Source organism: Nicotiana tomentosiformis, chromosome 4 (genome assembly GCF_000390325.3).
Source record: "Nicotiana tomentosiformis chromosome 4, ASM39032v3, whole genome shotgun sequence".
NCBI classification, from domain to species: domain Eukaryota; kingdom Viridiplantae; phylum Streptophyta; class Magnoliopsida; order Solanales; family Solanaceae; genus Nicotiana; species Nicotiana tomentosiformis.
Window position 1 is genome coordinate 12,616,296 of NC_090815.1, and position 72,089 is coordinate 12,688,384.

General features: G+C 36.5%; 2 protein-coding genes and 1 long non-coding RNA gene across 4 annotated transcripts; 1 reads left to right on the forward strand and 2 right to left on the reverse strand.

Annotated features, from left to right (window-relative positions):
* Positions 1–4,530: 4,530 nt before the first annotated feature.
* Positions 4,531–5,442, reverse strand: LOC104113994 (probable membrane-associated kinase regulator 4). The gene has a single exon (XM_009624334.3). The coding sequence runs from the start codon at positions 5,440–5,442 to the stop codon at positions 4,531–4,533; it is 912 nt and encodes a 303-aa protein (XP_009622629.1).
* Positions 5,443–17,482: 12,040 nt separating this feature from the next.
* LOC104110737 (uncharacterized) lies at positions 17,483–38,502 on the reverse strand. 2 transcript variants are annotated; one of them, XM_070199567.1, is made up of 18 exons: positions 38,142–38,502; positions 36,124–36,333; positions 34,697–34,792; positions 34,273–34,325; positions 34,045–34,141; positions 32,410–32,483; positions 31,410–31,521; positions 30,386–30,496; positions 29,642–29,718; positions 21,652–21,718; positions 21,207–21,272; positions 19,791–19,898; positions 19,522–19,652; positions 19,289–19,355; positions 19,135–19,202; positions 18,962–19,058; positions 18,406–18,476; positions 17,483–18,313 (listed from the first exon to the last, which is right to left on the reverse strand). In XM_070199567.1, the coding sequence occupies exons 1-18, from the start codon at positions 38,286–38,288 to the stop codon at positions 17,818–17,820; spliced, it is 2,148 nt and encodes a 715-aa protein (XP_070055668.1). In that variant the 5' UTR covers positions 38,289–38,502; the 3' UTR covers positions 17,483–17,817. The 2 variants fall into 2 exon arrangements, with proteins under 2 accessions (XP_070055668.1, XP_070055669.1); XM_070199568.1 differs by having other exon boundaries at positions 18,962–19,055; positions 38,142–38,500.
* Positions 38,503–39,963: 1,461 nt separating this feature from the next.
* LOC108948828 (uncharacterized) lies at positions 39,964–51,026 on the forward strand. The gene is made up of 2 exons (XR_011415270.1): positions 39,964–40,187; positions 50,423–51,026. It is a non-coding gene; the product is annotated as an uncharacterized lncRNA (long non-coding RNA).
* The last annotated feature ends 21,063 nt before the right edge of the window (positions 51,027–72,089 follow it).

Below are 72,089 nucleotides of genomic sequence, written 5' to 3' on the forward strand. Positions count from 1 at the left end.
CATGGGTCCACAAAATTTCAGGCTATTCTGAACTGGTCACCCGAATCCATACAAATGACGTGGACTATAGCACACAAAAATTTGAGAATCGTCCTGATTTCTTATTTTATGGCCTTAAAATGCCAAAAAAGAGGAACGGTCTGAGCATGCGATGATCCTTGTTCATAAGGATTTTTTTATAGGCCCACAAAATTTTAGGCTACTCGGAGCCAGTCGCCTGAATTCATGCAGATGGCGGGGATTATATCATACGAAACTATGAGAATCGTCCTGAATTTCTATTTTTTTGGACCTAAAATGCAAAAACGGGGAATGGACAAGGCGAAGCATGACTATTGTTTATTAAGTCTTCTTTATGGGCCCGTAAAATTTTAGGCGATTCAGAGCCGGTTGCCCAAATTCATGGAGATGGCATGGACTATAGTCCATATATTGGCATGACCGTTCCTCATTTATTGGTATTTTAGGGCCCTAAAATAGGAATTTATGATGATTTTTAATTTTTTCGTGTGCTAATGTCCACATTATCTTCATGAATTCGGGTGACGGGTTCCAAATCGTCTAAAATTTTGTGGACCAATCATAAACGACCCAATGAAGAATAGTCAGTGCTTCGCCATGATCAATCCTTTTTTTAATATTTTAGGGCAGTAATATAGGATTCATGAAATTTTTTAATTTTTCGGGTGCTAATGTCCATGCTATTTTTATTAATTCGAGCGGCGGGCTCCGAGTCGCGTTAAATTTTGTGGGCCAAAATGACCTAATGAACAATAATCATCGCTTCTTCATGACCGTTCATTATTTTTTGGTGTTTTAGGGTCATAAAATAGGAATTCAGGAAGATTTCTAATTTTTCGTGTGCTAATGTCCATGCTATCTTCATGAATTAGGGCGACGGGTTAGGAATCGCCTAAAATTTCTTGGGCCCATCAGAAACGACCTAATGAAAAATGATCATCGCTTTGCTATGAGTGTTCCTCATTTTTTGGCAACTTAAGGCTATAAAATAGTAATTGAGGATAATTTTCAATTTTTCATGCGCTAATGTCCACGTCATTTTCATGAATTCGGGTGACGGGCTCCGAATCGTATAAAAATATCCACGTCATTTATTGTTTCTCCATGATTGTTCCTTATTTTTTGGTATTTTAGAACCATAAAATAGGAATTCAAGACGATTTTTATTTTTTCGAGTGTTAATGTCCATGTCATCTTTATAAATTTGGTTGACAGTCTCCGAATTGCCTTAAATTTTGTGACCCATCAGAAACTACCTAATAAACATCAATCATCGCTTCGCTATGACATATCCTCATTTTTTGGCGCTTTAGACCATAAAACAGGAATTCAGGATGATTTTAAATTTTTTGTGTGCTATTGTCCACGCCACATTCACGAATTCGGGTGACGGGCTACGAATTGCATAAATTTTACAAGCACATTGAAAACCACCTAACGAACAATAGTCATTTCTTCGCCATTATTGTTCCTCATTTTTGGCATTTTAGGGCCACATAACAGGAATTTAAGACGATTACATATTTTTTGTATGCTAATGTCCACGTCATATCCACGAATTCGGGCGACGAGCTCCGAATCGCCTAAAATTTTGTGAGCCTGTCGCAACCCACCTAATAAATAATAGTCATTGCTTCTCCATAACTGTTCCTCATTTTTTGGCGTTTTAGGGCCATAAAATAGAAATTTAGGACGATTTCATAATTTTGTGTGTTAATGTCTACGCCATCTTCATAGATTCGGGGCATGGGCTTTGAATCGTCTAAACATTTTATGGGCCCATCAGAAATGACTTAATGAACAATAGTCATTTTTTCGCCATATCCGTTCCTCGTTTTTGGATTTTTAGGGCCATAAAATAGGAATTCACGATGATTTTTAATTTTTCGTATGCTAATAATGTCCATGCTATCTTCATGAATTTGGGCGACAGACTCTGAATCGCCTAAAATTTTAAGGGTCCATCAGAAACGACCTAATAAACAATAGTTATCGCTTCGCCATGACCTATCCTCATTTTTTAGCGTTTTAAGACCATACATTAGGAATTCAGGACGATTTTTAATTTTTCGTGTGTTAATGTCCACGCCATCTTCAAGAATTCGGGCAACGGGTTTCGAATCGCCTAAATTTTTTTGGGCCCATCAGAAACGACCTAATGAACCATTATCATTGCGTAGCCATGAATATTCTTTATTTTTTGGCGTTTTAGAGCCATAATATAAGAATTCAAGACGATTTCCAATTTTTCGTATGCTCATGTCCAGGCCATTTTCATGAATTTGGGCGACAAGCTCCGATTCGCCTAAAATTTTGTGGTCCCATCAGAAACGGCCTAATGAACAATAGTCATTGCTTTGCCATGAACGTTCATAATTTTTTGGCATTTTAGGCTATAAAACAAAATTTCAAGATGGTTTTCAATTTTTCGTGTGCTAATATCCATGCCATTTTCATGAATTCGGGCGATGGGCTCCGAATCGCCCAAAAGTTTGTGGACCCATAAAAAACTACCTAATGAACAATAGTCATTAGTTTTCCATGACCATTCCTCATTTTTTGGTATTTTAGGACCATAAACAGGAATTCATGACAATTTCTCATTTTTCGTATGCTAATGTTCATACCATCTTCATGAATTAGGGCAACGAGCTCTGAATCGTCTAAAATTTTGTGGGCCCATAAAACATGACACATGAATAATAGTCATTTCCTCTCCACGATCGTTCCTCAATTTTGGCATTTTAGGGCAATAAAATAGGAATTCATGATGATTTTCAATTTTTCGTATGTTAATGTCCCCGCCATCTTCATGAATTCAGACGACGGCTCAGAATCGCCTAAAATTTTATGGGCTCATTAGAAATGACCTAATGAACAATAGCCATCGTTTCGCCATGGCGTTCCTCATTTTTTGGCGCTTTAGGACCATAAATTAGGAATTTAGGACGATTTTTAATTTTTCGTGTGCTAATTTCCACGCCATCTTCATGAATTCGGGGGCGGGCTCTGAATCGCCTAAAATTTCTTCGGTCCATCAGAAAAGACTTAATGAACAATAGTCATTTCTTTGCCACGACCATCCTTATTTTTGGCATTTTAGGACCATAAAATAGGAATTCAGGACGATTTCATATTTTTCGTATCTAGTCCATGCGTTCTTCATGAATTCAGGCGACGGGCTCCGAATCGTCTAAAATTTCGTGGGCCCATCAGAAATGACCTAATGAACAATATCTATTACTTTGCCATGACCGTTCTTTATTTTTTCGTATTTTAAGGCCATAAAATAGGAATTCAGGATGATTTTCAATTTTTCCTGTACTAATGTCCATGCCATCTTCATGAGTTCGGGCGACGGACTCTGAATTGCCTAAAATTTTGTGAGCCTATCAAAGATGGCATAATGAACAATAGTCATTGTTTCACGATGATTGTTCCTCATATTTGCCGTCTTAGGATCATAAAACAAGAATTCAGGACGATTTTTAATTTTTGTGTGCTAATGTCCACGTCATCTTCATGAATTCGGGCGACAGGTTCTGAATCACCTGAATTTTGTGGGGCCGTCAGAATCACCTAAAATTTTGGCGTTTTAGGGCCATAAAATAGGAATTCACAATATTTTCTAAATTTTCGTGTGCTAGTGTCCATGTCATCTTCGTGAATTCGGACGACGGGCTCTAAATCGGCTTTAAATGTGTAGTTGAAATTTCAGGTCAAGTGAAAGGGATATTTATGTATTTTTCCTAAAGACAAACCCTTGTTTATTTTTCTTTAGGTACTTCAAAGATAGGATTAATGTGCTTTGAAACTACAATATGCCTTGGCCATGCATATTATGGATTTATATGAGTGCTCAATAGTCAATATAATATACAAATTTATAAAGGAGAAGAAATTGTGAGTAAAGCTCCAACTGAGCTAAATCCAGATCTCCATTAATGGAGTCTGTGACACAGCAATGTCGTGAGAGGAGTTAGCAACAAACAGAGAAGAAGGGAAGAAGAGAAACTGTTTCTATTATTCTGAAAAAAATTATTGAATAAATAACAGTACAAGACTATATATAGCCACATTCCTAATCATCACTTAATTAAGCTAAGAACCTTAACTAGTGGCAACTAACTCCGACAAATGTAACAACTGGCTAACCTTCTCCTAAACACATTTAACTATTCTCACAGAAATATACCATAAGACAAGAAGTTAGACAACAATAATTATTACGATTTCAGGTAAAATAACATAGCATGAAACAACTATAAAAAATTTACTTTGTCCCCCCTACCCACCCCGGATAGTACAATGTTGACTAGTGTGCTTTGGTGTAACCGTGGGGCTGGAACCAAAGAAAGACTGTATTCGGTGTCATGCAGCTATCTCGAGCTCATTGAACACTAACTTTCTTCTTTGCTTTTCTAATCGTCGAAATTATCTCTCTAAAAAAAAAGAAGCCAAATTTAAAAAAGAAAATGAAAAGAAAGGTTTCTAACCCCTGCAAAGTCCTTATCTTTCTTGTTCTTGAAAGATCAACTTGGAAGCTGACACTGAGCTGCCAAGTCCAAGGTCAGTTACATTACTCTTTCTTGAATGGAACTTCTGTTGTTGAGAATTTTTACAGTGAGCAATTGCAGCCTGAATTGGGTTCTCATCTTCAACCTCTGAATAATACACATTTCTGCTTCTCATTAACAAATTATGCACATCTTGATTAATCCCATTTGAATTGTTTGAGGAGCCAGAAGAAGTAGAAGAAGAAGATTTAGATGTCAAGAATCTTTTAATAGCTCCTGAGAATGATGACTTTCTTTGATTTAATGCACCTTTATTATGAATAATTTTCCCAAATATTTCATTCTTGGCTACTAATTTGACACTATTATTAATCAAACACTTGAGATAACCTTTGGAAGACTTAACTTTTGAATCAAATGAGAGGTTCTTGATAAGCCTAAGCTTTCTTGAAGTCCACTTTGATTTTCTTGAACTAATTTCATCATCTGTTGAATAGCCAAAGAAGTAATCTTCTTGATTATTGAGTTCCCTACTAACATGACAAGATTGGGAAAATGGGGTGTTAAAAGATTGTTCAAGATCATCAAAACTTTTGCTAATATGAAGAGATTTTTTTTTGCTTGGATTGTGAAGGATATTCTCAAGCATTTGTAAACGAAAAGGGAGGTGAAGTGGGAGGAGTTTTCCATTGTAAAAGAGCTCATCAGCTGTAGATATTGAATTATTAGTGACCTTACTATCAATAAAATTACTAGGCAACATTTGGAATTCAAATTCTGATGATCTTGCTGCTTGTGGTGGAGAGTTGGTTTTGAAATGGAATAAAGAAATGGTGGAATTTGATGAACTAATTACCTCCAATTCTATGTAATCTTCTTCTGCATTATTTTGTGCATCTTCCATTGTACATCACACTTTTTCTCTCACTCTCACTCTCACTCTGTGTGTGTGTGGGAGTTGGAAGTACTTGAGTTTTAAGAGGCAAATGAAGGAGAAGGGGACCATTTTAAAGATGAGCAAGATTACACCGGTTAGAATTCACTCGTAGTGTAAATTTTTTTTTTTTAGGTTGTTAGTGTATGTAAGTTAAATTCAAAAAAATAAGACAACATCGACAACAATATATTCAAGAATTTTCGATATATATAATTCATCTCATGATATAAAAGGGTCTTGTTCCTTGGTCATATAAACGTGTATACTTTTGTTAATCTATATACATCAATAATGTAAATGATTTTAACGCGATCACATCATATTGTATCGGATAATCTATTTTCAAGATTACAAATCTCACTTCTTATGAAAGATTACTTATAAATATTTTTCATGCTAAATATTATGTAAATTTTATTTTAACAATATCAAAAACCTCGTGCTCGAATCTTTGGTTCTTTTATTAAATGGAGATATACTAAGATCGAATAACAATTCTACTGTTTTTGTTTAAGGCTCATTTCGAACACTGTTACTGATATGATAAAGAGTATGGAGTTATTTACTTTCTGGACCTACGTATTAAAAAGCTCTTTAACAATTCAAGGTGGCTGAACAGAAAACATTTAGAACAGATTAATACACCATCAAAATATTACTAGACCCCCACCCAACACATTACTTTTTTCCTAGAGGGAATTAAGTCCAGCCTACGGACAATGACATAATTAGCTCATCTGTATAGTTAATTTCCAAGTTGAAACTTAACTAACTCATTAATGATATCTTCAAGACGTTATTTAAGCGGGGTAGATGTTTTTTTTTAAAAGAAAATTAATTTTATTAATAAATCTTTGTGGAACAGTTTTATTTGTTCCCTTGATTCTTCTTCCGAATTATTCTCCGTGATTCGAGGTTGGATCAACATATTTCTTAAGTATAGGATGATGCGAACCTCCTTAGAATATATTTGATCTTCACGAAAGTTGAGCGATGTGTGGATCTTCTTATATCAAGAAGTATTCAGCCGCACTCTAAATTGATCTCGAGGAAGAATGATCGGAATTGAGAATTTGATGTATTGATCTCTTTGTGAAATTCCCAAGAGTACGAAATTTTCGAGTTGTGGTGCAGATTGAACTCTGTGATGATTCTGAACCAATTGTTGCTAACACACATCACATTTAACCAAATTTGAAATTTAAGCTGTTTCAAATCCTACTGCTATGGCCTGGTGTACGTGTCCGATGTACCACAACAAACACAGTATTTAGCTTTATAAAAGGGTCACTATTATAAAATAAAGACTATAAAAGAAACAAACTGAAAATAAGTTGACCACGTCCAACTATGCCTTATAAAAAGGACTAAGCGGCCGTTGTAAATATAATCCGGTTTACAAGTCTGGAATCGAATCCCACAGAGAACTAAGGCATAACTACAGTTGTTCAATATTGCAAAGAAACACAGATTCAAAAAATTTTCTAGTTATAAAGATTTGATTTTTATTTCTACTAATTAACTAGCAAATATTATAAAGCAGTAAAATTATCAACTAACATGGATGAAATTCTAGACAAGACTAAGGAGGTCTAGAGTTATGATTTCCCCAATTGTCGGAATCTTTACCGCTACATTTCCTATAAATTTGCCCAAGTCTTCTCTACCGATCATGAGCACTCTAATTGTCGTAACTCTCTCCCGAGTAATTACCACAATTTACTAGACATATTCTCCCGAATTATGCTAGCTGGTATTAAGTACAACTCACTCAGATCGCACCAAGGTTTCGTTATCCCTGATCCCACCTTTAAACCTCCGTATTGATCCCTCATATACATTTAGGAGTGATATTGTTCAACAACTACCTAAATATGCACTCTCTCCCGAGTAATACATACTAAATAGGCACAACTAATTGAGGGCCCTTCAATCAACCATAAGAATAATATAGTTGAACAAATAGAGAAAATACTACGGCAAATCTATATTAACGTAACAAGAAAATCATCCTTCAATAGGTTCCATCAAAACCCTAGATTAGGAATTTAGCTACTCATACTCATAGTAACAATATTCCAAATATTTTGCATAATTAAAATACAGAGTAAAGATGAAAAGATGTAGAAATTGATGATTCTCACTCCCAAGGGGTGATTCCACCAACTCTTCTTGTCTCTGGCTGCCCAAGTCTCCCAAGTGGTATTTTTAGGTCTATTTATATGTGTATAAGAAACCCTAAACGTGTAGGCCAAGTCCTAGTCAAATCCGGAATGAATTAAGTCTTCAAAACTCGGATTGGACATGGCCTCAGGCCTGGCGTTGCCAGCCTAACGCCTGAATTTTGGCTGGCCACGCCAGGCTAAAGCCTGGTTCAGCCTAGCCTCACCAGGTCTCTCTTTTTCACTGTTCTCGAGCACACTTTCAACGTTTAAGTATCCCTTTTGCTATACTTTCATCTCCAATTCACCTACACATAAAATAGACTCAATTATGCGCAAATAAAGTATAATTTATCATTAAAGCATATAAAATGCAAGGCACATAATGTACGAAACTATGGAATTATAGCCACACATCAATACCCCACACTTAAACATTGCTCGTCCTCGAGCAATCAAACTACACTTATAGACACAACCTTTTTAAGCAATTCTCCTAACTCATTACACCAAAAAATTTTAAAATAGTTTAAGCACACAAGTGCGACATCCTCGCCTCAAGATTCGACTCACAAATGCCATGCCTTATTCACAATTCACTTACTTACTCTAACATGGATGTCAACAACATTACCTTTCCTTTATGAATCATTTTCCCTCACCCAATCAAATAGCTTAGTTCCACACACAATGAATTTTAAGAACATAGGAACTCAAGATAGACAAAATTCACTCGCTCTCAGAAATAACATTCATATGCCACAAATGATGCACCATAGGCTTGCTCGTAGTGTAATACTCTACTAATCGAGTTCATTCAGTCTAAGATCAAGAAGGACTTTCATTGGTTGTAATGTAGGCTGCGGGTCGGGTATGATACATTTGGATATGAGTGACTACACCTCCCTTAAGCACTTTAATACATATACTTTAACACTCAAGCCCATACTTATGTCAAACCATAACTCCACCTTCACCTCAATATATATTAACTCCATATTTCTTTAAGCACAATTACATCAAGAGTCACCACTATCAAGGAATATTTTTCACTGCAATACAACTAGTTTTTCTTTTCTTTCTTTTTCAATTTAAGTGGCTCTTACTTTTTCAAAACAGTGCACCTTTCTCCTTATTTCATTAGTTCCATGCAAAAGCCGAACCAACCACCCCACACTTTAACTTTTACAAAGTTCATAACAATTCAAGTGCTCATGAGAGGTGAAAATGTTCAAATATATGGTCGATTAAAACAAAGGGGTACGACTTATAATGTGGTTACCAGAGAAACAAGATTATAGGCTCAACGGGGTTAACTACGATACATAACATTTAGGTGGGTAAACTTTATATATCTGGCTTAACAAAGAAACGCCTATATCACTTCCTAGACTGAACAATACTACTATTTCGCTTTGCAAACTCATGGGGCAAGTTCTAGACATCAAATGCAATGCATAGAATACATACAAAAACTCACACAGACATGGCACATCATTCACTCGGGATTGGTTTCATCGCGACACTCGAGTCAAAGCAGTTAAATAAAATTAGGAATCTACGATTTAAGGTATTTATGCTAGAGTCAAAAACCGAGCCTAAGCGTCACAGCCATAGTACTAACTATTCTCAAAGCATAAGAAACCTAAGAGAAATCGTTGCAATTCAATTCATCTCACACTAGCTCCTACTCCTAAAAAATAATAAACTAACTATACCCGGTTCAAACAAAACCCTTGAAAAAGAATCGCGGTATAAAGAAAAACCAAGGAGGAATTACTACACTACCTAAAAAAAATATTTTTGGTATTTTTTCTCTAGACTTACTTCCCTCAAGAAAACTGTCTAAGAGATCCATCGTCGGGAAGAGTCCAATTTTTCTGTTTTTTTTTTTCTCTAGAAAAAAATAAATTATTCAATTAAACTAACACAACTAAAATAGCATAGAAAGTCGCCCAGACAATCTCCTCACCCCACACTTAAAATTGTGCATTGTCTCCAATGCACACCATAACTAATAAGAAGGTAAAAGAAACTCCCTGGTAGGCCAAAAGCCGAAGCACCAGCAACTCACGGGGTACTCAGACTTCTCCCAGGCTTGGTCCTTCGTGCGGGTACCTCATACTTAGTTCCAACCATCTAGTTTGCTGTTGCATCCTTCCAATAGCTTTGCTTTCCATGCTTCTAGAAAATCAAAAATTGACACTACAAAAATAAAAAAATAAAATAAAAGAAAGCAGTAAAGCTGTGTTGCCTCCCAACAAGCGTTTGATTTAACTTCGCGGCACGACGCGAATCACTTTCTGCCTCCACTTTGAACTTATGAATTGGACCCCAAGTTTTGATTCTGCTCTATGATCATGCTCTTGGGGTGGTGGAACGAATCTGACTGGCCCAATAAAATAATGTAGTATTCTGCACTTCTTGGCCTTTAGATGAGATGTGTATTCCCGACTTTCTGGCAAGAAGATTTTCAGAATGTAGGCACCTTGTTCCTCATTCCTTGACTCCTCAAGTGGCTTGGATGACTCTATTTCTATATCATCATCCAAACACAATGTGGAAAAATGCTTGTAGTGTGGACCAATGCGCTCAACTACATGAACATTGGGACTGTCTACATCCTCAACACTAATGACACTAGAGTCAACTAAATATGTATCATCAATGTCCTTGCTTGACTCTAGTATCTCTTCTACAACATCGGCATCCTCAAATTCTAGTTTGATTGATTGTTGGTGTTCTACTATGGACCCTTCTATTGGTACCTCAATTTCTGCATCTAATTCACGCTCTTCTTGGATACTATTCACAATATTAGCTTGTTGAGCATTAAGATCTTCAACCAGTTGACTCACTTGAACTTTCAAGTTGTGAATAGTTTCTTCTTGCCTTTCTATCTGCAGCTGTCTTTTACTATTTTGTTCCACAAGGCACTTTAACATATCATATTGTTCCACAAGGCACTTTTGCATATCTTTGATCTCTTTCAGGTCATCATTCCTGGGTTCTTTGTTTCTAATAAATTCACAAGAAAAAGAAGAACCATCAAAGTAAGGGGTTGGGGGAACATAAGAAATATAAGCACAACCATGAAAGTGACCATCTTGACCACCACATATATCATACACATTCCACATATAAGATTGAGTTGGTGCACATAACTCGCTCTCGGAAATATTTTGACAATTTTACCCAGGGTGGTTTCCTCCACTATATGCATAAGAAGGATCAAAAGTAGAATTATCAACATCAAAACTCACATAATTCCAAGATGCCATGTTTTTAAAATTAACAAGTAAAACAAAAATAAAAAAAATAAAAGTTCAAACTTGCAACCTAGCAATATATACACCTACAGCTAAACCGTTAGCTCCCCGGCAATGGCGCCAAAATTTGATCACGCCCAACTATAACTTATAAAAAGGACTAAGCGGTCGTTGCAAATATAATTCGGTTTACAAGTCCGGAGTCAAATCCCACATAGAACTAAGGCTTAGCTACAGCTGTTCAATATTGCAAAGAAATACAGGTTCAAATAATTTTTTAGTTATAAAGATTTGATTTTTATTTCTACTGATTAACTAGCAAATATTATAAAGCAGTAAAATTATCAACTAACATGGATGAAATTCTAGATAAGACTAAGAAGGTCTAGAGTTATGATTTTCCCAATTGTCGGAATCTTTTCCGCTATGTTTCCTATAAATTTGCCTAAGTCTTCTCTACCGATCATGAGCACTCTAACTGTCGTAACTCTCTCCCGAGTAATTACCACAATTTACTAGACATATTCTCCCGAATTACGCTAGCTGGTATTAAGTATAGCTCACTCACATCGCACCAAGGTTTCGTTATCCCTAATCCCACCTTTAAACCTCTGTATTGATCTCTCATATACGTTTATGAGTGATGTTGTTCAACAACTACCTAAATATGCACTCTCTCCCAATTAATATATACTAAATAGGCACGGCTAATTGAGGGCCCTTCAACCAACCACAAGAATAATATAGTTGAACAAATAGAGAAAATACTACGGCAAATCTATATTAACGTAACAAGAAAATCATCCTTCAATAGGTTCCATCAAAACACTAGATTAGGAATTTAGCTACTCATACTCATAGTAACAATATCCCAATTATTTGCATAATTAAAATACAAAGTAAAGATGAAAAGATGTAGAAATTGATAATTCTCACTCCCAAGGGGAGATTCCACCAGCTCTTCTTGCCTCTGGCTGCCCAAGTCTCCCAAGTGGTGTTTTTAGGTCTATTTATATGTGTAGAAGAAACCCTAAACGTGTAGGCCAAGTCCTAGTCAAACCCGGAACGAATTAAGTCTTTAAAACTCGGATTGGACCTGGCCTCAGGCTTGGCGTCGCCAGCCTAACGCCTGGATTTTGGCTGGCCTCGCCAGGCTAAAGGCTGGTTCAGCCTGGCCTCTGGCTGGCCTTGCTAAGCTAAAGGCTAGTTCAGCCTGGCCTTTGGCTGGCCTTGCTAGGTCTCTCTTTTTCACTGTTCTCGAGCACACTTTCAACGTTTAAATATCTCTTTTGCTCTACTTTCATCTCCAATGCAACTACACATAAAATAGACTCCATTATGCACAAATAAAGTGTAATTTATCATTAAAGCATGTAAAATGCAAGGCACATAATGTACGAAACTATAAAATTATAGCCACGCCAGGCTAAAGCCTAGTTTAGCCTGGCCTTTGGCTGGCCTCGCCAGGTCTCTCTTTTTCATTGTTCTCGAGCACACTTTCAACGTTTAAGTATCCCTTTTGCTCTACTTTCATTTTCAATTCACCTACACATAAAATAGACTCTATTATGCGCAAATAAATTTTAATTTATCATTAAAGCATGTAAAATGCAAGGCACATAATGTACGAAAATATGGAATTATGGACACACATCACAAGTATAGAGGGGCTGAGGGGGATTGATATTTTATTCAACTTTTAAACTGATATATATAATGAACTGAAAACTCCTCTATTTATAGAAGAAAGGAAGTAGATGCGAGGCTTTTCTTCAGCTGCTTGTAAGTTGTCTGCATGAGCTGCTTGCAACCTGCCTGTTTAATAAGAAGCTGCTGCAAATCATTTCATTGAGTTGCTTGCAACCTGCATGCATCAGCTGCTTGTAGATAAACTTCAACAAAGTACTAAATGGATAATCTTCTTCAGGAAGATTATCTATAGCGGAGTAATAAATGGATATCCACAAATAATAGTTTCACAACACTCCCCCTTGGATGTTCATTAAAGATAATATGCCTCGTTAAAACCTTACTAGGAAAAATTCAGTGGGAAAAAACCTAGTGAAGGAAAAAGAGTACACATATTTAGTAATACGCATTTCTAGTTGCCTCATTAAAAACTTTACAAGAAAAACCACATGTGAAAAAATCTTAGGAAGAAAAAAAGAGTACAACGCGTATTTCACTCCCCCTGATGAAAACCTTGTTTCAAATATTTGAGTCTGCGCATTCCAATCTTGTATACCATCTTCTCAAAAGTTGAAGTTGGCAAAGACTTAGTGAACAAATCTGCCGGATTGTCACTTGAACGGATTTGTTGCACATCAATGTCACCATTTTTCTGAAGATCATATGTGTAGAATAATTTTGGTGATATGTGCTTCGTTCTATCTCCTTTTATAAATCCTCCCTTTCATTGGGCTATGCATGCAGCATTGTTTTCGTATAAAATTGTGGATCTTTTATCACATTCCAAACCATATTTTTCTCGAATGAAATGAATCACTGATCTCAACCATACGCATTCCCTACTTGCTTTATGAATAGCTATTATCTCAGCATGATTTGAAGAAGTAGCAACAATAGATTGATTTGTGGAGCGCCATGATATGATAGTACCTCCACATGTAAACACGTACCCGGTTTGAGATCGAGCTTTATGGGGATCAGATAAATAACATGCATCTGCATAATCAACATGATCTACACTACCTTTGTTAGCATAAAATAAACCCATATCAAGAGTTCCCTTTAAATATTGCAATATATGCTTAATCCCATTCCAATATCTCCGTGTAGGAAAAGAGCTATATCTTGCTAGTAAATTAATAAAAAATACTATGTCAGTTCTTGTAGCATTAGCAAGATACATAAGTGCACCAATTGCATTGAGATAGGGTGTTTCAGGACCAAGGAGTTCCTCATTCTCTTCTGGAGGTCGGAACGAGTCCTTATTCACTTCAAGTGATCGAACAATATAAAAGTGTACTCAATGGGTGTGCTTTGTCCATATAAAAGTGTTTTAAGACCCTTTATGTATATGCAGATTGATGGATAAAGATCCTGTATGCTAAATGTTGAATTTGCAGACCAAGATAAAGTTTTGTCTTTCCAATATCTTTCATCTCAAATTCTTTCTTAAGATATTCAATTGCCTTTTGGAGCTCTTCTGGAGTTCCAACAAGATTTATGTCATCAACATAAACAGCAAGTATAACAAATTCTGATGCCATTTTCTTTACAAAAATACATGGACAAATAACATCATTTATGTAACCTTCTTTCAACAAATATTCACTAAGGCGATTATATCACATGCGCCCAGATTACTTTAAACTGTGCAAAGATCTTTGTAATACATTTTCTGAGATTTTGAATTTGTTTCACGTATTTTAAATCCTTCAGGGATCTTCATATATAATTAATCAAATGAGTCATATATGTTATGACTTACATTTAAATGGCATGACATCTTCAGGTGCTTGGACTACAGGTCCGATCCTCACAATCTTTTACAATATTGTGCACTATATCAAATATATCGTTGACGATCATTTCGTATCAGTTCGCAAGCGACATAGCTTGTTGAGATCTCATCACTTTATTTATTTTCAGGTACCTGAACTTCTTCTGGAGTTTCATGAAATGTTATGTTGTGGGATCTTCCAGAGCTTATTTCCTCCTTATTATGATCATTTTGATCATTTGCTTCTATTCTTTTCAAGGATTGTTACCTTTGGAACCGATTGGTCTACCACGCTTCATGCATACAGTAAACTCTATCCTTCAGGGACTTTAATTTTAATAGGAGCATTTGCAGCTGGAATATGATATTTAATTTTGGATCAGTAAATGCTTCTAGCATTTAACTTGAATTATCTTCTAAGTGAGGATCATATTAATGATAATTCGATTCATATACATATTTTCTAGCTATTTTATTCCACCCCCCAAATGTTAGAAAAACTAACTCATATCCCCATTCTTCTTTGGGAAACATATCTTTGTACATTGTGGTAGAGAAATTAATCATATACCACATATCAAAAGTTATTAAATAGTAAAATATTTGATTTCTGATCCTAAACCAATTGTGAGGGGAGGACTTATCATATTTTGTTGGTCTGATGCATACAAGTGTTGTTGTATGCAATTTAGAAAATCTTATACCAACACATGAGGCCTTGTTCTCATAAGCAATAGTTTAGCTATTCATATGAGGTATTCAATGCTAAACTAGCTTGGATATAAATCAACATCATCAAGATGAACTATCTTGATTTCATAATCTGAAAACTATGCTCTTAATTGAGAAAGACAATTTCAAATGTCAAACTGCATGTTGACAATAAACATACATGTAACCATCTTATATATGCATCTATAAGTTATTCACATGATAGGTGAATGGGCCCATATTCACCTTTTATATATTCCAGAATTCGGAAATTTTAGTCCCAACTTTAGCTGGTATAATCAAGTTATTATGAGAACAAGCAACACAAGAGAATTCTTGAAGAATCTTCTAGTTCTTCAGTATATGCTTATCTGAATTCTCAAATAGCTCATTTAAAAATGGCAAATGAAAACTTCAAGTTTATCATGGCATGTGTTATCTCTAAGTAAACTTCTGGTTTACTATGGCATAAACTTTTGCATCAGTAAACTTCTGATTTACTGTGGCTACTTTTGTATCAGTAAATTTCTGATTTACTATGAGTGCTTTTACATTAGTAAACTTCTGGTATACTGTGATACATGATGTAGTACAAACTTGAAGAATAAGGCGGGTAACTTCTCACATACATATTTACCCCATATGATTATGGAAACATGAAGATTTTCAATCTTTCAATCATTTGTAGTCTCAGTATGATAGTCATATGTATTGATTACAGCTCTATCTCAAGATGCAATATTGCTCACGTGGATAAAACAAAATTATTAGAGCATCATAACATTTGTAGTTAATAATAGTTGTCCATACAGAAAATACTTAACATGCGAAAGCAAGATTAGAAACGAACTTTGTTCAAAGTTATGAGATTTCTAGGTACATCTACCTAAGGCAGCTTTGGCTTCCATCGTCTTTTGCTCCAAATTATCTCAAGTTAGAGATAACTATACATTCAAACATAGAGACTCGTACTGATAACGTGTTATAAAATAAAGACTATAAAAGAAATAAACTGAAGACAAGTATAGAGGGGGATTGATATTTTATTCAACTTTCAAACTGATATATATAATGAACTGAAAACTCCTCTATTTATAGAAGAAAGGAAGCAGTTGCGAGGCTTTTCTTCAGCTGCTTGTAAGCTGACGCATGAGCTGCTTGCAACCTGCCTGTTTAATAAGAAGCTGCTGCAAATCATTTCATTGAGTTGCTTGCAACCTGCCTGCATCAACTGCTTGTAGATAAACTTCAACAAAGTACTAAATGGATAATCTTCTTCAGAAAGATTATCTATAGCGGAGTAATAAATAGATATCCACCAATAATAGTTTCATAACAGTCACACACTAATAGGAATAATATTTGTGTTTCCTACATTTAATGGATTCTGGTGCCTGTTTAAATACTATTTATTTTTCCCTTTGGGGAAAAGCCCACATCAGTTACCCCTTCTCCAACTGCATTATCTCATGTAGCTATACGGCTCATCCCTGTGCAATTTTATCTTGTATATCTAGTAATAAATGTATGCATATAGAACGGCCATAAAACAGATGAAATAATCTCCTATGTTCACCTACTATTTGAATAGAAGGAATAGAAGAAAATAGGAGAAATTCAAAAATAGCCAGATTTACAAGTGGTTATTCAAAAATAGCCACAGTTTCAAAAGTAATCGAAATTTAGCCACTTTTCATGTAAAGATAAATTTGAACGAAAATACTGTTCCAAATCCGGAAAATACTCCAACATAATATACTGAAAAACATAATATACTGGAATTCCAGTATTATACTGGAGTTCCAGCATAAGTATACTGGAATTCCAGTATAATATACCGGTCCAGCATAATATACTGGAAGTTCATACACAAGTGCTCCAATCTCCAGTATATTATGCTGGAACTTTTCCCGTGTTGAAGGAAGTTCATACACAGGTGCACCGATCTCCAGTATATTATGCTGAAACTTTCCGTGTTGCAGCAAAATAATGACTATTTTTTAATGACTTTGCAAACGCTGGCTATTTTTGAATGACCAGTCCGAAAACTGGCTAGCCCGTGCTATTTTTACAAGAAAATGACCGTAAAAATATCTCCTTTGTTTCTATATTATTTTTAATTGATTTCAAGTTAAAAGGATAATATAACTAAATAACTTCTGTAATGGACTCTACAAAACCATAAAACATAAAAAGGAGAAAATTTAAGACACCATTGACCAGTCTTAAAAATACAAAACCACCTAATAACAAAGTAATGGCATACCACACTCGTGGTAACAGGTTCAACGGACCGATGCCTGCTGCTTCATCTGGGAGAAAAAAAATCATCGATATGCGGTCAATAGAAGGAAGAATAGCCATAAAAAGATTATCTCAACACAATTCATCACCGGATATTGCATGCAAAATTTCATTTCAGTATTTTGGCATTAGAAGTGAACTTGGCCATGTATACCTGATCTTCACAAAGACTCGTGTATGTTGCATTATGAAGATACATTTGACTATTATAATCCTCACAAAGTTCCTACATGGTTCTGATATGATGCAGTTCTTTCACAACTTCGCAAATTTACATAAATAATAAATACATGGAACTACATCCAAAGATACAACTGGTAAGGAAAAGTCTGCTCAAGTTAGGAGGTTCAGTCTGGATTCTTATTCTGGTGTACATACATGACTGTCCATTCATTATTCAACATGGATCGAAGATTTCTGAGTTTTGTGTTTAGGTGTTTCTATCTTTCCGGGGATTGCCTGAGTCCCCAGTATTTAACTCTTTTTCCAGCTCATCAAATTCCCAGCCACCAATCTCTTCTGCAGAGTAATCCTGGTTAATGTTTTCAGATTTAGATTCCAATTTGGCCAACTCTGCTTCAGACACCTGCTCTGCTTTAGTAGCAGCTGCTTTCTTTTCCTCCTTTTCCCCAGCTGCAGGGGCTTCTGTTGCCTCCCTCGCAGGAATTGATACACTTTCATCTAGCATTTTATAGGATGGGGCATCAGATACCTGCTCCGGTTTGGTAGAAGTTGCAGTTGCAGGGGCTTCTGTTGCCTTCTTTGCAGTATGCGTACTTTCATCAGGAATTTTATGGGATGAAGCATCCTCTTGGCTGGGGACCTCCGGGACCTCCATTTCTAGTTCTGGTCTCTCAATAGATTCAAATTCTTCTCGTAACTTTTCAATGTTCTCAAACAGCTCTTTAATCTTTGGCTCATCTTTCCTGATTGAAAAGGGAACAAGTAGCTCACTTGATAGAGTTTGATAACCAACAAAAGCTACATAAAACAGAAAAAGTATCAAGCACAAGCAAACCTGGATATTTTCCCTTGTTGAGCATAGAACTGCTCCATCATGTTGTCGACTACACTAAAGGTGGTAATAATCTGCATTAAGATGAGACATATACCTCAGGAATCTGGATTGATATTGCAAGGCAGATGAAAGAAACTAAAAGGGGAGAGCAAACCAAACAAATGGCCTCTGCACTGGTTTTTAGAAAGTTCAACACTTGGATATGGAAACTTAGAAGCTTAAAGGGTTATGTGGGATTTGGAATGATGAAGAAGATTTCCAACTCATAAAACAAGCTTCAAGTGTCAGAGAGACAAGGATTGTGCCATGTTGGCTACTACAATAAGTGCGAAGTGCTCAAACATACAATATCAAATAGAAAATAAATCATAGCTGCTCCTAACTAGGGCAATTAAAGCACTTGCTATAATTTTCAACACTAATCACAAACCAAGGTGCAAGTTGGAATAGATAATGCTTGCAAATCACCAATGACCTCCAATAGATTTAGGTCTTGGACAGAAAGAGTGGAAGCAGCTCGAATTCATCAGATTGGTTGTGTGTAGTCAATTTTTACCTTGGCTTCATGGTCCAGGTACTCCAACTCCAGACTTTTCCTAGGGCTCAATGCTTTTGATTCACTAGAAGCCAGACCAGATTCTTCTGCTGAGCTGCTATGTGGAAAAAAAAAAGCATTAAGAATGTGACCACGAAAATGTACAGGCTTATGAATGCAAAGAAAGACCTTACCTTTCAACTAAACTCTTCAAGTTGAAGACATATTTTCTAATACGATTAATAGAAGGCCTCAACTCTTTCTGTGCAAGCAACACATAATAGATCCAAGAGTTATCCCAAGAGCATATATAGACAAAGCGACTATGATCATTTTTCAAACTAGTACCTCATAAGCAGAGAGAAGTTGCAAGACCAAATTCACAAAATAATCTTCATGCCTTTCCAATTCAACACTACAAGAATGCAAGGCAGCAACAATTACAAAATAAAGCACGCTCCAAGAATATTCATTGACGATAAGGTTTAACATACCATAATATTAACTGTAGTACTTTTAAGAGTTTTCTTTTTCTTTCAGAAATTTGGAAGAAAGATCATGTGGTAAATCCTGTAACATACTTGGCCTCCTTCTCTTTGTTCTCTGTAAAGGAGGACTGAAGAGCCCAAGCGTCCTCCAAAAATTTGATCCATGAACTAAGGACATCTGCTTCCACTATACATGAGCCAATGGACTTTGATAGGTCATCTTCCTACAAGGATATAGAGAACTCATGATCAAATGTAAAAGAGAACAATTGGAGATCCATATCGGTGGATACAGCTTAAGAACTGGAGGTAGAGGCTAAGCAAAAGAAGAATTGATTGTAAAAAGAAAATAAAAGACATACTCTGGTTTTTAAATGAGCAACAATCTCATCATTAGCGTCATAGAATTGGTCCCTCTCTTCTCGGACATTCTGAAGGCGCGCACTAGCTGCTGCCAAGGAGATATTGACCTAAAAGAAACCCAGTTTAGCCAGGACGGTGACATGGGAAATTAGCACAATTTAAAATAACTAAAGCAATGTCAAACTCTTTTCAATTAGTGAAAACTGACCAGCAATACCTTTAATATTATCTCAACTTAAGAGGTGTCACAAATATAATGGAAAACATTGCATGGAGGCACAGGTGGTGCAAGTCAATAATCATATAAGTGGCTAGACATTAAAGTTGATTGAAGAATGCATCACTATTTAACCTCAAAAACTATGTATTGCATTTATCCACAGCAGTCACATTGGTATTTCGGCTATGTTCCACCAAAACCTACATACACTGAGCATCTACCACCACTGTTTTCAGTCAACTTTTTGTCTAAATATCAAATCCTTTACATACAGTAACCTCAATGTCTTTGTGAACGGTATGTTACTCTTCTTAAACTAACCAAAGCCTACTATGTCGAAACACTTAAGATGATAGGAGCGGAAAGGTGAAAATTTTCAATGTCATCATTATATTCCTTGTTACAACTTATAAGAGAGAGAGAGAGAGGGATGATGACAAGGAACATGACAATAAAAACAGTGTTTCACCCTAAAATAGCATCCTATTATAAAAGTTCCTTAATAAAATCAAGGAGTTTGAATCAAAATCAGTTTGAATCAAAATCAGCTTGGTATTGAAGATTTGCAGTGAACCATAATGGATATAGTAAAGTTAAAAAAGGAAGGAACCTTGTATAGTTAACATTTTCTGAATTTCAAAAGCCAAAAGGTTAGAAGCTTTCCTTCACATGATATTTTTCTTGTCGAGACCTTGCCTATCTGTCGTACTGCCCCATATCATCAAGACAAATTGAACCACACATAATTGTAGGAATTTTTTTTCTTTGACTAGCTCAATCTCATAGCATTAAAAAAATTACTGCTGTGTTAGGGAGAGCACAAAGTATCACATTGACTGAAATTAATAGATGAGCACACTTGTCTTCAAAGCTTTAAAAGTGTTAGAGAACTGTTAAAAGTGTTACTATTTCATCTAACATATTAAGTCCGTCCGTCTCTGGCCTGCATTAAACTAAATTAAATGTAGTGTCTATATTCTCCTTTAAAATACAAGTATAAAACTTCATACATCTTTCAGTTCATATGACGAAAAGAGATTGTCAAAGGTAGCGCATACGTTGAGATAACTCATCTTAAATCCAAAATGTATGTTACTGTATGGAGGAGGAAGGATTCTTTCTATTTTTATAGGTAAATAATTATAATATTTAAAAACAAAGCACGGATGGTGTCTTCCATGAAAAAAATGAGTACCTGTTTTAGTTGAGCTTCAATCTCATTCCTTTGTTTCTCCAGAGCTGAAATCTCAGCTGCTAATTCCTGAAAAAACAAGCAAAGGAACCATAAACTCAATTTTTTTAGTCCAAGCAGACTCAAACTGCTTTCACTAACTTGTCAAGTTTAATACGTCAAATACACAAAAAAAACATTACAATAAATAATAAAAGAAGAATGAAAGTTAAGCAGACAGAGTACAGAGGGTATTTCATTTTTTTTATAACCATGGTGTCTGGGCTAGTTGTGCGCAGGGTAGTTCATCTTCTTATTCTCTTCTCGAAACTTATGACTACATATCGAAAACCTTCAGCCACGGCAGGAAATTCCAAGAGAAGTATGGGAAACTTATTTCTTTTATGTAAGTACACTTGGAACATATGAAGCATTCCAACAACAACGAAATGTCCTGTAAGCACATTACCTTCTCTACTTCACCAACTTCACCGGTCTTGGCAACACGAAATTTTAGTGCCTCCTCTTTCTGAACTCTGTCCAAAGTAAGAAATGACCGTAAAACAACTAGATATTAGATATATATTGACAATTTTTCCAAGAAGAAGCAGCATAAAACACTTAATACAAGCCATCTTTGGATGAAGGGAATAAGGTATTACTCTATATGAAATCATCAGAGATTTCATGCCGATAATCCCTTTAATACACATGATTATAATAGAAAATTTACTCACTGAGATACTTTGACTTGACACTCAAATCACTTGCAATTTTGTAAAGAAAATCAGAACCTAATTATTAAAGAGAAAGAATTTTAATTCTCTAGCATCTTTTGCATGGTCACCAACAAATTAAATTCATCAGATCAAGTACAGGTAGCCTGACCGTTCTATTAATCACTTAGAATCCATGCAACACATTGGTAGGGTCCAGCTTCCGTGGTGGATGACAACCCCAGTAATTTCGATGTTTTTCTCAACAAGGACCAGTACATTGACATAATAATTTTAACATCTCTGAGCCAAACAAAATATTTTTGGGAAAGAGGCGTTATAATCTAGTAAGATATCACATGAAACATCTCAAAAAGCAATAACTTTCTTTCAAGCCTTGTTAAAGTGAGGACCTTCCAGTTCTTGAATGCATACAAAACTAATCATAGAAGTGGATAATCAAAGCCTAAATTCAATTCCAACCTGAGCAAAGCAAAATACGTGGTTTTTAATCTAGAGCCAGATATTACCCCAGGATATATTATGTTATTGGTGGGGAGAAACTGCTAGTTATTGGGGCCTGGAGGAGTAGTGGGGACGCGAGTGGTATGTGGACCACGGTAGCGAAGTGCATTAGGGAAGCTGCTAGAGAGGTACTAGGGTCTTGAAGGGTTACAGTGGTGGTCACAGAGGGGACTAGTGGTGGAATGGAGAGGTCCAAGAAAAAGGGGAAGCTAAAAAAGCGACGTATTTGAAGTTAGTGGATAGCAGAGACGAGGAGGAGAAGAAGACGAATAGGGAGTGGTATAAGAAGGCTAAGAAGAAGGCGAAGTTAGCGGTTACGACGGCTAAGACTGCAGCGTTTGGACTTTCATATGAAGAATTTGGGGACAAAGAAAGGGCAAGGTGAGAGAAAGGAAGGCTAGTGACCTGGACCAAGTGAGTGCATCAAAGACGAGGAAAGTAGAGTTTTGACGGAAGCGGCACATATTAGACGAAGAAGGAAGACATACTTCCATAAAATCTTGAACGAAGAAGGGGACAGGAACATTGTGCTGGGTGATTTGGAGCGCTCTGAGAGTTGCCGAGACTTAGGATATTGTAGGCATATTAAAATTGTGGAAGTCAAGAGGGTTGTGAGTAAGATGAGCAAGGGAAGAGCGATTCGGTCAGACGAAATTCCAGTGGAATTTTGGAAGTGAGCGGGTAGGGCAGGTTTGGAGTGGCTCACTGGGTTGTTTAATGTCATTTTTAAGACGAAAAACATGCCCGGGGAATGGAGGTGGAGTACGATGATCACATTGTACAAGAACAAGGGTGATATACAAAATTGCAAACAACTATAGGGGTAATCAAGCTGCTAAGCCACACTATGAAAATTTGGGAGAGGGTGGTGGAAGCAAGGGTGAGGAGGAGTGTGTCTATTTCTGAGAACCAATTCAAATTCATGTCGGGGCGTTCGACTACTTCACCTTATCAGGAAATTGGTGGAACAATATAGGGAGAGAAAAATGGACCTGCATATGGTGTTCACTGACCTAGAGAAAGCCTACGACAAAAGTCCCAAGGGAGGTCCTAAGGAGATGTTTGTAAGCTAAAGTTGTTCATGTGGCTTACGCTAGGTTGATCAAGGACATATATAATAGAGCTAAGATTCGGGTGAAGACGGTGGGAGAGACTCGGAACACTTCCCTGCTATGATGGGATTGCACCAGGTTCAACTCTTAGCCCGTTCATAGCTAAAGATGAGGAGCTAACAAAGTCCAAAAGAAGTGTCAGGGGAGTTTAGAGGGGAAAGAGTGTGATTAGGAGTTGATATTCCATCAAAACATCTTAGATTCCTTTCTATCTAGACAGATGAGATATACAGACAGGAATCATTTTCCAGATTTTCTTCATGGATCTACCAACTCTCCAAGAACTCTAGCATATGCAGTGTTTAAAAAAGCGCCCGCTTCCTCGCTTTAAGCGAGAAGCGAAGCGAAGCGAGAAGCTGCACGCTTCACCCTGCTGAAGCGACTCAGGTGTAGAAAAGCGACCGCTTCCCACTAAAAAGCGAGAAGCGGGAAAGCAATGCGATGCGATGCGAAGAAGCGACCGCTTCTGTGTTTTAAAACAGACCCAGCCCTATTTTATTAAAAACGAGGTTTGGTCTTTCATTAAACGAACAAATGCAATGCGACTAGGGTTTTAAAGACACTGGTCGACTTCTTCTTCTTCATCGACTGAAAGCATCAACTTCTTCAACTTCAAGTTCAAACAACAGGTATGCTCTGATTTTTCTCATCCTTCTTCTTCTTCTGCTTCTTCTTCTTCTTCTTTTCTTCTTTTTCTTTTTCTTTCACTGTTTAAACGTCCTGGTAGTTTACAGCATGTATATAGTGTAGTATTGTCCCACATTGGTAGAAGAGTAGTATGTCCTTGTATAGTATAGCTATAAATAAGGACCTCTTGTATTGTATTGTTTATCCAATATCAATAACATATTTTCTCTCGTGCTTTCTCACATGGTATCAGAGCAATTGTGAGAGACTTATCGCTGTGCATAAATTCCAGCGATTCCGGGAAAGAGAAATCGCTGTGCATAAATTCCAGCGATTCCGGGAACGAGAAATCAGTACTTTTTTAAGGTTGTTTTCTATCTACTTCATTTCTGTCAGTGTTGTGCAAAATCCAACACTACCACAAGAGTCGTCACTGTCCGGCGACCAAACCCCAGTGAAAAACTCCGGCATCAGCCTCCTCACGCGCCTCCACGCACCACTAGAAGCTCACGCGCCGGCGCGTACGACCACTTCCGGCCATTTTTTGAAAATCTTCCTTCAGAACAGTTGGGTCGCCTGGTAATTCAGATCCTACCCCTACTGTTTTCATTTTATTCCGACAACTTTGAGTTTTTTCCGGCAGCTACAGTACTATTCCGACAGCTACAGGAGATTTCGGCAGCTACAGTATTTCAATATTCTGTTTCTGTGTTTCCGTACACTGTTTCAGTGGATTATAGTTGATTCTTCCTCCTATTTGGTAATAATTTGCAACAATGTCTTTGGGATTTGATGCTTTTGGGTCTAGAAACATGTTCTGGAAGCTCTCGTGCTATTATTACCTTGGAACCTTTAATGGGAGGTTCAAACTACTTAGCTTGGGCTTCATCTGTCGAGTTAATGGTGTAGAGGTCAAGGTGTTCAAGATCATCTAATCAAACAGTCTAGCAATGGAGATGAAAAGGCAATATCACTTTAGGCAAAAATCGATGCTCAGTTATGTAGCATCTTGTGGCGATCTATTGATTCCAAGTTGATGCCCTTGTTTCGTCCATTCCAGACATGTTATTTGGTTTGGGCAAAGGCACGGACCTTATACACTAATGACATATCTCGCTTCTATGATGTGATATCACGGATGACAAACTTAAAGAAGCAGGAATTGGATATGTCTACTTACTTGGGTCAAGTACAGGCAGTCATGGAGGAATTTGAGAAGTTGATGCCAGTTTCTGCTAGTGTGGAAAAACAACAAGAGCAGCGACAGAAGATGTTTCTCGTTCTTACCCTCGCTGGACTTCCTAATGATCTTGATTCAGTACGCGACCAGATTTTGGCTAGTCCGTCTGTCCCTACAGTTGATGAATTAATCTCTCGATTACTCCGCCTTGCTGCAGCACCAAGTCCACCAGCGATCTCATCACAGATACTTGATTCCTCTGTTCTTGCATCCCAGACAATGGATGTTCGGGCATCTCAAACTACGGAGCATAGACGAGGAGGAGGTCGTTTTGGAAGATCTAGACCCAGGTATTCTTATTGTCACAAACTTGGACACACTCGTGAAATGTGCTATTCCTTATATGGTCGTCCACCCAAAAATGCTTACATTGCTCAGACCGAGACTCCAGGTAACCAAGGATTTTCTTTATCTAAAGAAGAATATAATGAGCTCCTTCAGTATCGAGCAAGTAAGCAGACATCTCCACAAGTAGCCTCAGTTGCTCAAACTGATACTTCTATTACTGGTAATTCTTTTGCTTGTGTTTCCCAGTCTAGCACTCTTGGCCCATGGGTCATGGACTCCGGCGCTTCTAATCACATCTCTGGTAATATATCACTTTTGTCAAATATTGTATATTCACAGTCTCTTCCCACTGTTACTTTAGCCAATGGATGTCAAACTAAGGCAAAAGGAGTTGGACAAGCTAATCCCTTGTCTTCTATCACCCTAAATTCCGTTCTTTATGTCCCTGGCTGTTTAATCGGATGCCTTCATCTCCCATCAAGAATCAGATTCCGCATTCAGTATTGTTTCCCCAGTCACCCTTATACTCTCTTCCACCTCGTGTTTTTGGGAGCACGTGTTTTGTTCATAACTTAGCCCCTGGGAAAGCAGTCACCCTTATACTCTCTTCCACCTCGTGTTTTTGGGAGCACGTGTTTTGTTCATAACTTAGCCCTTGGGAAAGATAAGTTAGCTCCTCGTGCTCTCAAGTGTGTCTTCCTTGGTTATTCTCGTGTTCAGAAGGGATATCGTTGTTATTCTCCAGATCTTCGTAGGTACCTTATGTCAGCTGACGTCACATTTTTTGAGTCTAAACCTTTCTTTACCTCTGCTGACCACCATGATATATCTGAGATCTTACCTATACCGACCTTTGAGGAGTTTACTATAGCTCCTCCTCCACTTTCGACCACAGAGGTTTCATCCATACCAACCGTTGAGGAGTCTAGTATTGTTCCCCCTAGTTACCCAGCCACAGGAACACCACTTTGACTTATCATCGTCGTTTGCGTCTTCCATCAGGCCCAACTGGTTCTCGTCCTGCACCTGACCCTGCTCCTGCTGCGGACCCTGCTCCTAGTACACTGATTGCACTTCGGAAAGGTATACGGACCACACTTAATCTTAATCCTCATTATGTCGGTTTGAGCTATCATCGTCTGTCATCTCCCCATTATGCTTTTATATCTTCTTTGTCCTCGGTTTCCATCCCTAAGTCTACAGGTGAAGCGTTGTCTCATCCAGGATGGCGACAGGCTATGAGTGACGAGATGTCTGCTTTACATACAAGTGGTACTTGGGAGCTTGTTCCTCTTCCCTCAAGTAAATCTACTGTTGGTTGTTGTTGGGTTTATGCAGTCAAAGTTGGTCCTGATGGACAGATTGATCGACTTAAGGCCCGTCTTGTTGCCAAAGGATATACTCAAATATTTGGGCTCGATTACAGTGATACCTTCTCTCCTGTGGCTAAAGTGGCTTCAGTCCGCCTTTTTCTATCCATGGCTGTGGTTCGTCATTGGCCCCTCTATCAGCTGGACATTAAAAATGCCTTTCTTCACGGTGATCTTGAGGATGAGGTTTATATGGAGCAACCACCTGGTTTTGTTGCTCAGGGGAGTCTCGTGGCCTTGTATGTCGCTTGCGTCGGTCACTTTATGGTCTAAAGCAGTCTCCTCGAGCCTGGTTTGGTAAGTTCAGCACGGTTATCCAGGAGTTTGGCATGATTCGTAGTGAAACTGATCACTCTGTGTTTTATCGGCACTCTGCTTCAAGTCTCTGTATTTATCTGGTAGTCTATGTTGATGATATTGTTATTACTAGCAATGATCAGGATGGTATTACCAATCTAAAGCAGCATCTCTTCCGGCACTTCCAAACTAAGGATCTAGGCAGATTGAAGTACTTTCTAGGTATTGAGGTTGCCCAGTCTAGCTCAGGTATTGTTATTTCTCAAAGAAAATATGTTGTAGACATTCTTGAGAAGACGGGGATGATAGGTTGCAGACCTGTTGACACTCCGATGGATCCGAGTTCTAAACTTATGCCAGGACAGGGGGAGCCGCTTAGCGATCCTGCAAGCTATAGGCGGCTGGTTGAAAAATTAAATTATCTCACATTGACTAGACCCGACATTTCTTATCCTGTGAGTGTTGTAAGTCAGTTTATGAATTCTCCCTGTGATAGTCATTGGGATGCAGTTGTCCGCATTATTCGATATATAAAATCGGCTCCAGGCAAAGGGTTACTCTTTGAGGATCGAGGTCATGAGCAGATCATTGGATACTCAGATGTTGATTGGGCAGGATCACCTTCTGATAGACGTTCTACGTCTGGATATTGTGTTTTAGTAGGAGGAAATTTGGTGTCCTGGAAGAGCAAGAAACAGAATGTAGTTGCTCGGTCTAGTGCAGAAGCAGAATATCGAGCAATGGCTATGGCAACATGTGAGCTAGTCTGGACCAAACAATTGCTCAAGGAGTTGAAATTTGGTGAAATCAGTCGGATGGAACTTGTGTGCGATAATCAAGCTGCCCTTCATATTGCATCAAATCCGGTGTTCCATGAGAGAACTAAACACATTGAGATTGATTGTCACTTCGTCAGAGAAAAGATACTTTCAGGAGAGATTGCTACAAAGTTTGTGAGGTCGAATGATCAACTTGCAGATATTTTCACCAAGTCTCTCACTGGTCCTCGTATTGGTTATATATGTAACAAGCTCGGTACATATGATTTGTATGCACCTGCTTGAGGGGGAGTGTTAGTTTACAGCATGTATATAGTGTAGTATTGTCCCACATTGGTAGAAGAGTAGTATGTCCTTGTATAGTATAGCTATAAATAAGGACCTCTTGTATTGTATTGTTTATCCAATATCAATAACATATTTTCTCCCGTGCTTTCTCACATGTCCCAAAAGCAGCGAAATGCTGGCGAATTTTTTTTTTACCTTCGGTTCTTTCTCAGAATTGATGCCAATTTTTAACAGTGAAAGAAAAAATTGCCCAGTTTACTGTCCAGTTTTTTTTTTCTCCTCTGCCCAGTTTTTTTTATTTTACCTCTAATTTTTATATCCTTTATTGTTAGTTCTTATTGTCTTTCTTATGTGCTATGTAGTTGTTCTTTTAATGGCGAAAAAGTTGAAGAAGTTGGCGAGCAATATAATAATGATAATGGAATACAAGAATTTGACAATCTTGTAGAAGAATAGGATGCTCATTTTGTGCTTTAATTGATGCTACTATTAGTTTTTACATTGAAGTATTGAACATTTGCTTACAATTACATGTGTTGTCTATGCAGTATTTATTTTAATTTTTTTTTTAAAAATTCCGCTTCACTTCCAAAAAGCGAGCACTTCGCTTCTCGCTTCTCGCTTTAAGCGAAATGGGGGTTGTCGCTTTTTCTCGCTTCACGCTCTTCACAACACTGAGCATATGTAGGCATCCTTAATCCTCTCAGGCATGACCCAACTGAGTTGTAGTATTATTTATTTAATTTGAGTTTTTTGGCAACTTATGGCATATTACATTCCAAAAACCTTCAGTTCATCTCTAATCCGATGAACCTAACATGTCACTGGAGTTGCCAAGTCTCCCCTCAGAGGTGGTCCTCTCGGTAACATGTGTACTATTCTCCTAATCTTGTTTGCACCAAATGATCTCTTGGTGTATGAGATTTGGAAGACATGCAACATGGAAATAAAGAATGAGATCAATTACAGGCATATATCTCGAAGTAAGTTCTGATAACAAATGAACAAGCTCAAGCCAAGAATTGAAGCGAAAAGAGTGCAGATTCTTTCTAGAGGCAGGGTACTAACACAATGCTACATACAGAAGAGATGAAGATTAAATCAAAGAAAATATATGAGGCCAAGGTCTTTCCCTTGTTAGTGACTAGTCAAACAATTTGCAGCTTTGTCAACTTTCAAAATGCCGAGACATAGAAATTGAAATGTGCAGTTTTAACCTGTGATCTGAGATCTCCTTTTCAGCTTTGTTGGTGGAGCTAGCAAGAGATTCAGATAAGAGTTTCAACTTATCAACCTGCAAATAGTCAAATATTGCTTGAACTTTGTGGAAGATGCAAAGTACCTATTTTTTAGAGGAATTGATGATTTGATAGAAAGAAAGATTTTAATGAAACCAAAATCACTCATGAGTGAAATTTTGAAGCAAACTCAACCAACAATGGCATGCCCGACAAAAAAGTAGGTCATAAGCCTGAGCTTAAAAGAATCTTTACATTGGCATAAATAAGTGTCTCAAAGGTGTTTTACCTATCAGAGGGCAAGGCACTAAGAAGTACATAAAAATATGGATTGATGGGAAAAAACCTTAAAAATTGTAAGATCCAAAAATAAAAAATGTACAGAAGCTAAATATCTATCAAAGTGATTGAATTCTAATTAGAGAATAAAACATACTATATAAGTACTAATCAAATACTTAAAAAGAAAATTTAAGAAGAGATATTTCGCGACATATTGGATAGACAACCCAAGGTATAAAGCATACGCTGGCAGAAAATCTCACTCGTTGCGGCATTAGCCCAACAGACTTTCAGAACATGAATGTACATCACATATTACCAAGGTGCTTGACTGACAACATATGAAACAGAAGAGAAGCATGATGCACTTCCAAGAAGGGAGAACCAGGCCTTTTGTTACAGAAAACAAAAACATATAATCAGATCAAAGGGATAATATACCTTTTGAGAATGAACTTCTGGAGAGTCCCCGAATTTAAGAGTTTTTTTCTTCAGTAGAAGCCCTTCTAATCTGGAGCAGACTCGAATATGAGCAAGTGCCACTTTCAGAGCCTATAGGAAAAATAGCAATGGCACAATCAACTATCTCATAAATTTCTAATTATAAAAGATAAGTAGGTTTGCCTAACATATGCAGTGCTAGGAAAATTTCATTCATTTTAGTCTCTTATAATGTTCTAGATTAATGAAATCCCCTAACACAGCATCCACCTTCAATAAGCAAAACCCGTGAAATCACAGGGCTCTGAGAAATACTGTTTGTGGTAAGTTAAGACACTTATTTTCCAATTATTATAATCCATTGCTCATGCAAGGAAAATGAATCTCAAGCATTAACCTCATGTAGAATTCTTCACTTGCCATAACAAAGCACTACAAAGAAAAAAAAGCATGTACAATTCTCCTTCTAAATAAAACCTACAGAAAGAAAATAACCTGCCAAGCCAGTATGGTGAAGTATGCTTCTTCACTGATGTGAAACATATGTTACCATCTTATTACACAGGATCAGACCATATTTGGAAATTCTGAACGAGTGATCAGATTTGTGAATTGGAAGTGAACGGAGAAGAATGCCTGATTATTCCATTGCTTTCCTCTTATATGGAGCGCATTTCCATTTTACAAAATAAACAAATTATATTTTATCAAATACATACGTATAACAACTCCTTCCCCGACAACACATTCCATTCTGGGACATCTCAAAGTGTTTTTGACACACTTAATTCAAGTAACAATATTCCATAAAACTTTCATCAAAACTCATTTAACAATATAAGGCTAAATCATGATGTGCAATTACTTGATCAATCCAACTTTAACCACCAAATAATTTCTTTATTCTACTGCTAACATAACATGCATTTGAGTTAACTTCTTAGCCCCCATGCCAGATTGATTGTGTCTAATAAAATAAGGTGGGTAGAGCAAAAAGGAATAACATAACACCAATCAGGTTCACCTCTAATGAAGCAGCAGTCTCCTTGGAAATTGTTTCATGACCCTCACTTGCATCCTTTACCGTTTTTATTTCTTCAAGTTGTTTATTCAATGTGGAGACTTCAGCATCAATTCTGCAGGTGGAAAACACTTATCACAACCAAAAAAACTAAATACCGAAAGCAGAGATCAATTGCACAATATCAAGGGGTTGAGAGGTAGCTCACTTGTGAGCTCCTTCACCTTCAAAAGTAGGTGGAAGGTTTGAACATCACAAGTAGCATCCCCTCCCCCTGTGTAACATAAAAAGTTTTTAAAAATGGCAGAATATCTAACTTATGACCTGTATTTTACTATCATTATTCACCAATCGAATTGGTTTAAAATAGTCAAAACGAATTCTTTGCTTGATAAAAAAAAAGGTTATTGAATTGAGCTGGACTTTTACATATATGGCATGTCTAGGACAGAATAGAATCATAAACAAATTTAAGATCACAAAAGCCTCAAATGATTCCCTGGTTATGTTTCAAGGGCTGGACTACCTCTGTATAATGTATCTTAATAAAAGAACACCAAAAATTTCCTGTTACGGCAAAAAATAGAAACAAAAATGAAATGCCTTTTAATATTATATGTTCCATTTTTCACTCTTGAAAGCTCTATAACTATCATTTCATTTACACCAAAGGAATCTTAAGGAATCGAAAGGAAATGAGACACCGTCATGTTTAAATACATTATCATTTTCTTTCCATCCTAAAGAAATTAGTTAGCAAAGAGCTTTCCCATCTTTCGACTTTTTTTGGATGATGGTGGTGGCCGGGCCAGCTTGCGCGCATACTGATCATAAAAATAATAAGATGCAGTTACTCATCGACCAAAGAAAAAGAAAACTAAGCTCAATCAGCCAAAGCTCTGGAAACAAGGGAGAAATTCCACTTCAAAATAATTTGGCTCCAACCCTGGGGTTCACTTATATACAGATGTCAAAGAATTTCAGGTGTTATAAGAAGTAATACCTTCCGAGATCTGCGTTAATTTTCAACCCTGTGATGGCACTTTCTGCAAACTGCAATAGCTCCTCTCGTTTTACCTGTCAATGGATAGAATGGTTGCATAGGCTAAGAAGTCTTGATAATAGGTTTAGATTTTGATGTTTGTTTCTTCGATAGATAATGAGTGACAATATCAATGAGGAAAATTACCTAAAATCTAGGTAGATGTGGAGACTAATGTTAGGCGAATACAGTGTTAAATAACATGTGAGGAAATTTCTTCAGACAAATGGAAGGGGGTTGGAGCAAGAGCTTCATCAATTCTTTGAAAAATGCAGCACAGAGTGTTCAAGACTTAATATCACATGAAAACATCTTCACCTGAGCACAAACATAAAGCAAAAGAAAGTATAACGAAGTCTCATGACACTCTAAGTCTCTGCACGCAGTTAACTTTGATTCACAGGACCAGAAAGCAAGTACTACCAGTGCAAATGTAGCAGGAAACAATTAGCCTGACAATTTACTTGGCAAATACAAAATCTAACATACGTGTTTTGAGTTGCAAGCTGTGTTATGACTATCTGAATGACCTCCATAACTTCCTTCTGAAGGCCATGCTCATGCATTTTCGCGTTAATTAGAAGCCTTCTGAAGTACTTTTTGTTGCATCAATATCTCAAATGAGACTCACTGTTTATAGCAGCTTTATAATTTAGTCAAGCTTTATCTAAACATCTTCATGTGCAGGCCTGACTCTTTTTCTTGAGACAAACATGTGAATTATTTTTCCTAATGGGTGGCAATGAAACCTGAACCAAGGACATCTACCTACTCTAATATAATATTAAATTTGTTGACTACCTCGTTTAAGAGCTTAAGCTGTTAGAGAGGGGATACATTTATTTATAATGATAGGTCTGAAACAGAATCGATAAAGTTTATTCATTCTTTCTTCAAAAGAGAAATGGAATAATCACTGGGAAAGCCCCTGTCCAATTCAAAAGCTCATAAATGTTCCCTTTTAACAGAACTCTTTCATTTATCTAGATGGAATATAGCTAAACACTCATGAAGGAGAAAAAAGAAACAAATTGCGCATCCAAAGGTAACAAAGTTCAGGAAACCAAACGTCCTAGAGTAACTGCTAATTTCAGTAGTAGTGTAGTCGACTCATAGTTGGGAAAGGATTTCGGTAAATCTACCCTACAAATCTAGTGGTGCATGAAGAACATAAGATCACAATATGTGTAAGGGAAACAGAATTTTTCTCTCTCATTATTGCAATGACAGAACTGGTGATCTGGACCTAAAGCTTGTTGAGGTGCTTTTTAGAGTGTGATTCTATTGTTAGGATATAAAATACAGAATGCTTTTTAAGGATAAAATAGTATTCAAATTAACTGGAGATCCAGTTTAGTTAACCAACCAACAGAAGATATTTAAGAAATATTTGATAGATGATTTACCACAATTGAACTTCACACCTATTTCGAACTTCAGCATAAGACAGATTCAACTGAAAATTATTAAGTGGATATGAAGGACCATACTTCATTGATTGTCATAATAATACAACACAATGAGGAGAGCCACCAAAATCAAGAGCTTATCAATTATGGCATATGTTTATAGAAAATGGAAAGACTGGTCCTTTACCAATACTTCATCTTTGTAGCTTGAGAAAGCTTTTGACAGATCCTGGATGCTGCTGACTATTGCATTGTGAACCGCTTTTCCTCCAGTGAGACAGAGTCTGCATGTAACCAAATACAGTAAAGTTTCTGTCAATAATTGTACCTACTCTCCACATACCACATACTGGACGACAGTTTACATATATGTTATCAAAATCAGATACATGCTATCAAAACCACATAAACTCACCCAAATAATTCAAGGAGGAGAGAGATTTCCTCTTCATTTGGTGCTTCAAGAATCTGAATCACAAAAAAGAGTTAACCTAGGCGATCAGCAATTTGAGATCCAAACGACAAGCAAAGTACATGCGAAAAGTCCACGACCAAAAGATATTACACAACCTGATGGACTAAATATAAAGCATTAACTATTCTCCAGAGGTATCATCAGCCAAATATAACTTTTTATATAAATATTGTTCAAATAAGACATTCCCCACGGGTGTCTTTACTCAAATAAAACAATAGCTGTAAGACTTTTTGAAAAGATTAAAGCAATCATGAAGATCGAAATTGAGCAAAAGTGAAACAGGAACAAGAGTTACTTGAGAAACCAAAAATTACTGCAACTTCTGTATCCAAAGCAAGCAGGACTTAGAAATGTAACATACCATACAAATTGATATGCCCTCCAAAGCTTTACTGTAAAGAAAGACATCACGAAAGTTCAGTGGCTCACTGCCCATCTCAGAATCATAATAGAGAACCTATAAAATTGTAAACATGGTCAAGTCAATCTGTATGAAACCAAATATCGCGAATGTAATTATTTATGTCAAGGATGAATGGAAATGGCATCAACAAGCAAAGATGAGGTATGCAAAAGACAAAAGAACACCAAAACATGATTGAGTTTGCTCCGTTTAAGTAACAAAAAGTATAAAGAAATGACCTGTAACTAAAGTAAGATAAGAGGGGGAGACAATCTAGGCAATCAGATTTTTTTCTGATATGTTAAACTCCACCCACAAAAACCCCTATCCAAGAGCCCTACTTTATTCCCCCAGTAACTCAAACCCTCCAATCTTATGGTTAAAAATGGAGGGTCGTTATCACTAGGCTATCTCTTCCTTCTCCAGAAAAATCAGCAGTAATTGGAGATGATTGTGGTTGCACAAAATAGATGGCATTAACAAAAAGCAAAAATTCTTTTCATACACCGCTCATGAAAAAGTAGCAAGTATCCCCAGATCAGAAGCAGCAGAACTCATTTACAACTTGTCAAGACAAAAGCAGCTCAAAATAAATCAGATCCCTGACTCAATAAAAGTCAGATCTCTGATCCACATTTTCTTCTAAAATTAATTTTTTCCCATAATGAAGAAGCTACACTCAAACATTCACTGCTTCACCAATGTCTCCCAAGATGATTTCCTATAGTGTGCATAGATGCTGCAACAGCTAATTACAGGAATCTAGTTGTGGCATGAATCATACATAATCGAGGAATATTAATCCAATAATATGCACAAGTTACTTCAATAGGTAGGCAATAGCAATAGTCACATAAGTGCCACAATCAGGATCCAGCAAGCTTAGCGTGTCAAATCAGTGGATAAAGGCATCACAGCAGGATACAGGCCAAACGGAAGTCAGAGGCTGCTTTACTGATTTTAAAGCAACAGATAGAGATGAAATGAAGGAGCAAAGAATCCAGGCACCAGCGGAGATTTCAAAAGCAGCAAAAGAGCTATGATGAAGGAGAAGAACAGACACTAAAATCAACCCTTCAAAAGATAATTCCCTAAGATGAAACAATGGCAAGGAAAATCAATTAAGTTAAACAGTTAGAACACTATCTTTATCCTCATCCGAATATCTGAGTGGTGAAAAAAGCATACGAACTGCCTGGTGTCTCAGACATAGAAATCTTAAAAGAAGAAAAACTAGTTCACTAAGATTGTCTTCTTCTTATATACCATTAAAAGACAAAAATGGAGAAATTCTGTCAACATGGAGCAAACTCAATCCTGTTTCATGGTAATAGGAGAAAGATAACAGACGGAGAGCACTCAAGAGTCAAGATCAGTCTACTCACCAGTGATTGTTTTCTTGGTTCCTCAGAAGGATGCTGCTGCTCATTGTTCTTCTCTTTATCTTCAACAGAAACCTCAGACATGTTATCAATTGCTTTAAGTGCAGCTAACCACCTTTTCATCAACTGAACTCTCTCTGGTCCCTTGCAAGAAATAGAAGCCTCTTCCAATCTTTGGACCGTCTGTTTAAAGCTTTTGAAGTTCCTATTCCCCTGTCATGAACAATTGCATTAGTCATGCATTTTTTTACTTCACATAAGAAAATGAAGTGCAATCACAAGGGTTCCTAGACACAGAATTGGATAGTTCCTGCAGTTTACAAAAGATTATTAACTGAGTTCCATTACAGCTCTGTGCTTATATGCGACAGCCGTGTAGCATTTTTTACTTTTTTTTTATTGGTATGTAGCATTTCTTACTTTTTCCAACCAAATATTTTTTTAGCTCTTTTATGATTGATGTACCTCTACATGCTTGCTCCACTGTCAATCACTCAGACCTGTTCTGTTATTTCACCACATCTCCAACAACATCAGCCCTTAAGTAAGCAGGAAAGATGTGGGAAGTAACTTAACATCATGTAGAAGTTCATGAAGGTTCAACTTCACTACCTAGTAAATAGAGAAAATACCAAATGAGCTTATTAAGTTTGATCCTGGACACAAACAAATCATGTTTCCCTCATGAAGAACCTTTCAGGAAGATAGAGGACCAGTAGGCAAAGCTAAAATTTGCACTCTGGAATGCAAAAGAACAACTTAACATCCGTTTCATTCCATCATTAGTGTGGACCTAAATAAATAAACCCTATCTAACAGTTTGCTATTTAGACGTGATGGTCACACAATTCAACACGATATGAGAGCACACAAAGATCCTAACTTCGAGTTTCACCACTACCAATCAATAAAATATTTTCACATGCTTGGCCCAAAGAAAAGAATCAGGCGCACACGTAAGGAGGTGAGGAGGCATGTTGCAAATCTAAAATAAATTAATAAATAAACAAATGGGACCTCTCTCTAACAACTTAATCTTTTACCTAAGGAGGTCACATAATTCAATAAAAGTGACTAAACAAGAATATTCAGAAATTCTTAACAAGAAAAGAATCATATTTCCGATTATAAGAAACATGCATACGACACCCATTTGCTTCCTTAAATTAAACTGCCAATAATTTGCAACTCATCCTATTATCATTAAAGAGTTCAGGACATGATAGCTGGCACCCAAACCTTCCATTATTTTGCTGCTAGTGTGCGCTTATGAAATTTCTTCTTTCTTTTTTTACCATCTATAAAGAGCTTACATGAATATAAAAGGCAAAAGACTTAGTATTGCAATGATGTGCTTTTTTAAAAGGTTGATTGAATTGATTTGTAAATAACTCATATAGTCAATCTCTACTTACCTAGGATTGAGGCTTGGTTGATTGATTGATTCAATTAACTTACAGAATATCACATTAAGCTTAACCAGCAGGTTTAAGGGGCTAAATGCTCAGAAAGGCAAAAGCTGATTTCCTTCAAATCTTAATTGATCGACTTTCTAAAAGAAATGACTTGCTACCAGCACATCACATCTTAACAGACTACTTCACCAAATGATGATATACCTTTTTTGTTGTGATGGTGGTGTCCTAGCCAACTTGCGTGCACCTCGACTATTCCACCAGGCACTTGCTACCTCCCCTAGCATAGGTACCGGGTAACTCTGCCCACCACGGCTTAGGCATATGGGAAGAAATCAACTAGCGTCTTTCGCCTCCGCTCACCTCCCACTTCATTGACCACTAGGCCTAGACCACAACCTTCCGTTCACACATGTACAACTATCAAATACCAATATCACTTAAATGCACTGCATATTCATCCCCAAGGAAACAGTATAATAGCTAAGACTCCACAATTACCACTTAATTGCACAATGTTTTTTACATTTGATTTCTAGCATGTATTTTAAGAGCTGAACAAATCAACAGAATACTAAAAGGAACATTAATAGTAAAGAAACTTACAATGCGATCCTGTAAGATTTTAGCGCCCTCGGCAACTGCGTGACCGGCATGTTGAACGACAGAGTCCGCGTAGTTCTTAACGGTGCGTGTGAGGTTGTTATTCCCAACCTCCACCGCTTTATTCATGGCTGATCTCAACCACGACATTTTCAATTGAAAATTTCAGATTCAAATTAGGGTTTCACAACAGAGAAGGAGGAATTTTGAAAAATGGCGTCGTTTGTTGATTTTTAGGAAGATCGTGCATGCAAATGCTGCACGGGGTTGTGCTGTGGACAAAGTTGGGATTATTGCGAATTGCGTGCGAAGAGCACTGTTTAGACATACATATTCATGGTCCACCACCATGGAAAATTCAATTTTTGTAAATTACACTCAGACCACAGAAGTTTTATTTTTCTCCAATTTCCTTAATAGTATTCAAATTCCATTCAAACTATTTTAGAAGTCTTGATTTTCTAGTCAGAATTTTGCAGCATTATACACAATGAATGATAAGATTCTCCCATGGACAGACTATAACATCATTGTCTTGGTGAAAGAGTTCGAACACAATAAATCAAATAAATGGTAAAATTTCGAAATCGAACTAATAATGTTCAAATTCTGAATCGACCTTTGATGAAATCACGATATGTCTATAATAGTGGAGTTTATCTAATTATATATGAAGGTACATAATCAGATTGTCAATGACCAGAAATTCTCAATAGCTCAGCGAAGGTATCAGTTGTCTGATTAATTGATTTTGAGGAATCTCACATTTGAAATAGCAATTAATGAGAGCTAGAATATAATCAGCATTGGTTTTTCGAAATGAAAAAGTTCAACATCAAAATTGTGTAATCTCATAGATCTTATGCATTGGTGCGCTTTTTTGGTGTATATAACAATAAGAGCTTGCTCTGCATCTAAGTAAAGATTAGCGAAAATTTTCATCCTTAAAAGCTCATCTGTACATTTTACAATTCATTGCAACAATATTAGAATTAATTTAAAGGGAGGATTGAAGTCCAGTTTTTGAAGCCCATTGTTGCCTCTACCAGTGGCGAAGGCATGATTTAATTCTCACTAAAAAGGGTTCGGCATTACTACATGTAGGGGTGTTCATGGTTCGTTTTTTCCAAAATAAGTCAGTTCTTTAAATATTAGAACCAAACTAAACCAATTAAGTCAGTTTTTTATCGATTCGGTTTTTATCGGTTTTTGTCGATTTTTCAGTTATTTATCGGTTTTTTCTTAAATATGAGACATACACTACCAAACACATATACCGGCGAGTATATTTTCAACGTAACACTATCAAACAAATTGCTCTTTAAAAAATTTATCATTCACCAAGTTATATTGATGATAATTGAATAAAATCGGGATGAATAATTTAATTACCGATCAAACTAGAATATAAAAACAAAGAATTAGATTATTATAATAGCAAAAGAAATAGACTAAAAATATAAATGACTAATATGTACCATAAAATTTTAGAAATTTTATATAAAAATATTCATATATATTACTACTAGAAAAATATTAATTTCTGACCGAAATTTGCGACTGAATATATAATGGTCGCTAATGCGACTAAATTTGCGACTATAGTAGTCGGAAAATGATTTTAATTTTATTACTTATTTTTCTAAAATAATATTGACTGTTATTCCGACTAAAGCAGCGGAAAAACAACGCGAGAATTTTCCGCCTTCACATTTGCGACGGATTCAGTGGCAAAGTGAAAAGTCAAAAAAAATATGTTGACCCAATAAAACTCACTGCGTCGGTCAGAAATATAAAATTTAAACAAAAAAAAAATATTTGACACTTTGCGATCGCGGTAGTCGAAACCTCAAATTAAAAATTAGAGACTAGATCCTTATTTCCCCAATTTCTTTCAGTGATCTCTCACTCTCTCTATCTTTTTTCTCTCTACTTTCTCTTCCACTGACCTATCGACTGACATCGGCAAACGGTAGTTGAAGACGGTGGCAAACGGTGGTTGACGACGGCAGGTATCAGTGCGAAAATCTGTGAAATCCCCTCTTCTCGGTTAGTTTCTCTCATTCTTATAACCTAGAAACTTTGTGGGTTTAGTCATCTAGTAAAATTTCGAATTTCTTAACAAATAATTTCGCTTGCATTGGTATTTATCAGTTAAAGAAGTAAAAAACAGCAACTTTGCTTTATTTCTGTCTTTGTTTCTGCGTTTCTCTTGCTACCACACTATAATTGTGGGTTTAAGTTGTACTTGGATTGAGAATTTCTCTATTTTACTGTGTTATGTGTGTTTTTCTTTGCTATTTATGTGTATTGGGTATTTCATTAGGCGATGTCTCTGATAAATTGAAAATTAGTGTATGACTATAAGAATAGCTGCACGGCAATTTGTGTTGTTGTTGGTAATTGGGTTAATCTAACTGGCTAAGTCAACCACAAGTTGACCTAGTATACTGGAGCAGCACATTTGCCCTAAGGTTTAATTGTTTGGTTCAGTAAAAGTTGCACTATGGATTGTAAGTTTAAAGTTATGTATGTAGATAATTTGACTTCTATTTGATAAAGAAAATTGTGGAAGAGCGACAGATGAACGAATAGTTTTATACTCCTTTTATCCCTATGTATATAAATTCTTCCCATTTTTGAAATTCTCCAGTAAAGAGATTTAACTGTTTTAAGAGGCGGGACGAGGAAGTCTTTGCCCCTCCCCCCAAAGTTAAGATCAACACTAAAGGTAAATGAGCAACTAAAAGAGTATCTAAGTGAGAAAGTAAATAAGTAGGAAACAAATAGATAGAAAATATTATAAAGAAAAAATAAACTCTTGTTTTCATTTTGCTGTTAGTCTATCTCGATAAGCTAGAGTCATACTTAATAGAAGTTAGATGAAAAGGAGGAGAAACTTAAGGCTGGTGCTTATATATAATCCTAAAAACGTCCTAAACATCCCACTAGAAGGCTGCCAATAAAGGGCAAAAGTATTTTACTTAGTCAAGCATCACCTGTTTGATAAATACTTCATCGAGGACTCATGTCTTTAGTTTATGCCTTTTGGGCGGCTTGGCTTACTGTACAATCATGGAGAATACTACCATATCAAGGTGAAATGACTCAAACTCATGGCCATCTATGCCTCTAAAGTTTGATACCATTCCACTGAATCTGTTCTTGAGTAAGTTACTATTGTAATTAACAACATCAAAAAAAAAGGTAAATATTGTATAGTTGGTGACAGTAATCTTACTATCAGTAGAGTTGATGCTGAAGATTCACCTTGTACAGGAATTGATTAATATCATTTCCCTCTTAAAGAAACAAAGTGAATACATGGTTTATGCTCTCTAACTCTTAACATTGGTATTATAAAATGTTGTGGCATATATCTCTATGAATCTACATTCATAGATGAGTAATTAGTAAGGAACTAAATTATGTTTTGACTACTTCCGTCTGTGGTGATGGTATTGCCAGTTTCAGACTTTCATCCTAGCTACCAAAATAAGTGCTTAATAGGGGTTGTACTATGTTCCTGAAAAATTGAATGCATGGTAGAAATCAAAATCAAACCAAATTTGATTCGGTTTGGTTCGGGTTTTTTCGGTTATTTTTTGATTAAAACCAAACCAAATTTGATCGGTTTTTAAAATTAGAAACCAAAACCAAACCAAACCTAAAAAGTATCAGTTTTTTTTGGTCGGTTTGGTTCGGTTTTCGGTTTGGATCGATTTTTCAGATTTTTATGAACACCCCTAACTATATGTACTTGTAAAAAAAATTGACTTTATATGTAGAATGTAATTTTCCTACTAAGGTATACTTGTACAGTTGTTGTGATGTGCTCAATAATATGCGAGGTTGTTAAACATACAAATTGGAAGCAGTGTTCCTGAAGCGGCTATTATTGCTCTCTTCAACATGAACTCAGAATATAGAGTTTGTGAGTTCTGATGAGTGTAGTCAATTTTATTATATAACAAATGTTACTAAATATTATTTTTCTTTTTACATATATATAATTAGGTTGATACAAAAGCAATGGATTCGGTTGAATCCATAATATCTCACCTAGATTCATGTTTACCCGAAAAATCAGATAACGTTAAATTTATGTATGATTCTAAGGATATGTGATACAATTTGATACAAATCGTATATAAAAATAGAAATATGTATGTTTTTAGTTATGAGAATGGGAATAGTGAGCAAAAGAATGAATAAGGTAAAATAAAACAAATATGAGGAGATATCTTTCAATATGAGAAGTGATCTTTTGTTACAATGCCTTCTGCTCGTCCCTCTACTTACAAGGATTCCCCCTTTATAATAGAGGGATCCTACTTTATTTATAATAAAATAAAGCATATAGTGGATGACCCATAATGAACTGTCTCTTTTTCGAGACCCGCCAAGATTCTCGCTCTTAGTGCGGTTATAACGGCTCTCGTTTGTGAGCTCGACACTGGCTCAGACTCGTTATTGGGTCGAGCCCTCGATTTTGGCTTGAGTTCGACATCCGGGGTGGGTGTAGCGCATTCCTGATCTCGAAGCAATGCCTTGCGGATCGATTTGGTCACGGGCTCGATAAAAGTATCGAGTCGACTCCTCTATCAGCCTTCGGACTCGAGGCTCATTTGTACTGCCTTCGGAACTCATCCCAAAATCCCACTCTGGCTGCTTACCGTTCGAACTCGATCGAACGTAGTAAGGCCGAAATCTATTTCGACCGTATACAGATAGTCTCCTCGATTCTCAGGAAGGATGTGGTGTGAATCGATATAATCTTCGATGGTTCGATCGGGTTACTTCGGGAAGAAGTCGATCAAATCAAGGCTGAATGTAATCGGTGGAAGGAGACTATCGACCGCTTGGCTACGGAAAAAAAAAACATCTTGGCCAAATTATTATCGGCCGATGTTCAGCTTCGAAGCGTCAAGCAAAAGGGTACGGCTCAGGCTAAGAGGATCGAGGAGCTTGAAACATGACTTGTTGAAGCCAAGGCAGAGGTTGAGTCGTCGAAAGTCCTGGCGGACAAGTCCATTACCGTGTATCGAGCTGATGCTGAGGCTGCTCAGATGGAGGCACGAGAGGCGGCGGATACTGCCGATACTCAAGCACATTGGGTTGCCGAACTTGCTAAGTATCGGTCTCGGAAGGAGACCCTCGAGGAGATACACGCTCGAGGTTTCGACCTTGCCGAAGAGATAAAAAAGGCTAAAGAGCTCGAAGCTGAAGCTGAAGCCTTTGCTTCTGATAGCGATGATGATGATGATGATGGTAGCAAGAGCGGATCCGAGAATGGGGGGGAGCCCGATAGAGAAGAAACCACTCCCGAGGATGACCAGGAAGCTTAGTCCTTAGTTTTTATGTTTGCAATCAATCATGTAGACGCTTGTGTATATAGACAACTTTGCCGACTTGCTTCTGTTTTGTGAAGACTTTGTACATGCCCTATAAATGTTTTCACAAAAATTTAATCAAACTTAATAAAATTCTGGATTTCGTAGCCTCTATAATCGAGCGAGTGCTTATTCAAATTTGAAGTGATATAGCTACTGGGCTTATAAGTTGAGTCAATGATTCGAACTCGAAGTAATGTAGCCCGTGGGCGTAGTGGTCGAGTGAGTGCTTGCTCGGACTCGAAATAAAATAGTCTGTGGGCTTAGTAGTCGAGTGAATGATTCGAATTCGAAATAATATAGCCCGTGGGCGTAATGGTTAAGTGAGTGCTTGCTCGGACTCGAAATAAAATAGCCCGTGGGCTTAGTAGTCGAGTGAATGATTCGAACTCGAAATAATGTAGCCCATAGGCATAATGGTTAAGTGAGTACTTGCTCGGACTCGAAAAAGTAGCCCGTAGGCTTAGTAGTCGAGTGAATGATTCAAACTCGAAATAAAAGTAGCCTGTAGGCTTAATAGTCGAGTGAATGATTCGAACTCGAAGTAGCGTAGCCCGTAGGCGTAATGGTCGAGTGAGTGCTTGCTCGAATTCGAAATAAAGTAGCCCGTAGGCGTAATGGTCGAGTGAGTATTTGCTCGAACTCGAAATAAAAGTAGCTTGTAGGCTTAGTAGTCGAGTGAATGATTCGAACTCGAAGTAATATAGCCCGTAGGCGTAATGGTCGAGTGAGTGCTTGCTCGAACTCGAAATAAAGTAGCCCGTAGACTTAGTAGTCGAATGAATGATTCGAACTCGAAATAATGTAGCCCGTAGGCGTAATGGTCAAGTGAGCGCTTGCTCGAACTCGATCCTGTTTGCATAATAAATCTTGAACATAGAATATCGGTAAAGAAAATTGTCTTTGCAAGTCATTAAACATGTGTTCATGTTTTGCGTCAGGGCTCGGGCCAACTACATAAGCATGGTTTGTTTTGATCATTTGGCTCATACAACGTTTCCTGTTGAGACACTATTTGTCATAACGAAGTAACTTCCTTTGCACCGAATTTGATAATCATCACAGATGCGTTCAATGATAAAACCCCCCAGTATACGAGGTTGATTTTAAAGAGGCCTCGGATACTCAACAGTAGTATCGTTTCCGCTATATGGCTAGTATCGATCTCTGGTCGATTTTTGCTTGGTAGTTCTTTTCGTAACGGACCTAGAAATCAACTGGTCATCTTCGACTCTTATTTTGGATTGATATCGATTGTGCACATTGGTCCAAGTAATAGCTGGGTACTCGATCAGATTCTGCTTCAGCCGCCGTAAAGCCATCGAGCGCCGCTCGTTTAGACCTTGAGTGAAAGCTTGGACAGCCCAATCGTCTGTGACTGGTGGCAGATCCATTCGTTCCATTTGAAAACGAGATACGTACTCCCTTAGCATCTCGTTATCTTTTTGTATTACCTTGAACAGGTTCGACTTTCTGGTTTCGACCTTAATGGCTCTGGCATGTGCTTTTACGAAGCAATCTGCAAGCATAGCAAAAGAAACAATAGAGTTAGATGGTAAATTATGATACCATACCATTGCACCATTTGACAGGGTTTCACCGAATTTTTTCAATAATACAGATTCGATCTCATCATCTTTCAAATCATTGCCCTTGATGGCACACGTGTAAGAAGTGACGTGCTTGTTGGGGTCGGTCGTTCCGATATATTTGGGTATTTCGGGCATACAGAATTTTTTGGGGATTGGTTTTGGGGCTGCACTCGAGGGAAAAGACTTTTGAATGAATTTTTTCGAATCTAGCCTTTTTTATCATTGGTGGAGCTCCCGGTATCTGATCGACCCTGGAATTATATGTTTTTACTTTTTTATCGTTGGCTTCGACTCGTTTTGTGAGTTCCTCGAGCGTTTTAGTAATTTCGGGAGTAGTCCCCGATTCTTGCTCATTTGACTTCACTATGGCTGGTTCCGTTCTATGGGTGATTTCTCGAAGCGGATTGGGCTCCGGTCTGCTTTGTACCTGAGTTTGGCTCTGCAACTGAGCTATCTCTACTTGCTGGGCTTGTAACATCTCGAAGATCATCCGTAAGCTGACTCCGATCTCCTCCACGTTATGGGTGTCTCGAGCTACGAATCGAGTACCGACCTGAATACTTTTTCCCGGTTCGGAACATTGGTTAGTCTCAAGAGCTACTTGTGAATTGACATCTAGCGATACTTCGACTCGAGCTTCGGTGACATCGTTAATTCGCCTTCCGCCCTGGGTGTCAAGTTGTTGGTTTCATCTTGGAGGCCGACTTTGTGGTCGATAGGTAAAGCCATCAGTCGGGGGTTTGCCCTTGTTGATTTGAAGTTGCAAACTGGTGTGTATTGCAGATTCGTATCAAACAACCACTGTTATCCTTAGTCCCACGGTGGGCGCCAAACTGTTTACCCGAAAAATCAGATAACGTTAAATTTGTGTATGGTTCTAAGGATATGTGATACAATTTGATACAAATCGTATATAGAAATAGAAATGTGTATGTTCTTGGCTATGAGAATGGGAATAGTGAGCAAAAGAATAAATAAGGTAAAATAAAACAAGCATGAGGAGATATCTTTCAATATGAGAAGTGATCTTTTGTTACAATGCCTTCTACTCGTCCCTCTGCTTACAAGGATCCCCCTTTATAATAGAGGGATCCTACTTTATTTATAATAAAATAAAGCATATAGTGGAGGACCCATGATGAACTGTCTCTTTTTCGAGACCCGCCAAGATTCTCTCTCTTAGTGCGGTTGTAACGACTCTCGTTTGTGAGCTCGACACTGGCTCGAACTCGTTATTGGGTCGAGCCCTCGATTTTGGCTTGAGTTCGACCTCCGGGGTGGGTGTAGCGCATTCCTGACTTCGAAGCAATGCCTTGCAGATCGATTTGGTCACAGGCTCGATAAAAGTATCGAGCCGACTCCTCGATCAGCCTTCGGACTCGAGGCTCATTTGTACTGCCTTCGGAACTCATCCCAAAATCCCGCTCCGGTTGCTTACCGTTCGAACTCGATCGAACGTAGGAATGCCGAAATCTATTTCGACCGTATACAATTCACATTCTCCATTTTTTTGTTTGGGCTCGAAACGAGGGAGATTAAGGAGTTGGTATTGCGTAGAAATGACACTAGGTAGCCACTCTAAATGGTTGTTATTTAGGAATTAGCCAATGCGTCCTGAATTTCAGTTTTTCAGTTCAAATTTTCAGGACAAAAATATACAAAAATATTCTGAATTATCCTGTAGTTAAAAATTTTAGTTTGAAAATTCAAGACAAAATAAATATTGGCTAATCTCTAAATAACATCGTTGAGAATGGCTATGTGCATTTGCCCCGAGCTGAGCTTGTTTATGAGAAATTTGATGTAATAATTTATACGTACATTATCTTTATCAAAAAAGACCTTGCATATTTCCTTTTCGTGTGTGATAAATATATAATGCAACAGCTCGAAGAAAGCCAAAAGTATCCTGAATGCTTTGACACAAAACTTCTCATATAAATACTAGTAATAACAACTCCAGATTCTTGACTGACTACGACATTTTTATATGGAAATTTTATTTCCTATAGCAAATTATTACACCCTATTTATTATAAATCAAAATAATTTCAAAATATTATTACTTATAGCTACATTTTCTATTTTATAGAAAAATAAGTATTTATTTATACCTACCATTAAAATATGAAATCCGCCAATTATGTTCTTTCTCTCTCTATCACCAAGATTCTTTCTCTCTCTATCTATCTCTATCCGTAAGATTCTCAATCATCTCCCTTATCCATCAAAATCAGCAGAATCGTTGGCGTCATCATCGTGGTCGGCGTCAGAATCCACTATTGACTCATCCTCTTAGGCGAACAGATCTGGACATGGCTATGTCAGAGAAGATTTGAGGGCCTGATTTTTGTTGGTCTCCACCTTTAGTTTTAACGCAATGTATCAAGTATTTGCTTGGCCGGAAAACACCATCTCCGGCGAACTTTCTTCTCTTCTTTGCTATTTAGTCATATAACATGGAGTGGGGAATAACCCTCGTCTCATGTAAGGCAACTAAATGCACCTCGAGGTGCTGCCGAGGAACTGAGGGACCTTCTCGAGCACAAGATAGGTAATTGAGAGAATGATACAAATATATTGTATTATGTACAAATACACTCAAATACATTATATTTTTGTATAAATACATAATTTTTTCGCATATATTTGTGTATTCCGAAGGTTTGTATTTTTTCAATACAACCGAATATCACTATGTTTTTGTGATTTTTTGTTGTTAGAATACAGTCGAATTGAGTACGGTAAATTGAATACAATGTATAATAGTGAATAATGAATATATGTGAATTGAATTCAATGTATACAGTCAAATTGAATAGAACAATATACACCATATTTCTTGATTACCTCAATGTATTTATAAATACAGTCGCGTGAATACATGAAATACAATACAGTAGCAACGAAATTTATGTAGAATTGATTTTATTGAGTTAAGTTAGGAGTGGTACACGGTAATTGATTTTCTTTCCGTTATTAAATAGCTGGACTCCTCTATTTTTAAGCGAAATTCTGCTACTGTATTCATGAATACAGTAGCGCGAATACACCCAATACAGTCGCACAACTGGACTCCCCTATTTATTAGGCGAATTCCGCTACTGTATTCATGAATACAGTAACGCGAATACAGTGAATACAGTCGCGTAACGACTAAATACTATCTATAGAAAGTAATTATGTATATAATAGTTATATGAAGTTAATAGCCACTAAACAATAGTGGTTTTTAAAAAATCATCTTTTTATATACTCACAAATAGGGGTGGCAAAAATAGCCCAAGGCCACCGGCCAGATTTTAATGGGTTGAGCATGAGATATATTAATGATGGGCAGGGTTTGTGCCGCACAACCCAACTAAGCACATTCATTTTTGGTAGCCCAAATCAACTCCTACTTTTAGTCCAAATTGACATGTGAGTAGCAAAAATCCAAATTAGATTTTTTTCGTTTTCTAAAGCTTTGGTATTAACCGTATTTCATTTGCTTTCCATGTTGTCCATCTTTTTCATTTTTAGGATATTTTTCCGTCAATATTCTTATTTTATTTGGTCACTCCTGGAAATTGAAATGAATTTTTCGTGCAGTGAAATTGAACGATTTATCCCTTTTCCAATTTATGTATTTGGAGGCAACTGATTCATCATACAGTTTTAATTTTTCTTTTCTATTTGAGTTTATAAAATTCCTGCTTTTACGACAAAAAATATTATTCCTTACGTCCCAAAAAAAATGACTGTATTACTATTTGAGAAGTTGAAATGTGTTTTTCTTCTCTTGGAATTGGAAGTACGCTTATCTAATGAAGTGAATTGAGAACGTTTAAGTTATTTAATCGGAGTTTATCTTTCAATTAAACAATTTTAATTGAGCCCAAATTAGGTGAAAATTTGAACTTTTAAATTATAATGTGTGTCAAATTTTACTTTTTGATGATATATGTATACGGTGATTGTTTCATTTCAAGAAAGTTGACATTACTTTGTAGTTCGAAGAACCCAATTAAAAAGGAAAATAGAGTTCCCCTCTATTTGAAGTGAAAAGAGTAATAACTTAAAGAAAAACCAGATTATAGTTTGATTTAATATAGCTTGGAAAAATATATTTTTGAATTTTCTTAACAATATTGGATTTTAATTTGTTCAAGCGTTGAGAATATTATAAAGATTTGAGTTAAGATGGTGAGTTACGACCCATTGTTTAGCACATCTAGACCAACCAATCTTGACCCAAATGAACTTTAGAATGACACATTTATTGAATCAGCCTATTTTGACAAGCTCAAATACAGCCCAATATACCTGTTAATCTGGCCTGGCTGACCCGTTTACAACCCGGTTCAGCCTGGATCAGCCCGATACTGTAGCATAGGGGGCGGACTGGGACGGGTTGGGCGGGGAGCGGGTTTCAAACGAACAGTTTTTTGATACCGGTGCACCGGAACCCGCTAAGCCCGTTAACAGGTTTTTAATGGGCTACAGCCCGGTTCAGCCCGTTTTTTAACGGTTTTTTTTAATTGTTTTTTTTTTTTACCGTTGCATTTACACCCACCACTTCCTGAAATATTTTATGTTAGATGTGCATGTCATATTTATAATTTAATTGTGAAAAGTGGCCTTGAATTATTTAGAGATGATATCACTTTAGTTAGAAGAGTTGTTGGTGTAATTCAAGAAAATAATAGAAGTGCTAGATTAAATGCATTTAAAGAAAAATGTGTACACTATGGACTAAAACCAAGACTCATGCCTGAAAAAATAGTTACTAGGTGGAATTATACTTATTTATTCTTAAAATGTTGTTATAAATATAGAATGCCTATAACTGAAGTTGCTAATTCTCATTGTACCGATCCTAACTGTTTGTTAACATCTAGAACTTGGGATGTCATTGAAGATGTTGTAAAGTTTTTACAAAAATTTTATGTGGCTACACTTGAGTTTTCTGGAGCTTATTATCCTACTATTGCAAATGGTTTAGTTCATATTGCTGAAATTTCTCTTTTACTACATAATTTGAAGAAGAAAGAAGGATATACTTCTGTTGTTGAATCTATGATAGATAAGTTTAAAAAATATTTCTACCCAATTTCCCCTATTTACCTAATTGGTGCTATTTTAAACCCTTCTATCAAAATGGCCATTTGTTGCCAATTAATCACTGCTTTATATTCTTATATGGATATTGGACCAACTGAAACTCTTGATATTGACACTTATATTTCTGATCTACACAAATATTTAAAAACATTATATAATTATTATGCTAACATTGTTGATGCTTCTTCTACTGTAGATGCAAATATTCCTTCAAGTTCAGTTTCAACATCTGGGACCAGTGCTTTGAATGATAATGATGGTGTTGAAGATTATTTGATTTGGTCTACACTAGGGAAGCATCAACAAACCAATAGCAAAAATATTGATGAACTTCAATTCTACTTGCAAAAGTCAGCAGAGCCCCTCACAAAGAAATTTCTACCACTGGGTTGGTGGAGGAGCAACTCAAATTAATTTTCTGTTCTTTCGGCCATGGCTCGAGACGGGCTAAATGTGTCGATTTCAACAGTCGCATCAGAGAGCGCATTTAGCCAAGCAAGGCAGCAACTAGGAGATACCCGTCATTCATTGGGCAGCAAAGTTTTGGAAATTCTAGTGTGCTTCAGAGATTGGATAAAATCAGAACGGTGAAATCAAGGGCGTGACGAGGTAGATGAAGCAGAGGACCAAGAAATTGGAGATATAATTTCAATAAAAATATCAAATGAAAGTCTTCGGAGCTTGATCCTTACATATTGCCTATTGGTCTTATTAAATAATTTTTTATAGCCACTTACTTTCAAATTTTAATTTTAAAATTATAAAATTCAAATTTCAAATTTAAAACTTTAAACTTCAAAGTTTAATTCTAAGCCTTAAAAGTTTGCAAACACTTAAGTATCAATAACATTGAATAAGAAAAATAAAATTTACTTAAAAAAAAAATTGCACGGCCCGGTCCAGCCCGCTAAGCCCAAATCCGGACGGACAAAAAAATCCGAAAAAGTACAGCTCGTTAACAGCCCGCAACGTTAAACGGACGGGCTGATTTGTTTTGTGTCCAACCCGTCCCAGCCCACCCATTAAACACTCTTACGTGTTTGAGGTTCGGACTTTTTGGGTTGCAGAATACACTAGGGAGTTGATGAAATTTTTTGCAGGAGAAGGCCATTCTGCGGTTTGTTTCGCAACCGTATAACCGTTTCGTGGTTCGCACTTCTATCCCAGAAGTTGCAGGAGAAAATTTCGTTGGGCGATTCTGCAGCCTAATCTGCGATCGCATAACCGGTCTGCGGACCGCAGACCGCAGACCTGTCGCTGACCGGTCCAGTGCATCCCAGTTTTGGGCATCAGTTTCGAGGTTTATTTTGCGGACCGCATACATGTTATGCGGTTCATTTTGCGGACCGCATACATATTTTGCGGCCTATTCTGCGACCGCAGACCTGAGTTCGGAGGGTCCATTTTTCTATTTTTATAACCCGACCCCATTTTGATAAATAACTTTTGAGGCTCGTTTTGAAGGCAAAATCGACATTTTTAGAGAGAAGTGAGAGTGTTCTAGAGAGAGGAAGAAGCTCAAGTGCTTTGTTCATCAAGATCTTGTCCAAGCTTTGAGATCCAACAAGGAAATCTCACTAGATCTTCACTCAAGAGGTAAGGATCTAACCCTAGTCTTCAATTACGAGTTTGGGGTAAAATATGGGTGATTGGGAGTATGATTCTTGAGTATAAGAGTATTATTTATACATGCATGTACCAATAAGATTTGTGGGAAGATTGTTGAGCTCAAATGGGTAAAGATTGGGTTGTGAGTGAAGGAAATCTTGTAGAAGAATCTTGTAGTCAAATTTGTACACCAAGTGTTTGATGAAATACTTAAATGAGGTGAACCCACAAATATCTTCCTAATTATGGTTCACTTTTATTATGTTTCTAAATAGATTGAAGTTGCTAGGATTTCCAGAACATTTTAGTAATCTAAGGAAAGCTCAAGCAAGGTATGTTGGCTAAACTCTTCTCCTAGAATTGAATTCCATGATGTTCTTGTAAGTCCCGAGTTATCCATTATAAATTAACTATTCCGAATAAGCTTTGTGTTGAAAGGTATATGTTCAAAATGTGTTCCATATGCTCTTATCATATGATGTTATCCTTCGGAAATGTGTTCAAAGCATGAGTTGGGTATAAAAATATTATGACTCCAAGTAGTGTTTTAAGTGAAGGTTATTATGCCAAATTATGTTAAAAGTCTCAATGTGCTTAAGACTCTTAATTGCTCATAGGCATTGAAAGTCGTGATTAGAGATTCTTTATTGTCGATAATCTATAAAGATGCTTGAAAGTGAAAGTAGTGCGTTAGAGATATAAAGTGTGGACACCGTGCCAAGAATGAAAGTTATACTTGTGGCCAATATCGTCAATGAAATGAAATGATTTGTCAAATATTATGAAATGAGCCTTGATTCAACTATTCCAAATTGACTCCGAAAATAGAATTATCAAAAGCTTATGTACTCAAGTCATGTCCAAATGTGGTTGTTCTAACTAATGCTATGCTTGGTAAGTATTTTCCATATGTTTTGAGTTCTTACATATTTATGAGTTGAAATTGTGTATTGCCCTTTTTGGGAAAAGGTATTTCAAGAGTATTCTATACGATGATGTTTATGATGATAATCCTTGAAAGTAAAGGAATAAAAGTGCAGAATATGATATATGGACACAGTGCCATGAATGAAGAATAATATGTATGGCAAAGGGAGCCAATGAAATAATGATGTTGTAAGTAGTTGAAATTAATTGTGAAGTGATATATGGTGTGAAAGGTTATGAGATGAACGTATTTGTACTTATATTTCCAATGTGTTATAAGCTCTTATGCCCTCATGAGGAGAGGCTATGGTGTTCCTAAATATTTTAAATGTTCTTGGTGTCCTATGATCACCCATGACAAGTACAAGTAAGTGATGGTATGACCATGAACTATGGTTGTTGCCAATACGAGAATCATGAACTTAGCTAGTGACCCAAGATGACAAAGAGATATATAATGAGGTGTAAAAGAGACGTACTATGCTAATGATGATGAACCGTAAGGAAAGAAATTGGGTCTATATACCATTGAAATCTACTTAGTGATTGGTCATGCATGTGTTAATGTAACGAGCTATGTTTCTCCATGATAGGCATGAACATGAAGTTTTCCAATGATCCGGGAACTTACGACCTTAAAAGTAGCGCTAGTCATGTTGCTTTGGGTTTATATATGGTCATGTGTATAATATGATATGTAATCCTATGGACAGTCTATGAAACGCATAGGTGTATTGTGTAAGGAACACTATGGTCGGTCTATGAAATACATAGGTGTATTGTAATGTAATATGTGACCATATGGACGGGCTATGAAACACATAGGTGTATAATGGTATAGGTGAACCCTATGGACGGGCTATGAAACGTATGGGCATATAATGTAGTATGTGATCCTATGGACGGACTATGAAACACATAGGTGTATGATATGTGAATACTGTGAACGGTCTATGAAATGCACATATGTATTGTGTAAGTAAACACTCATGTGAACGGTCTATGAAACACACATGTATATTTGTATTGTGTAAGTAAACACTATGAATGGTCTATGAAACGCACATGTGTATTGTGTAAGTGAACACTGTGAACGGACTATGAAACGCACATGTGTATATGTATTGTATAAGTAAACAATATGAACGGTGTATGAAATGCACATGTGTATTTGTATTATGTAAGTAAACACTGTGAACGGTTTATGAAATACACATATATATTGTGTAAGTAAACACTGTGAACGGTCTATGAAATGTACAGGTGTATTGTATATGTGATACTGTGAACGGTCTATGAAACACGCAGGTGAAATGTATATGTGTGAGATAAGAGAGGGATATGGACGGTCTAGTAAGACGCATTGTTAACGCAAACATTAGGTGCCACTTTCATTGTCATTGTTTGTACATGTTGTTTCAGTTACTTTATATTATGTATTCCACGCATAAATCATATGGCTCAATTGATCCCAAAAGAAGTTCAGAATGGTGTAAGTATGCTAAGACTTGAAATGTGATTTTATGGGACATTTCATAGTTCTTGATGTACTTCTTATGCCTCTTATATGAATTATCATGATTTCATATGTTGTTCTGTTTGTCTTACATGCGAGTACTATTCCACATGTACTCACGTCCCTTTTGTCGGGGCGTTGTATCTTTTAATGGATGCAGGTATACTTCTACAAGACGATATGGATCTTTGATAGAGATCTTCTACGCAATAGATTATGGTGAGCCCGCTACAATTCCAGTGGGTATTCGAGTCTAGTCGGTTCTATGTACTTAGGTATCTATTGTCATAGAAGCTCCATGTACACTGTGGGTCATGTACTTAGGTTTTGAGTTTCGTCATATACTTAAGTTTTGAGTTTCGTCATGTATTTATGTTCACAGATATTTATGAAGCTATGTACCCATCACGAGAGAGAGAAAATAATTTATGGGCCATTGAGACAAATGTATTCAATATGAAAGTCAAGATCTAATTATGTGTTTATAAATCATGCATGAGTTATGATGATAGGTTGATGTGTGATGACCCAAAAGGTCATCTTATGTTTTAGAACTCGAATCTGCGCTCTTAAGCCTTAAAAATCTCATTTTTATCCTTCTCGATTTACGTGCGCAGTCCGGGCAATTTTCCAGAAAGCTTTTATGTTGAAAATTAATAAAAATAAGAATTTTTGCCTTAAAAGTTGATTTTTAGTTGACTTCGGTCAACATTTTTGGTAAACGGCCCCGGATCTGTGCTTTGATGGCCCCGGTAGGTCCGTATCGAATTATGGGATATGGGCGTATGCCCGGAATCGAATTCGGAGGTCCCTAGCTTGAGTTATGAATTTTTGATAAAAATTAAAAGTTTAGAAATTATTTGTTTTTAAGAATTGATCGATATTTGGCATTGTTAGTATCGGGTATGTATTTTGGTTCCGGAGCCCGGTACAGGTTCATTACGATATTTAAGACCTGTCTGTGAAATTTGGTGAGAAACGGAGTTGATTTGACGTGATTCAGACGTCTAGTTGAAAAAATAAAATTTTTAAAGTGTTCTTGAGAATTTCATTTGATTTGGTACTAAATTCGTAGTTCTAGGTGTTATTTTGGTGATTTGATCGCGCGAGCAAGTTCGTATGATATTTTTAGACTTGTGTGCATGTTTGTTTTGGAGCCCCGAGGGCTGGGGTGAGTTTCAGATAGGCTACTGGGTGAGATTTGGCTTGGAAAACACTGCTGGGCATCTGATATTATTGCAGGCCTCTGATCTCGCATTTGCGAGATCAGGCATCGCAATTGCGACCTCTGAGAGGTTCCATTTGCGAGCTTCTCATCGCAAATGCGAAGAGAATCTGGGCCAATAGTTTTCGCATTTGCGAGTTGTCTTTCGGGGAAGGGCAGTGATCGCAAATGCGATCATTTAGTCGCATTTGCGAAGATTCAAGGTCGCATTTGCGAAGGCAGCAGAAGTGTGAAGGGATTTGCATTTGCGAAGCTCAGGTCGCAAATGCGACATCTGCAGCTGATCAAAATGACTTTTGAACTGGAATTTTCATTCATTTCCCAAATTTTCAAAACCTAAAACATAAGAGGCGATTTTCCAAAGACCATTTCTTTCCCAAATCATAGGTAAGTGATTCTAAACTGGTTTATTTCAATCTTTCACTATATTTCACAAGATTCCAACCACAATCTAAGGTTTTCATGGTAGAATTAGGGGTTTTGGGTAGAAACTAGGGATTTCAAAAATTTGGGGATTTAGACCTCAATTTGAGATCGGATTCCAAAACCAATTATATATTCGGGCTCGGGGGTGAATGGTAAATAGATTTTGGTCTGAACCTAGAGTTTTGACCAAGCGGGCCCGGGGTCGATTTTTGACTTTTTGGAGGAAAATTTAGGAAATCTAAATTTATGCAATGTAATTGATTCCTTTAGCAATATTTGATATTATTGAGTCATTTTTGAATAGATACGAGTGGTTTGGAGGTGAATTCTAGAGGAAAAGCTGTGATTGAGAATTAAGTGGCCTTCGGAGCGAGGTAAGTATTGTGTCTAACCCTAACTTGAGGGAATTAGGAACCTTAGATTACTTGCTAAGTGAAATTCATGTGAGCGGCGTATATGTGAGGTGACGAGTACTTATGCGCCGCCAATTTGCATGTTTTCCATGTTTCTCAGTTTTTCTTATATTGTCTCATTCCTATGCCTAATTACTATGTGTTATTCTAGTGTTGTTCAATTTATCGTTCTTATCATGTTTACGGATTTTCTGGTGATAATTTAGTTTTTATTTCAAAGTTGAGATTGATGTTATGGAACCAAATGTTGAACTAAGGTTTGTAATTATTATTCTATCTCCCTGTTATTATTTATGCATTGCATTATGGTAAGGGAGAGTGTTAATGCATGAAGGGTGATGCCGTGCCATATTTTGAGTGTTAATGCACGAAGGGTGATGTCGTGCCATATTGTGAGTGTTAATGCACGAAGGGTGATGCCGTGCCATATTGTGAGTGTTAATGCATGAAGGGTGATGCCGTGCCATACTGTGAGTGTTAGTGCACGAAGGGTGATGTCGTGCCATGATATGAGAGTTAATGCACGAAGGGTGATGCCGTGCCGTTTCTATTAATTTTATGGCGAGATTGAGAGTAAAAACACGAAGGGTGATGCCGTGCATTTTTCCTTTACTGTTTTCACGATTCCTGTTGATTCATGGTATATTGACTGCTCCGGTTATCATTCTGTTGTAGTTCTTTATCTCGTATTCCCCTCTGTATGTTCCCCTCCTGACATTTTCTGTTTAGTTCTTCATTTCTATTATTTGTATATACACTGTTAAATTGTACATGTTGATTTGTAGGTGCCTTGCCTTAGCCTCGTCACTACTTCATCGAGGTTAGGCTCGATACTTACCAGTACATGGGGTCGGTTGTACTGATACTGCACTCTGCATTTTCTGTACAGATTTTGATACCGGCTCGGGTTGATCGAGATTTTGCTATTGGTCCAGTGTCCGGAGACTCAAGGTAGATCTGTCGGCGTTCACAGACCTTGAAGTCCCCGTCTATCTTTTCTGTTCTACTGTTTCTTTCATTCAGACAGTTGTATTTCTTTCAGACTATTACTTGTAGTAAACTCTAGAATGCTCGTGAATTGTGACTCCAGATCTGGGTGGTAGTAATGAATACAGTTTTATGATATTCCGCACTTATTATATTTCATCTTAGTTAATTATTGTTAATCACTGAATGGAAATAAGGAATTGGTTTAATGATTCTCTAACGTTGTCTTGCCTAGCAAGTGAAATGTTAGGCGCCATCACGGTCCCGTCGGTGGGAAATTCCGGGCCGTGATATGATATAACGTAGGCTTGCTCGACTGGGTTAACTCTGTTGAGAGTCGATCATGCTCCCCAAGTTCTGGGCGTGACATTATATATCTCTCTTGAGAATCTCTCATCCAATTACATATCCTTACAAAAAAAACGTGTGCTCTTTGTTATTTTTCAAAAAATTTCCTTTGCTTTCACTTCTAGTTGTATATATGAATATAGTATAGTTGATAAACCATTACTATAGGTAAAGAAACATATTGCATATATTTCAAATACATATAATATATATTAATATACTCAAATACACAAATATTATACAAGTATGTTAATAAACTACTGAAAAATGGCAAAATTCCGACCGCCAAAACGGTCAAAAATCGGTCGGAAATCACGAATTTTCGACTACTTTCTGACCAAAATTGGTCAGTCGGAAAACACTTGGTCGGAAAATAATTTCCGACCGAATCCGTCAGTGATTTCCGACTAAAGTAGTCAGAACGTTCAAAAAGGTCAGACGACCAAATATTTTCAAATTTCCGCTCGAAGTTATCACGACACAAAATCTAACCGTCGTGATGGCGCCTATCGTGGAATTAGGCAAGCCACAACTCAACATCTCAACACAGTAAAATCGTTGAACATAAATACGGAAGCAAATTAATAATTAAGGAAAGCCTTTTTTAAAAACAGAAATATCCAAAATACGATACCATCCATCCCAAAATCGGGGTGTCACAGAGTACATGAGCATCTAAACCAGAATACAGTCCACTACAGTATCTAGAAAATAAAAATTGAAATACAGATAGAGATAAAGAAGGAGAGTCAAGGCCTGCGAACGCCATGCAGCTACCTCGATAGTCTCCGGGATCTGGCTTCTCAATTAACAACCGCCGTAACCAGAAATGCCTGGATCTGCACACGAGGTGCAGAGAGTAACGTGAGTACAACCAACTCAATAAGTAACAAGTCCAACCTTTGGACTGAAAGGTAGTGACAAACTCAACCGGTACAGTTAAAAATAGAAATAACTGTGCAGAAACGTAGGCATGCTTTCAAATTAAATAGATAGTTCAAAACAGTAAAGTAGATCGAGTTCGAACAATGTGAAGAATATAAATCTTCTACTTCTACATACCAATGCACATACTGTATGTGATGCACCATATTGACAGTCTCATGTACTCACGCCATCAATGCTCAACCACTCGGTACTGTATATGGCCCAGGTAAGATCCATCCCGGAATATATACATCACTGACCATCAGTCACCCAGTACCGAGGAAGGCCAATCCGGCCTGTGGAGAAGATCCATCTCCAGGTATCAACTGCTTCGGACAAGATCCATGTCCAGGAAGATCTATCCCTCAATAATATCAATCGCGCTCACTGGGGGTGTGTACAGACTCTGGAGGGGCTCCTACAGCCCAAGCGCTATCATAAAATCAGTATAATTGCTGCGGCGTGTAGCCCGATCCCATAACTGTCACTCATAATCAAGCTCTCGGCATCACTCAGTCATCAATCTTTTCAGTCTCACTCATGGGCTCACAATGTCATGAAAAACTAGCCCGAAACAATGATATGATGTATCAATAATTAACAACTGAGATATGATATGAAATGAATGAATATGACTGAGTACGTAATATCAATGAAATCAGTAAGGTGACAACAAGAAACGACCACTATGGGTCCCAACAGTACCAACACAAAGCCTAAACACGATATCTAGCATGATTGACAGCTTAATTACTTTATCACATGCTGAAAACACGGATATCAACAATGTAGAATCGCTATACGGTGCCATAGAATCAACCAGGTCACAATTCTCACGGTGCACGCCCGCACGCCCGTCACTTGGCATGTGCGTCACCTCAATACCAACCACATAACACATAAATTCGGGGGTTCGAACCCTCAAAGCTAAGTTTGAAAGTGTTACTTACCTCAATTCGGGTAAAACTCTACTCCAAAATGCCTTTGTCTCTCAAATCGGTCTCCAAACATCCCGAATCTTGCCACAAGTAGTACAATACAATCAATATAGGCTAAAAGGATCAATTCCACAAGAAAAGTACTAAATTATAGCCAAAATCCGAAATAGGCTCAAACCCGCCCCCAGGCCCAAGTCTCGAAATCCAACAAAAGTCACAAAACCCAAAAGCACATTCACTCATTAGTCTAACCATACCAAATTTATCAAAATCCGACATCATTTGGTCATCCAAATCCCCAAAATTCACTCTCCAATTCTCTAGCCCTAAACTCCCTAAATTTCACCTCAAAAACTCACCAACTAGGTATAAAATCAGTGGGGAAACATCATTATTGAAGATAAATGGACACAAGGAGCTTACCTCAGTAATCACTTCAAAATCCCTCTAAAACTCCTCCAAAATCCGAGCTCAAAGTGATGAAAATAGTGAAAAATCTAGAAATCCCATATTTATATGTTCTGCCCAGGCCTTTCGCACATGCGGCCTCTTATCCGCACCTACAGAACTGCTTCTGCGGTGATTCCTCCGCTTCTGCGGAATTCACTTAAATCACTGGGCTCGCACCTGCCCTCCAGGTCTCGCACCTGTGGAAGCGCTTCTGTGGCCCCTCATCCGCTTCTGCGGAAACAACATTCCCTCACTACTCTGCATCTGCGGAGCCCTTCTCGCATTTGCGGGCTCGCATATGCGCACTTTCCTTCGCATCTACGCTTACCCTAATCCATCCCCAGCTCCGTATCTGCGTAGTCCCAGCAGCTTCTGCGGCATCTCACTCACGGGCTCACAATGTCATTAAAAACTAGCCCGAAACAATGATATGATGTATCAATAATTAACAACTGAGACTAAGATATGATATGAAATGAATGAATATGACTGAGTACGTAATATCAATGAAATCAGTAAGGTGACAGCAAGAAACGACCACTATGGGTCCCAACAGTACCAGCACAAAGCCTAAACATAATATCTAGCATGATTGACACCTCAATTACTTTATCACATGATGAAAATACGGATATCAACAATATATAATCGCTATACGGTTCCATGGAATCAACCAGGTCACAATTCTCACGGTGCACGCCCGTCACTTGGCATGTGCGCCACCTCAATACCAATCACAGAACACATAATCTGTGTAAAACTCTACTCCAAAATGCCTTTGCCTCTCAAATCAGTCTCCAAACATCCCGAATCTAGCAACAAGTAGTACAATACAATCAATATAGGCTAAATGGATTAATTCCACAAGAAAAGTACTAAATTATAGCCAAAATCCGAAATCGGCTCAAACTCGGTCCCCGGGTCCACGTCTCGAAATCTGACAAAAGTCACAAAACCCGAAAGCTTATTCACTCACGAGTCTAACCATACCAAATTTATCAAAATCCGATACCATTTGGTCATCCAAATCTCCAAAATTCACTCTCCAATTTTCTAGCCCTAAACCCCCAAATTTCACCTCAAAAACTCACCAACTAGGTGTAAAATCAGTGGGGAAACATCATTATTAAAGATAAATGGACACAAAGATCTTACTTCAGTAATAACTTCAAAATCCCTCTAAAAATCCTCCAAATACCGAGCTCAAAGTGGTGAAAATGGTGAAAAATCACGAAGTCCCGTATTTATATGTTCTGCCCAGACCTTTCGCACCTGCAGCCTCTTATCCGCACCTGCGGAACCGCTTTTGCGGCGATTCCTCCGCTTCTACGGAATTCACTTAAATCACTAGGCTCGCACCTGCGTTCCAGGTCTCGCACGTGCGGAGGCGCTTCTGCGGCTTCTCATCCGCTTCTGCGGAAACAACCTTCCCTCACTACTCCGCATCTGCAGAGCCCTTCTCGCATTTGCGCACTTTCCTTCGCATCTGCGCTTACCCAAAGCCATCCCCAACTCCGCATAGTCCCAGCCGCTTTTGCGGCATCGCACCTGCGTCTAGCACCCAAGTGCGATCACACCAGCAACAGACCAAACTTCAGTAGTCCTCAACTTCCATTCCAAGTCCGTTAACCACCTGAAATTAACCCGAGGCCCCCGGGACCTCAACCAAACATACCAACACATCTTAAAATATCATACGAACTTAGTCGAATCTTCAAATGACCTCCAACAACATTGAAAACACGAATTATACACAGATTCAAGCCTAATGAAATTCAAAATTTCCAAATTCTACAAACGACGCCGAAACCTATCAAATCACGTCCGATTGACCTCAAATTTTACACACAAGTCATAAATGACACCACAAACCTACTCCAACTTTCGGAATCGGAATCCGACCCCGATATCATAAAGTCCACTCCCGGTCAAACTTTTCAAAATTCAACTTTCGCCATTTCAAGCCTAATTCTACTCCGGACCTCTAAATCACAATCCGGAGACGCTCCTAAGTCTAGAATTACCCAACGGAGCTAACGAAACTATCAAAATTCAAATCCGAGGTTGTTTACACATAAATCGATATCCAGTCGACTTTCTAACTTAAACTTTCAATTAAGAGACTAAGCGTCTCAACTCACTCTGAATTCTCTCCGGATCCGAACCAATTACCCGATAAGTCATAAAGCAACAGTGAAGTACAAAAATGAGCAAAAAAGAGGGAACGAGGCTACAACTCTCAAAACGACCGGCCGGGTCGTTACAAAGGTGGTTGAAATTTTACTGACCGAATCAGTAGTAATAATATAAATAAAAATAATTATTTATTTAAAATTAAATAATAAAAATATATAATTTCCGACCGATTCGGTGGGAAATTAATAATTAAAAAATAAATTTTGTTTAATTTATGACGGAATCCGTCGAAAACTGTTAAATATTAATTATTATTTTTTAAAATTTCCGACCGAATCGGTCGAAAATCTAGGAGTTTTTTGGTAAAATCTGGGCAGTTGTCCGACTGTTTTCGTTGGAAATCAGTCGGAATTTTCTGTAAAACTAGGCAGAATTCTGCCCAATTTTGAGCTACACCACCTGTCAAACTATTACAATACAATACCAGCCATTAACACAGTCTAAACCAATAATACCAACTATTAACATAATATAAACCAACAATTCCAACCATTAGCACAATCTAAACCAACAATACCAACTATTAAACCTAACAATTTTGGGCATAAAAACATCCAAATAGTAGCCCACATTCAAGTTTAAAAACAAAATATAAAGTTGTCTTTCACAATCAAGTTTACCAATTAACCAAAACACCACACCTAATCTACTACACATCGGATTCAGTTTGTTCATCCTCATCATCAGATAGATCATGCCCATGTTTTCTCATGAATTTCTGCATCTTAACAAATGTTCCGAATTTGGGAGTCCAACTGTTGCTTCAAATCACGAATTTTCTTTCTCATATCTTCCATCTGTTCTTGATTTTGAGAAGAAGAAGAGTTGGCTAAGAGTGGGTTTAGATGACCTGTAGGTCGACGTACGCCAAGTCCATAAACTCTTCCTTTGTTTACTCCACCTGCTGCCTCTGTCCACAATGAAGCCATTTCATTAGGTGTTGGTTGAGTTAAAAGAGGATGAGTTTGTTGCCATTCTTCCACCCTTTTATGATAATCTTTCTGAAATGAAAACATAACTATTATGTAAACACACTAATATTAATAAATCATAAATAATTATGAAGTTAGCATTTTACATATGTGTCTGACGCACGCGTCTCCCCTAGTGTTCTCTTGTACCATCCTTCTTCTTTTTCTTATGCGTCTCCTCAAAGACCTCAGCATGACTCATATCTCGCCCTCTTTCCTTTTCCTTCATAACAAAAAGTATGAGTTAGACATTACAATCGTAAAATTCTATATGTAAAACTAAGAAATTTTTTAATTATCAATCTTAATTTATGGACCGCAAAACTAATCGAACCTCTTGTGTGCAACGAGCAACCTTTACTGGAGGCACGGTTTGCCTTTGCTTGTTCACTCTTCTTCTTCCATTCTGCGGTATTTCATTTCTTAAGAAATATATCCCAAACATCTTCTCTTAACCACTCCGGCATTTTACCAGCATTCTGAGCAGCGAACATAGTATCTTTAATCCGCTTAGCAGCCTTCTTGTCGAAAATATTATTTATTTTATTTTGATGCTGAGGATGCCATGTATACTTTGTATGCAATATAAAAAAGTAACATTAGATGAAGACGATAATTATTAAATAAATATAATTAATTTTTACCCTAAATTGATTCCACATTTGCTCTATGATACTGTACCGTATCTGTCTCCAAGAATTCCACGGCTCATGATAAAATGGCTTCATAAATTCCACAACCAAATGTGAATACTGAAAGGATGGCAAAAACCTGCATTAAAGTTAACATATATATAATTAATAAACATCTTAAAGTTTCAAAAGTTTTAATTATAAATAAATATTCCTTAATGTTAACATATCTAAAAGTACATTCAAAACTTTAAAAATAGTATAAGAACCTTCTTACCCATCCTCGTAGGGGACGATTATCAATCGATTATAACTATCAAATTGTACATCCTCTCTAAGATTCTGCCTGCGTCTACTAGATGGTGCAGAAGCAGCACTAGATGTAGCTAGGCGAGAGCCTCCAATATCCAACCTAGATATACTGGGAATGGATGATGATGATGGACTGAAAGATGATGGAGCAACAAAAGACGAACCATCATGTTGACTACCATGAAAACTCGGGGATGCAGCAGCTGGTGAGCCATCATGCTGACTACCATGAAAGCTCGAAGGTGCAGCAGCTGGTGAGCCAGTATACTAACTACCATAAAAGCTTGGGGATGTAGTAGCTGGTGAGCCACCATGCTGACTACCATGAAATTCCGGTGAAGATGATGGTATGGAAGGTGTGGGTACAAAGTTAAAAACAGTGTTACTTTGACTTCCTTTGGCAGACATAGACCCTTTCTGGAATTTACTTTGACTACAAACCCTTTCTTGTATAGATGAACTTTAACTTCGTCTGCTTTCAATAAATTAACATACTTATATTTCACACAAGGGCACATAATCCTTCCTCCAATAAGAAAATCATCAAGTGTTTGAGCCTTAACAATAAATTCAGCAACCCCTTCAATAAATTCATCCTTCAACCCCGCACGATTAGGATGATTCCTATTATACATTCATCTACGATGCACAAATTCCATCTACACAAATAGAAATCTAGAAATGAGATATTTAAAATAATTTGATTTATTTAAACTGATTACAAAGTTATACTCTTTCAAAGGTTCGTTTTAGATATATACATATCATTATATCAAAGCACTTTAATTGATATATTTTATTTTTTAAATTAATATTTTTTTAACACTCGAAATATCACATTAATCCCTATTCTAAATAATAAAAGTCTTTAAATACAATAATTAAATTTGAATAGCTTCTTAAATGTTCATATAATCCAAATTAACTAATAATTTCTCAAATTTACAAATTAATCTTAATGTTGAAATTGAAAAGAATTAAAATTAATATCATTCTAAAAATTGAATATAAAAATATTAATATATTATTTTATATGTTTCTTTGATTATAACTTTTGGAAAAATTCTAGATACTTTTGGAAGTATAACATAGTTTTGTTATACAAAACTATGTTTTATACTTTATAATATTGTAGGTGAGTTTTAAATATTTAAATCTTATTTTAAAATATTAAAGAATCAATGTTTGATTTCACACAACTAGTTAAATAATTTGATCAAAGTATTTTGAACTTTGCAAATCGTTTTGGGACGAAGAGATTAATAGGTGCATAATTAAATTTTTTAAGGATATTATAATATTTAGTTTTTGTTTTGCCAAAGTAGAGAGAATAAGTCAAAAGGAAGAATACAAACAACTATGATGAATCTGATGAGAAGTATAGTATAGATAAAGAGAAATGAACAAAAACAATGCCTTGCATCTTATATAGTTTTTTCTATCAGAAAAACCTTTATGTCTTCATATCAATCATTTTCTCACTTTAAACAAATTATTATTATTTGTCTTGTGAAGTTGTAGGATTAAATAATTTTCTAATCTTTATGATAGGATTAAGCTAGTTTAATTAGCTTATAACCTTAGCGAATCACTTGTTTAACATAAAATTTAAATTCGGGCTTATTAGTGGACATGTATTATTAACATATTCTTGTTTAACCCAAAATTTCAACCATACCTAATTTAACATATTCTTCTCTCTTTTTGTTTTAGATTAAGTATCATTAAAAAGTTAAAATCCCTAAAATTTCAACCATACCTACTTCAACTAACTAGGATGTTCATATATAAAAAATTACTATAAATTTAACAATGATAACAAGATATATATGTCAACGAAATACTTACTTCGACGGAAAAAATGCTGGAGAAGTCGACTGAGGAGCTGTTGCCGCCGCCAACCACTGCTGCAAAACAGATAAAAAAAATAATAAATTAAGGGGAAAAGGGAGGAGGAAGGAGAGGGAGAAGGGAGGAGGAAACGAGAGAGAGCAAACATATATTGTTCTTGCAGGATGGGGGAGAAGGACGAAAGGGAGAGAGGAGCTTCTGTTTTTTGGGGACGAGAGGGAGAGATGAGAGAAGGAGGAGGAAGAAAGAGCTTCTGTTTTTTGGGGACGGGGTGTAGGGTTGTTTTTAAAAAATATCCGACCGATTCGGTCGGAATTGTTATTTTAATTTTTTTTGTAAAAAAAAAACTACAGACGAAATCGGCCGGAAATGAAGTCAAACAAGTCAAAATAAATTTTTTGCCAAAAATTGCAACCGATTTGGTCGGAAATGTGGTCGAAAAAATTTTAAAAATATATAGGAGATATGTTTTTGAAAATTTCGACGGATTCGTCAAAAATTTCCGACCAAAAAAATTCAATCAAAAATTTTGGTCGAAATTTAGCGTTTTTTAGTAATGATATCTTATTAATCAATACTACATTAATTATTATATATTTAATATCGGTGAATATAAATTCCATATATTTTTAACATATACGCAATATACTATACACATATACAGGTCCCATTTTGTTTCCATTGGGACATGTATATGTGTATAGTATATTGCATATACGTTAAAAATAAATACGGCAAAGGGTCAAATATATCCGTCTACTTTCGAAAATGGTCTAAGAATACCCCTCGTTATACTATTGGGTTATCTATACCCCTGCAGTCATACTTTGGGTTCAAATATATCTCTCATTTAAACGGAGGGACACGTGTCATAGTCCTGTTGGTCAATTCAAAATATCTCCTAATTAATTAAAAAGACCCATTACCCATACCCGAAAAATAATTTTTTTTTTTTGTAAAAACTGGAAAAAACTGAAATTATTTTTACTAAAAACAGAAAAAACGAAAATATTTTTTTTTCCAGTTTTTACAAAAAATAAATTGCTTTAGAAAAAAATAAAAAATATTTTCTAAATCAATATTTTTGTAAAAACTGGAAAATAAAAGCTGAAAATTAATTTTCTAAAGCAATTTTTTTGTAAAAACTGGAAAAAAATGATTTTTTTAAACTAAAAACTGAAAAATACGAAAATATTTTTTTTCCCGAGTTTTTACAAAAAAAACTGCTTTTAAAAAAAGCTGAAAACTATTTTCTAAAACAATAATTTTGTAAAAACTGAAAACAAAACTAAAAAGCAATTTTCTAAAGCTATGTTTTTGTAAAAACTTAAAAACAAATATTTTTTTTTTTCCAGTTTTTAGTTAAAAATATTTTAGTTTTTTTCAGTTTTTAATTGCTTTAGAAAATTGATTTTCAGCTTCTTCTTTTTTCAGTTTTTACAAAAATATTATTTTAGAAAATATTTTTCAGTTTTTTCTAAAGCAGTTTTTTTGTAAAAACTGAAAAAAAAATATTTTCGTTTTTTTTCTGTTTTTAGTAAAAATAATTTCAGTTTTTTCCAGTTTTTACAAAAAAAATAATTATTTTTCGGGTATGGGTAATGAGTCTTTTTAATTAATTAGGAGATATTTAGAATTGACCAACAGGACTATGACACGTGTCCCTCCGTTTAAATGAGGGATATATTTGAACCCAAAGTATGACTGCAGGGGTATAGATAACCCAATAATATAACGAGAAGTATTTTTAGACAATTTTCGAAAATATAGAGGTATATTTGGCCCTTTACCGAAATAAATATTGGTGTGAAGAGAGAGAAGTTGGCTGTATAATTAAATATGGGTCTCCTGCCTAATGCAATTGAATGACTTGGTCTTTCTGCCATGTTAAGACAAGAATGAACACCACAACAATAGTACCAGTGAAAAGTTTTTGTTGCACATGGTATTTAAATGAGCATTAAGGTGTGGTTCTCCCTGCATGTGAACAGAAAATATACGAATTGATGTTACGTATATCGAATTATAATTTGTTAACATTTGCCAATTTGTCTTGATCGTGAAATTGTTTATGCAATGTTAATACATAAAACTTGAATTCTACGATAATTTCTTGACTATGTCACGAGCGTGTTATTAAATTAATATTCAGCATATCTTAATTAATTGCAACAAAGTAGATATACCGAAATTACTTTATTAATGTAAACATGAAGATATTTTGAGACAAAGTATGGACAGAGAAAACCTCCACGATTGGTGAAGTGACTTTTTTTGAAGAAAAACGCAAAAAAGAATGGGAAAGAAAGTACGTTATCTGCCTGGATTTGTCAATGGTTTGGTTTTAATTTTTAGGTATTGGAAGCAAACTAAATGACGAGTTTAACAGACAAAGATTGGTAACCACTATAGCCAAACCCCAAATAGGGAAAATGAAGCGAGCTAGTGAGAAACTGAGGATTAATGGAGAGAAGACTTTGGACCAAGATACTGTGTGGGCGTTTGGACATAAGAATTGTGAAATTCCGAAAAAAGTTAAAATGTTATTTAAAAATTAGAGTTATTTTTGGATATGAATACAATTTGGAGCTGTTTTTGAATTTTTGTTAGTAAGTTGAAGTGAAAATTTTGAAAACTTCCGAAATTCAACTTCAAGTGAAATTTGAAATTTTCATGACCAAATACTGATTGCGAAAAAAGTTATAAAAAAAATTATGGCCAAACGGCCCTATATATATTACCTAATTATGTATGGGGGAACCGAAGATTTTTCCTTTTGTTTGTACAATATTCATGCATGTATATCGCAGAAAACAGTCAATTCCATGCACGTGTTGAGATTTGAATGGTTGTCATGTTCAATTGAATTCTGAATGAGTTTAACTTCAACATATTAATTATATTACTAATGCACTTTACGGTAAAAAAGCTACACTATCAGATGTTTAGAAGGTAAATACAAATATATAGTTGATCATACGCTGAACTAATTACCTAAAAAATAAAATAAGCAATTTACTACAACAATCTGTGTAAAAATTTCTTATGTTGTCAACGTCTATTTACTTAAAAATGTTTAATCCATTATGAAAGTACAAGAAAATATCTACATATATTCCTGCTTTTTTGTTTTACTTCATCTTGTAAGAAACGGCGTAGAAGAACGGTGATATCTATAAGTACATTATTGTATTCATTACCATCGATTGAATATTTTGTATAAAATTGACTAGTTTATATATGACATATATATTGTATTATTATATAATTGCATATGTGATCACAAAGTAATAGAAATGTAATTGAATGCTATATTTATAAACAAAATTTTAAATATGTCAATAGTGACTTATCCCGGGGCTTTGGTCTAATGGTAAAAGTATAATGCGTGATGTGTGGGATAGATACAAATCCTGCCATAGATATTTTTCAAGCCACAAATTTAAACGAGGAAGGATAGAACTAAGGGATTCACTATCTATTGAGTTTCGAATCGTGTGTCACTGATCTTCTTTCGGTTATAAAGAAAAAAGAAAATCAATGGTGAGTTTGTTTATGGGAATAGAATTGGTAGATGAGGGGAGCTAGCTAGCTAGCAAGCAATTCTGTTTGAGAAGGATACAGCTACGTAAATTAATTATTCAATAACTAATTTCGTGTTAATTATTTTCAGTGGAGATAAAGTCATAGTTTTAAAGTAATTAAAAGTAATTAACTTCCCTAAAAATAAGGTTAACTTCGATATACTAAGCAAGATATATCGAATTAACTTCCCTAATAAGTAATAATAAGAAGACAAGCAATGAATTTTAATAGTTAAATTAAAAGAATTATATCTAGAGTTCTTTCCTGTATTTCTTCTAAATTGACTCTTAACTAAAACATCAACCAAAGATTTAAGTTAAAAGTAATTGCTTAGATTTCAATTTATTTCTGTTTCACTCAACTTTGGAGACATTGTGAGATGCCACTTCTTCATGTATGCCAACTTTGGAGACTTTGGAGTTCATTTATAATTGGCAAAAAGGCCTCCTGACCATTTAAACTTGCACCCGATTGTCATCCCGATAAATAAACTTACAACTTTCCTATTTAGATACTCAAAGTTGAGAGAATAAGTATTATTAAATACCTATGACCGTTGACCATGCTTGTGTAGCAACACCGTGTGTGATGTGGCAATACACGCAAATTAGACGCGTAAGTTCACTTTATTGGAATAAAAAATACTATAAAAAGACAGAAACTAAAAATGAAAAGAAAAACCCAAATGCCTCCGGGCTCCAGGTACCCCCCCCCCCTCCTTCTTCTTCGTTACCCCTCTCATCACAGTCCTCTTATCTCTTCCTTTTTCTTTTGTTTTTTTTCGTTAACACTTCCCTTTTCCTTCCAATTCTTCTTCTGTCTTGACACAAAAGAAAACTCTATTCCTCTTCCTCTATATGTTCCGTCGTTCATAGTTCCAAAGCAAAAAAAATTCGAACTTAAAATTGAATCAATAAAATCCATTATATTTCACAACAAAGGAATCGAAACTTTAAAAATGAGCAATATAGGAACATGTTGTGACTTATCGGTGACGATATTCTCGCAAGACGGCAAAGTATTTAAGATCAAATATGCTGGCAAAGTCATAACAGTGGAAACGAGTTATTCAGTGGTGCTTAAAAGTTCTATGGTTGAGTCACACTTTGACCATTGAAAATGATGGCTTGGGGTTTGGCGGGCTCCTGGCAGAGTTATGCAGATGATCTAATGGGCGAAAAATCCTATGACAATCGTTCACTCCATTTGAGTAGAACGATGGAAAATATAGAGTTCTTTGACAGAGACGACTGAAAATGAGTGTTTTAGGGTCTTTAGGTCAAAAATGACACGTGGCAGGTTATAATTCGTTTATTGCTGACTGGGTTGCCACGTTTTATGAAATTGTAATGCACGCGCTATGATTCAATGGTCGGAGGTGTTTATTAGTTCACTTATGCTCAAGTTTAAGTGTTCATATGGAAATTTTAAAAGTTCATCTACCGATATGACAATCGGTTGCAAGTTTAAGTGGCTAGGAGGCCTTTTTGCCTTATAATTTGTTTGGCCAAGTTCCTGTGAAGCTAAAGGAATTCTTTTACCAAAAGAAAAGGAGTAGTAGTCTTTTCTAGAGACTTTTGGTGCTTGGCAAAAAAGAAAGCACTTTTGAGTATTAATAAAATATTTTTTATAGAAGCATATTTTTTTTTTCAAAACAAAAATATTCGTATCAATAATTTTATAATTAAAATACTACTATCATACATTGATTTTAAATTAGAAATTATTATTAGAACATTTCATTTCTCCTTCTTTACCGTATTTTTTTTTTTCATTATCTCTTCAAGTCTTTCTCGTTATTTCAGATAGTCCAGTCTGGACCATCACTTTTATTATCGACAGATAGAGCCGCTCGATAAAGGAAGTCGTCTACAGGAAAAAAATTATTCTTTTACCGGACGCTAGGCAAAGTAGTAAAAAAGAACATGTACGCAAGTTGAGTAACAATTAAACTTATATTGTGATTTTAAGGATATGTGATTTAAACCAGCACCAATTGATAAACAACGAATTAAATAGATAAACTGGACAATAAAATAAACCAAACCAGTCTGCAAATAATGCCTCGACCTCGATTCGAGATAGTCTCGAGGTTTAGTTAATAAGAACAGCAGAGGATGGAACAAGTAGCAATAAACAGTAAGTAAGACAAAGAAAGCAACGTATATGTATATTCTTATAAGTGAATCATGATTCCTACAAATGATTGAAACTCCTCTTTATATAGTAGAGGAAACCTAATTATGGTATGTCTCTAATTATAGAAGGAAATCGTATAAACAACTAGTTAACCGCTTCTGATTTGGTCCGTTCCGAGATTCACGCCATGATCTTCGACCAATTACGGATATCCATCTCGAGATTCATGCCGTGATCTTCGACCGGTTACTTATATCTCGTCATTCCGTTATTATGCTCCCCTCGAAGTCAGTCATACTTGATCTCGATTATTGTTGGCCTCGGTCTCAACGTACACTTCAATCTCTAGGCTCGATGTCTCATCTTCGAGCTCGGGTCTGATTTATTATGAGGCTACCTCCAATTCAACTCC

Excerpts from the sequence above, each read along its gene's own strand:
- LOC104113994 (XM_009624334.3), bottom strand. The coding sequence starts at position 5,442 with ATGGAAGATGCACAAAATAATGCAGAAGAAGATTACATAGAATTGGAG.
- LOC104110737 (XM_070199567.1), bottom strand. The coding sequence starts at position 38,288 with ATGTCGTGGTTGAGATCAGCCATGAATAAAGCGGTGGAGGTTGGGAAT. Across the intron at positions 34,793-36,123 it reads AACCAAGAAAACAATCACTG|GTTCTCTATTATGATTCTGA; the intron begins GTGAGTAGACTG and ends ACAATTTTATAG. Across the intron at positions 31,522-32,409 it reads ATTAACGCAGATCTCGGAAG|AATTGATGCTGAAGTCTCCA; the intron begins GTATTACTTCTT and ends TTCCACCTGCAG.